Source organism: Ambystoma mexicanum, chromosome 13 (genome assembly GCF_040938575.1).
Source record: "Ambystoma mexicanum isolate Mex_15411 chromosome 13, UKY_AmexF1_1, whole genome shotgun sequence".
NCBI classification, from domain to species: domain Eukaryota; kingdom Metazoa; phylum Chordata; class Amphibia; order Caudata; family Ambystomatidae; genus Ambystoma; species Ambystoma mexicanum.
This window is the reverse complement of record NC_090938.1, coordinates 216,129,891-216,201,979: the sequence shown is the minus strand read 5'-3', so window position 1 is coordinate 216,201,979 and position 72,089 is coordinate 216,129,891. Positions and strand designations below refer to the sequence as shown.

The following is a 72,089-nucleotide window of genomic DNA, read 5'->3' as shown; positions in this document are numbered from 1 at the left end:
TGCACCACTGAGTCTAGTGACCCACTGTATTATGCCAGTTGCTTATGTGCGAGTCCCTTCTTTTGTCAGTACGGATGTCATTACTTTACCATCTGAGTGAGAGAACAAATTAAACTTTTCCTTGTAATTGGGTTTAGCCAATACTGGTGCATGTGCCAGCTCATTTTTAAGTTCATCAACATTTTCATTAATCTCAGAGGTTCACATTATATTGCTTTTCTCTTTCTGTGCTTCCCTCAGTGCCTGGAGGAGTGGCCTGGTGTATGTGGAGTAATCAAACCCCATGCTCTGCAATAATTGCATAAACCTAAGAACTGTTGCATTTCTTTCACTGTTCTTTGGTCGGGGTGTTTCATGTATTGCTTCAACTCTTTCTGGTGTAATTATTTTCCCATATGCTCATACTATCTGCCTCAAGTAAACCACTTCTTTTTGACAATACTGCAATTTTTCTATGTTTACTTTGTACCCCTTATCGGCCAGCAATATTAGTAGGGTCACTGAATCCCTCCTGCACTCATCTTCTGTCCTGCTACACCAAAAGGTCATCCACATATTGTTTCACTGTACTTGCTACTTGCAAATTACTCAAATCCATTTGCATCACTCTGTTGAATATGCTGGGTCCCTCACAGTACCCCGGGGGCATTCTTGTATGTTCAAATCTGGTCCCAAGATACGTGAACACAGTGAGATATCTGGAGTATGGATGCAGGGAAATAGAGAAGAATGCATTCTTCAAAACCACTACTGTGAAGTAGCGTGCCTTTGCCGGGATGCTGCAGAAAATTGTTGTTGGATTTGGAATTAGCGGAAATTCTGATTCAGTGATGTAGTTAATGGGCAGAGATCCTGTATCATTCCCCAAGTCCTGCCTTTTCCCTTTTTAAGCGGATAGACCACTGGATTGTATGGTGATGTAGATTCCTGTATGATACTGTGCTGCCATAAGACATGCAGTGTCTCATATATTCCTTTGTATGCTTCTTCTGAAAAAGGATATTTATTTTATGTATTTATTTCCATTTGTAAAGCGTACATCGGCCCTTAGGCATCGTGGCACTGTTGCAGAAAGCTTACTTAGTTGCAAATACAAGGTACAGTACAAGGTATAGTTTCATTTCAGATATGAAAGTATACAGTATGTCCCTTGGTTTCATTGGAACAGGGTCAGGTTAAGAAACTCTTGTGCAGGCTAGTTATGCAGTTTGGTTTTGAGAACTTTGCGGAAAATGGTGTATGATGCTTTGTTTCTGAGAGCTGTGGGCAGGGCATTCCAGTGTTTGGGCGCAAGGTGTTGGAAGCTGTCCCCTCCAGCTTTGGTTCTTTTGAAAGTGGGGACAAACATCATGTTTGTGTGATGTGAACAGATGGGTCTAGCGGAGGTAAGAGGGTTGATTTCTTTCTGCTAGGTAGGAGGGGGCAGTGCAGGAGATGCATTTATGCATGATGGCCATAGTTTTGAATAGTATGCATTCTTTAACTGGTAGCCAATGTGCATCCCTCCTAGCTTGCGAGATGTGTTCCCTTATGGGGATGATAAGGGCAGCTCTAAGGGCGTTGTTCTGGGTAACTTGTAGCATATGAAGGTTTTTGGTAGAGGTGCCCAGGAGTAAGGCATTACAATAGTTGAGTTTTGCCCCAACTGTGGCTCTAGCTATTGCTAGACGGTTGGTATTGGTTAGGTAAGGTTTCACTGAATTAATGATTTTAGTGGTGAACGCAGAGGATGAGGCAATGGCACTCACCTGGCGTGTCATGGATAGAGTTGAGTCAATAAAGACACCAAGGGTTTTGACTGCTGGGGACACCTTAATAGGTGTGTTATCAATGATAAACATCTGGTATTGCGGTTCAAGTTTGTTAAGCAATTCTTTGGAGCCTACAAGGAGGATCTCTGTTTTGTCCCCGTTTAGACATAGGGTCTCATCACGAGTTGGGCGGTAACGCAGGCACTAATAGCGCTGGCGTTATCTGCCCTACCGCCAATCCCACCGGCGCTATTAGAGCCGGATCACGGGTTTGGCGGATTTGGAAATCCCCATTCCCCATTGAGCCCATTTGGGAATGCCCCATTCCCCATTGGGCTCAATGGGGACACATCGCGCTCTTACCGCGCCGGCGCGGTATGAGCGCGAAATTCCCGCAGATTTCCCCCCACCTAACAGCTTGTCGTAAATCTCCCCCGTCTCACCTGTGATCGGGATCTCCCTTGTTCGGCCGCAGGACTCTTCCTGTGGATGGTTCGGGTCTTGAATAGGCTCGCCCAAGCCTCGTCAGGTTGCAGGACACGTTCAGAGTTCCGGGAAGTTCGTGGTTCCAGGGTATCCAGGATTAGCGATGAACGAGTAAGTAGGGGGGGAAATCCAGGAACAGGATAAAAGACAAGGAAGGAAGTAAGAGGATCAAAGGAAACCAATGTAGAGAGTAAGCACACGTCGGGTCACTACCGCAGATAGCGTTGAGATGCACGGACCCGCAGGGGCGTGACCAATTTACAGTACGTGCCACGACGTGAAAGCTAGTGCGTAGCACGGAGCTTGGTAGGGCCATGTTGGGAGGAACAAGGAGTACAAGCCCTTCGTGACAATGACCATGAGGTCCAGAAGGGGCAATTTCGCCGGGTCATGACACAGCTTGGGGGAAATCAGCGAAGCCCTGATTTGGCAGACCCTTAAATTCGGCGGTAACAGCGCTACCGCCGGATTTAAGGGTTACCGCCAAACTCGTGATGAGGCCCCTAGTCTGTTTGCTGACATCCATGTCTGAAAGGCAGTGTAAATGTTGTCCAGGGAGGCCTCATCTTGTACATAGGAGACGGTGAGCGGGAGTAGGACTTTGGTGTCGTCAGCATAGTTGGTGTAGGCTAAGCCCCGATCATCCAAGTCCTTGAAGAGGGGAAGGGTGAAAATATTGTAGAGTGTGGGGGCTGTGCATGAACCTTGCGGGACACCACACAGTAAGGTGGTGGGTGCTGCGTGTGCCTGGTCTGAGAAGAACCTCAGGAGTCCCCACTTAAGAAAGGAGGAGATCCAGACAGAGGCATCGGTGGAGAAGTGAGCAGAGTTAGTAAGGTCTTTGCACATGCTCTCATGGTCTACGACATCAAAGGCAGCCAACAAATCCACTATGAGGAGAAGTGCCGGTTGGCCTTTGTCCTCTAGGTCGCTTATTTGGATCTTGAGATACAAGAGGGCAGATTCAGTGCTGTGGCCAGGGCGGAAGCCTGATTGACTAAGATGTTGTTAGCTTACAAAAAAAATTGAATTTGGGTGTGGACAACCTTGACTAAAATTTTTAGGAGGAATGCGACCGTGGTGATAGGTCTGTAATAGTTGCTAGATTCAGGATCAAGATTGGGCTTTTTTAGTAGTGGACAACAAACCCAGGCTTCTTTAAGGCATGATGGTTCTGTGTTAGTCTAGAATGACGCATTAATGAAGGATGTCTAGTATGGTGACAAGGAGTCCGCACAGTCTTTAACTAATGTGGCTGGCAAGCATCACCTTTACAATTTGAAGGTTTGATTTTCTGGATGATGTCTAGAACTTCTGATTCCGTTACTTCCCTAAAGGAGAAGAAGGTTTTGACTGCAGTGGCTGTGTTGGAACTAGAGCAGGCAGACAACTGTACTAAGAGAGGTAGTTGTGGTCGTTGATTTTCTTTTGCAGGAGTTCAATTTTATTCATCATTGCTTTTTGAACATTAGTGCACCAGGACTCGTCTTTGATGACAGTGACTGGGCTGGCCAATTCTTTAAATATGGAGAACTCCTCCTTAGATTCAGAGGTAGCATTGGAGATCCTTTCATTATAGGATGCTGATTTGGCAAAAATAATAGCTTTTTTGTATTGTTTGCAAGGGTTTTGTAGATGTCTATAGTGGGTGCCTGTGGGGACTTTTGCCAGTTGCTCAGGGCTGAGCGTTTGCGGGAGCAAAGTTCCTTGAGTTCTGCAGAGAACCAGGAGTTTGAGTGTTTCTTGATTTTAGCTTTCTTGGCCTCCAGTGGGGCAATGGCATCCACGGCTTTACTGAGAGTGGTATTGTAGATATAGGCTAGCACAATGGGGTCTGAGCAGAACGGGTGATGATGTCTAGAACTTCTGATTCCGTTACTTCCCTAAAGGAGAAGAAGGTTTTGACTGCAGTGGCTGTGTTGGAACTAGAGCAGGCAGACAACTGTACTAAGAGAGGTAGTTGTGGTCGTTGATTTTCTTTTGCAGGAGTTCAATTTTATTCATCATTGCTTTTTGAACATTAGTGCACCAGGACTCGTCTTTGATGACAGTGACTGGGCTGGCCAATTCTTTAAATATGGAGAACTCCTCCTTAGATTCAGAGGTAGCATTGGAGATCCTTTCATTATAGGATGCTGATTTGGCAAAAATAATAGCTTTTTTGTATTGTTTGCAAGGGTTTTGTAGATGTCTATAGTGGGTGCCTGTGGGGACTTTTGCCAGTTGCTCAGGGCTGAGCGTTTGCGGGAGCAAAGTTCCTTGAGTTCTGCAGAGAACCAGGAGTTTGAGTGTTTCTTGATTTTAGCTTTCTTGGCCTCCAGTGGGGCAATGGCATCCACGGCTTTACTGAGAGTGGTATTGTAGATATAGGCTAGCACAATGGGGTCTGAGCAGAACGGGTGCTGTAGGGCTGGGCTGTCTCGGTATGGGAGAATCCTGTCTTTGGTTAGGTTAAAAGCGCTTCTGGCCATAGTTGGTGGAACAGTTGGCAACATAGCTTAGCTTTTATGTGGGTGGGAATGAAGAAGTGAATAAGGTGGTGGTCAGTCCATGGGGATGGAATATTTGAGCTGATGTCTACAGCACAGTTGTGAACTGCAACCCAATCTAAGGTGCGCCCTTTAACGTGAGTAGCTTTATCTATGTTTTGCTGGAAGCCCAGTTCAAGTAAGCTCTTGGCTAGGGCTTTGGCATTTTTGTCTTTTGGGTCGTTAAAGCCCAGGTTGAAATAACCTAGAAGGATGGATTTGGTGGCTGTTTTTAGGTTACCACCCAAGAGGTGAATTAAGTTGTCATGAAGGTCTGCTAAAAGGCCTGGTGGTCGGTAGGCTAAGTGAATGTCAATGGTGGAGTTAGGGGAGATGGCAAGCTTGACTGAAGTAGAGTCTAAATTCTCATATGATAGCGTTGAAATTTGTCTAGCTGCTAGGCTTTCTTTGAGGATAAGGGCTACTCCACCTCCTTTGGCAGTAGGTCTGTCTTTGCGGAGCATGGTGTACCCTGATGGAAGAGCAAGAGAGATGGCTGGTCCTGAGGCCTCGTGGAGCCAGGTTTCTGTGATGGCCAGAACATCTAGGTCGAAGTTGGTTATGAGGTCATAGATCTCAGTTGCATGAGCTGGAAGTGATCTAGCATTGATGAGTGCACATTGTAGGGGACAAGGTACATCTTTGATGATAATAGGCTTTGAGGAAGGCTGTGTGGCTGAGGCAAGTTTAGGGACAAAAAGAGTGGTCTGGGGAGGTGGCCCATTGAGGTGCGAGTAGTTTAGATTGGTTTTGAGGGAGATGTGGTTTGAGGTGTGTTAGGAGCGGTACCCAAGATGTGTATTCCTGGTGAGAGTGGATCTGGGGCATTTGCATAAATCAGGGGGTCTTGTGCGGTTATGAAGCCCGTGAAGTCTATGGGCTAGCGAGTATGTATCACATGTGAAGGATCCAGTGGGTGCAGGGTAAGGAATATGTTGTGTGTTGCAGAAAGGTTGCAAGAACCGGGTGGGGGTGTATGTCTTCAGACTTAGGTAGTCGTGTAGTAGCCATGATGAGTATGCACGAGAGGAGGGTGAGGAGCAGCTGGTGCTGTCTAGACAATAGGAGTAACGGGTAGCACTTTGCCCCTCAGAGCAGAGCTTTTCAGGTAATCTGATTGGTAATGGGATATCAAGTGCTATGTTTATGTGGCGGTCTAGTGTGTAGAGCTGGTGATGGGGAGCATACAGTATAGTAAGCCTATACATAGGACTCAGCACAATTGGCACACTGGAGTGCATGCAAGATTGGAATACATACAATTGTAAAGTATTTTAGGCAGAGCAAAGTAATAGCAAAGCAATTAACAGCAGAGCACAGTAATAGAGTAATCACAGTGTATTACTAATATGAAGCCGAAGGCATCAGCCTAACAGGTGTGTGAAAAAGGTGACAATAAGAAATATGGGATTTGGGGGAGGGAACAATGGAGACTATAGTGTGATTTAGAGGCAGCACACATAAGAATCAGTGTGGAGCGGGGTATGACTGCAGAGCTATAGGTCGTGGGCGGGGCGGCTGATACAGATACTACCTCAAAAGCTGTTTGGGTGTGAGCAACAGCAAAGGCACAGAGACAGGTAGACAGACGGTGGTATGAAAGGTTGGAGGAGGCAGAGGCAGCCTGTCAGCCCTCTCGCCACCGACAGGCTCAGGACAGGATGCATTGAGCTGCGGGCCTTCAGCGATCGGGCCGGCTTCCACTTGCCGGCGCCTTAATTGGTTTAAGTCGGTGTCTCTCTCTGGTTGCCTAGCAACCAAATACACAAATAGAGATATTTCTTCACCCTTGGTAGCAGTGCTCCTTTCTTGATCTTAATACGCACTGCTCTTGCCCCCTTCAGTATTCCTACATCATGGGGTCCTTAAGTGTATACATTCTCTGGAACTTTTCCGAAATCCTCCTGCATGTATTTTGTCTCTCTTTTCACCAGTTGTCATCTGGGGTACTGCTCTTTCCTTTATCTGTACTGGACAAGGTATGCTCAGCTGAAACACTATATTATATCCCCTGTCTCTTCTTTTCTAGCAAGCAAGTCTGTGTCTGTTACTCCTGTCAATGGTAGTGTGGGATCTATGCACAGTATTGATAGCCACTCCATGTTATTGTCATCTTGGCACACTGTACAATCATATCTTTTTTCACTACCACCAGGCACACACACATAGGGGGGGGTTGTGTGTGTGTGTGTGTGTGTCCGTGTGTCCGTGTGTCCGTGTGTCCGTGTCCCTCTTAAAGTGCTGTGTGCATAGTACGCTTGTACCAGTACTGCCACCCTATCTGGGTACATGCCAGGTGTAGTGCACTCCATCCCTTTCTCTGAAAATGAAATTGTGTTCAATTTACTTAACAAATATCTTCCTAATATGTTAATAGGTGTGTCTTTTGAGTACAATAGTGATGCCATGATATGTTGCGTCCCTATCATTAGTGGTAAGTCTTTTGTTAGAGGAACCGCTTTATTTGTCCCCGAAAAGCCTTGCATGCTGAATTTCGTGTTGGATAATGGGAACCCCACTTCTTTTATACAGGATCTAGTTGCTCCAGTATCTATAAGAAAGGAAAGGTCCCTGTGCCCTATTTGAACTGCTACCTCGGGCTCCTCTACAGGGTCTTAAGTTACTGCTAGGACTGGACACACTTGGACTTCCCGTGGGTACCCCATTGGGAACATTTGTTGAGCGAGGATGTGAATGGATTTCCACCCACCACTGTGACCCCATTGTAATGGGGCACCTTAGTTTGTCCCAATATTGTTACCTTCTCTTGTGAGTGTATATGTGCTGGTGTTTACAGTATGCTTACTGTACCTTGCTTTCCAGCTATCATTCCTCCATGTGCTGTATTTGTCCCTGTGTCTGTGTATGTTGCAATTGCATCTGTTGCTGTGGTATCATGTGCATCTGCTGAGGTTGGATGGTTGTCTGCATATATGGCTGCTGTTGCTGCACTCCCCTTTGCTGTCCTGTTTGCTGAACGAATGGGCATGTTCGGGAATAGTGACCAAAAGTGCCGAACAAAACGCTGTCCTCCGAACCAGAGCCCCGTGCCCCTATATCCAAATCCCCTTCTCTTTGGATAATATCCTCTCCCTGTCTGATATTGACCCATGTATGTATTTACTCCTCCTACATTTGTAAATCCAGGATGCTGTTGCATCTGTTGTGATCCACCATTGTGGGTTATATGGTGCTTGTGTAAATCCAGCTTGCTGTGCTGCTGCTACTGAAAGCCCCACCTGTTGAGCGGCCGAAACGCTAACTGGTCCCGTGAATACTGCCCCTTCCATTCTTATTTTTGCCAATTTTTCTGAACTAATTTGTTTTTCTGCTTTGACTGAATTGTCTACTACCTCCTTGTCTTTTTCCTGCTTTATTTTACAATAATGTACAATTGATATGATAAGGCATTTATAACGCGCCTATACACAAGTGAGGCGCGACAAGGCAACGGAGGGGGACAGAGGGGAGACAGACAGCGCTCTTACTAGGCCAGGTGTCATTCAGATCTCGCAAGTGCATGGGAAGGGGAGGGAGGAGAAGTGCATGGGGGAGAAGAGTGCAGTACAAGGGATAAGAATAAATAACAATAAGTAATAGTACGGCCAGCCGGTGGCAAGTGCAGGGTAAGTGCAGACATCAGGTGTCAAGTGTTGGAAGTGGGACTATAGGGATACAGAAACAGTCCCCAAGTTCTGTTGTTGCCAGGAAGGCAGTGCAGGAGTGCAACTGGGGGGGGGAGGGGGGGACCTGGGCCCGAGATCAGAGGGTGACCAGGTAACCAGTGCAATTTCAATGTCAGCCAGGAAATCAGCAAGGGAGAGGAGGAGAAAAAGCAGAAGCAAAAAGAAAGGTTTTGAGGAGCTTCTGGAACCGAAGGTGATTCTCCTCAAGTTTCAGGGGGGCAGGGAGGCTGTTCCAGAGAGAGGCCCCAGCCGAAGAAAGAGATCTACCACCAACTCATTGCTTAGAGAAGTGACTGACCCTGAGTGAGTTAGAGGCAGATGAGTGAAGAGCTCGAGAAGGAAGGTATTTAGGAAGAGTTGAAGGTATTGGGTTTTGAACATAATCCTCGCAGCCACTGGGAGCCGGTGCAGAGATTTCAGTTCTGGAGAGATACGTTCCCTGAGGCCAAGGACAAGTCTCGCAGTACTGTTCTGGATAAGTTGCAGGGGGCGGAGGGTAGAAGCAGGCAGATTTAGAAAGAGGCTGTTGCAGTAGTCCAGCCTAGAGAGAACCAGAGCTCTGGAAACAGTGAGCTTCTGGGGGAAGGAGAGGAAAGGAAGAATACCTCTGAGGAGGTGTAGCTGGTAGTGTGACCTCTTAGAGACGTCAGAGATGTGAGGAGAGAAGGAGAGTGTAGAGTCAAAGATGACCCTGAGGTTTTTAGCCTTGCAGGTGGTAACAGGAAGAGGGCCAACGAAGGCCGGCCAGAGAGCTGCAGAAAAGTAGGGAGCGGGTGTGCCGATGAGGAGAATCTCAGTCTTACTGGCATTAAGGCAGAGGTCATTGGTGGCACACCACTCCTGGATAGCAGACAGACAGACAGTCAGAGATGAGGGAAGTAGAGGAGGAGGCCGAGGGTAGCCTGAAGATGAGCTGGGTGTCATCCGCTTTAAACTGAAAGTTGGAGCTGAGAGCGGCTATGCGGTGGGTTAGGAGTGCCAGGTATTGGTTGAAGAGCCAGGGAGAAAGGTTAGACCCCTGGGGGACACCACAGGTAGAGAAAAAGATAGCGGAGAGGAAGGACCCAAGAGCGACCTGGGAGGGACAGTGTCAAAGGCAGAGGAGAGATCAAGCAGGATGAGGATGCAAGGGGTATTCAATGGGTATAGTCAAGGTTGTAGAGCAGGTCTTCACGGATGCTCAGGAGAGCTGTTTCAATGCTTCTGGCAGCTCTGAAGCCAGACTGATGGTCATGAAGACAACAAACAGATTCAGTGTGGAGATTAAGCTGGGAGAAAGCCAGTTTCTCCAGGAGCTTGCCCAGGAAGGGAGTGATGGAGATTGGGCGATAGTTGGCCGGGCAGGAGGAGTCGGCAGTAGGTTTCTTAAGAAGAGGGTGCACAAGCGAGTGCTTCAGATGGGATGGGAAGACTCCAGTGGCAAAGGAGTGATTGCAGAGATAAGCCAGGGCAGGAGCCAGGGAGTCGATGGGGTCTTTGATGGTTTTAGAGGAACAGGGGTGAACCTGTTTTGACAAGACTTTCATAGGTCAGACTTGTCTAGAAACCTCATCTGTGGAGAACAGGGGAAAGGCAGAGAAGGAGGGAGGAGAGGCAGCTGCAGAGCAGCCAGAGGAAGAGCAGGGAGTCGGGTGAGGGAGGGGATAGCAGGAGAGAGAGGACAGGATGTCCTGAGTTTTAGAGATGAAGTGAGATGCCAGTGCCGTACAGAGGGCCTGGGAGGGGACAGGAGAGGTAGAGACTGCAGATGGATTGGCAAGTTCCTTGCAGATTTTAAAGAGTGCAGCCAAGTTGTTAGATTCTTCAGAGACGCAAGCTTGGATATGCGCTGTCTTCTTGGTTAGGTCAGAGAGCCGGTATTGCCTTTGCAGCAGGCAACAGGCCAGTTCGTCAGAGGATGTACATGAAGCACGCCATTTCCTTTCAGCTACCCTACACTTGTGTTTTAGGGTGACGAGGTCTGAGTCGTACCAGGAATTGTACTTGGCTTTGGGCTTCAGGCGGATTCTAATGACAGGGACAAGGATATCAAAAGTATCAGAAATAGCAGAGTGGAGTGCGGAAAGGGCTGTGTCGAGGTGAGAGTCAGCCAAAGGGGAAGAGGGGTGAGAAGGTGGCGGCGAAAGCCTCAGCTGACACGCGCTTCATGTGTCAGGTGACCAAGAAGGAAGGTGGGTTGCATTGATGAAGTGGCTTGGTCTGAGGGGTAGGGAGGGTGAGGTGGGATGAGAGGAGAATTGATTGCTCAATGAGAGTGGAGTGGTGAGAGGGACAGAGAGGGGGAGGTCTGAGGAGATCAGAACATCAAGAGTGTGCCCTGCAGAGTGAGTCGGGCCAGAGGGGAGAATGGAGAGTGAGAGAGAGTCGCAGAGGTTGTGAAAGAGTCCAGAGGGAGGACAGGAGGCATCCAGGGGGATGTTGAAGTCTCCAAGCAGGAGGAGTTGAGTAGTGGAGGCCAGGAGTGAGGAGGAGAGGTCGGCCCACTCAGAGAGGAAGGATGAAATCTGACCAGGTGGCCGATAGATAGTAGCCACAGTAAGTGAATGGCTCGCGGAGAGAGAGAGAGTCTGCAGACGAGGCATTCAAAAGAGGAGTAGGCCTGCGTAGGAGTGACAGAGGCAGGAATCCACTCGGGGAAGATTAGGGCTACACCCCCATCAGAGCGGTTGGCCCTTGGCGCGGAGAGGATCTTGTAGCCATCAAGTAGGAGTGAATCAAAGCTTGTGACAGAGCTGGTCGTGAACCATGTCTCGGTGAGACCAAGGACATCAAGGCTAAGTTCTTACAGAAGGCGGAAGATATCAGAGGAGTGTTTGACAGCAGAGCGAGAGTTTAGAGTGGCAATATAGAGAAGGTTGCTATCCTTGAAGGACTTCCGGGGAGGGGTACAGATCAGATGTACGCCTTGCAGAAGTGTAGAGGGACCTTGAGAGGGGGCAGGGAGGGGACGGCAAGGTAGCCAGGGAGGAGGCAGAAGGGGGAGGCAAGGTAGTCAAGGAAAGGGGAGAGGAGACAGCAGGAGAAGAAAGGAAGTTGATGAGGCGCGGGAAACGTCTATCAAAGAGATGAAGGTTGGCCTGAGGGCCTTGGACCAGGACGGTCCCATTGGAGTAGACATTAATGATGACTTTAGAGGAAAGGAAGTATGCCATGAGGGCGTCCCAGTGGTGCCACCATTAATGGGAGCAGAGGAGAAAGGGGAAGAGCACAGAGACCATAGGAAGGGTCCATAGGTCTGGCGAAGGTACGACAAAGAGGATGTCGGTGAGAGTTTCCTTGGAGGAGGCACTGGTGTAGGTGTCAGCGATAGGGAGGCCTGGGTTGGAGACCAGGATGTCCTTTTTAAACTTCTTCTTACAAGATTTAGTGAGGAGAGCAGGATAGTCAATAGAGAAGCAGTTAGAAAAGATAGGAGAGACAGAGAGCACCATATAGAGTAGGTGGGAGAGGGGTTGAAAGGGAGAGGGGAAGACACTAGCGAAGGTCACTGGAGTAGGCAGATAAGAGAGCGGGAGGCAACATTCAGGATAGGAGTTTTTTTTAAAGTGTGCCGGTATGAAACAGGTAGGAGGGCACAGCTAAGTTTGAGAATCCTAGAAAGGGAGAAAAAGGCCAGGGTTTTCACAATGCAAATTATTTAAATACTGATACAGTGCCTATTATAACAACTCAGGGAGAACACTCAAGTTTGAGAATCCTAGAAAGGGAGAAAAAGGCCAGGTTTTCCACAATGCAAATTATTTAAATACTGATACCGTGCCTATTATAACAACTCAGGGAGAACACCTAAGCTTGAGAATCCTAGAAAGGGGAGAAAAGGCCAGGTTTTTCAGCAAAGGGGAATGCAGCAAAACCAAGGGAGGGTAAGAGGAGGTAAGGAAGCTCAGTGGGGTTAACCTGGTGACTGCCTGGCAAGTGGCGTCCCCTGCGGACGCCTGCAGACACTAACATGGAGTTGCCCAAGTCGGAGACACCCTTTGCCTGGGGGCCCTTAGCCGTGGGGCTGCCGGGCATAGGCTGCCCAGGGTGGGTCAGAGATAAGGGAAGGTGGGCCTATCAGGGGGGGTGGGCAGGTTGGGAGGTGGGCATGAAGGAGGGACACAGGGAGGAAGGGAGGCTGTGAAGAGGGAACACAGGCGGGCAAACAATCAAACAAACAACAATTATTTCACACAAATACAGGTCACACAAGGCACAGTACCAGATCAAGGCCCAGGGGGGCAGAAGAATTCAAAATGCAGCACTGCTCTCACCCACTCTGTCAAGTAAGAATGAGAACAAATGAGACAAAATTGTCACCTGTATCTTGGACCATCCTTTTGCTTCTATCCTACTACTTTTTCTAGGGAAGATTACACATCTGTGGGGAGCCTCCGTACTAGAATATGATAGAATAAACATATCTTATCCCATGACGTTTATTCTCGTGCATCCACGTCTCCTGTATTGTTTATATGTATTCTGCAGGGTCCTGTAAGGGACTCATTGTGGCAACAATAAAGACAGACACAAGTAATCACAGTTCAAGAGTGTTTATTGGAACTTTATAATGGGTTAGATAAACGCCTAATCTAAACCTAAATCTAAGATCGGAGCAAGCTACGACCATCAAATAACAAAAAGGCAGTCCTAGTGGCATCTTGTCAAACAAAGGGCCTATACTAAAAAATAAACTATTGCCAATCCTTACCACTAAGTTACAAAAAAAGTGTGGGATAATGTTCACCAGAAACGAAAGAAGTGTTCACAAAATGATAAGTTAGGATAATATGGCTTAGTCTCCCTTCACCACGTTTTTAGAACTGGATAAGGCGGACTTCTGTGCAAAGCACACTCCTGGGCCTCTGCAGCTCGAGGCTCATAATTCCAGTTCAACGATATCCGAACCTTCAGAGGTCGAGTCTTTTCTATGCAAAGTCTCTTGCCTGGGAAGGCCTGATCAATCCAAACAACAAACGAATGAAGAGTTCCTTCTGTAACCTTGTACCTTGGGTGCTTGCACTTCGCCCCTTGGATAAACATCCGCCGGGCTCGGATCCTTCTTGCAACTTGGGACTCCCTTTGTCGGGTTCACAACATTCCACTGTGGACAACCCTCGGCCGGGGTCACTCTTGTCTACACAGTGGTCACGGGTGTATTACTCTTCACCCCAACTCACAGGCATCCCTCAAACTGGGTTTCACATTTGCCAAATATACAGTTCACTTTACGTTCTCACAATGCAGAAATCGCTTCCCTTAGCTTTCTCTTGGCAATGGGTCAGAGACTTTTGAGTTTACAAGGTATTTGTCATCACCGTTGTAGGACCACTCCGACACCTCATGTCAAAGTTTTCTGGGGCCTTCTGGTACTTGCAGTTTCAAAAAAGGGACGAGCTAGAGTCCTTCGAATTAGCACCCCCATGGCACCTGACCACTCTGCAGCTGGCCCTTCCGTGGGCTTTCCTCAAAAGTTCAAACATACACAAATTCTTTTTTTCTCAAGTTCATTCATTCATCTTTTGTTGCCACTTGCAACCTTGGGCTTAATACAATTCAGCTTGCTATCAGCTTCCTCAGACTCACTGATTATGTCGGGTCTGCTGGCTTGGCTTGCTCCTGGTGTCAAGGACGGTACTAAAGTAGCCAGCATGCCTCCGTGCCTTTGTTATCAATCTGGGAGGCCCCCATGCACCATTGACATCGATTGCTCCACACGTTGGCTGTATTCCATGCTCTTGTAATTCCCTTTCCGAAGGCTTCGCAGGTCTGAGTTGAAAATGGCAAGGGCAGTTTCCAGGTCTCACTTCCTTTCTTCTCTGCTTGAACGGCGGGTTTGGTGTAGCTGTTTCCTAGTGCGTTCGGCCTTGCTTGTAGTGTGCTCTCGTGCTACGCCTTTTATCCCAGTGGGTAAGGTAAAGGGCCATCAGGTGTGTGTGATTATTATCAATTGCCTGATTCTGCCTGACCCTTGTGTTGGGACATGTCACATACACAACTCTGGTGTTAGTCTGTTACGGTGTAAGAAAGTGTTTGTGTTGGAAAAGGGGAGGGGTAGAGCTTCTAAATGTCCGACAGGGTAGGATGGGGAAAAGGTGTTTCAAGGAAGGGGGTACCGCGTCTCAACCTTCGGTGTCCCACTTCCACTTCTCGAAGACCCATCCATCCAGGTGATCCTCCCGCACTGGTCCACCCCCAGGAACTGACTCCAATAGCGATGGCTGTGTCCTGGCCACCTGGATGACAGATCCCCTGGGACTAGTCAGGGAGACACCATCAGGTTTCTCACAGTCCTCATCAGGTTTCATTTTTCGTGCTAATATTCACCCCATATCTGGCATATCTGGATATAGCTCTCTCAGAGCTTTCCACACGTGTGCTCAATAATTGTTCAAAGGTGCCCCATCATGTATGTAAGTGCTTCGTTTTACCCCGGCATATCCTGCTTGCTGCCAAATTCTTTCACTTCGATCCCCTACCAAAACTGCCAATAAACTCTTGATATCCCCTATTTATGGCCAGTGGGATCCCTGCTGACTCCTTATCGAATACATATATCCACTTGCTGGCCGCTGCCATTAGTGAAGGTAAACTGTAGACCAAATTATCCCGATCCATGGTGTGCCAGGGTACGTAATGTACTTCCCCTTTTGCCTTCTGTAGAAGGGGCAACTGAGTTTGTGCTCTGTCCTTAACTCCCTGTCGGGGTCTTGCTGCTACTGCCATCCTTGCTTTCCTGTTTCGAAACCTATTTCCCAGCTCCCCATTTGCTCCTGTCTTTCCTCCTCCATCTGCCCACACTTATTAGATCACAAAGGTCAAAGTCGGGTGCAGATCAACGGTCGTGTCTCGCTTGTCCTCTTCCATGTCCTGAGCTCAGTTACCAGTTTTAAATTTTATACGTCCTGCCGTCCATCCCTGCTGGTCCTCTCCCTTTTCCTGTTCCTTCCCGTTTTTCCCGATCACCCTGTCCACTTCCGTTTCTGCTTCTCTAACCATTGAGTTCAGTTGCTGTCTTGTGCTTTCCAAAATGTCAGCTAAATATTTTGTATTCCCTTTTTCGTTCTTATTCTTTGAATGAGGTTATGGCTCTGCCATATTTTTCTTTTTCTTCTTATCAGGAAATACACGCCTAGGATTTTTATATCCTGCAGCTGCCTTTAATAACAGAAACGATCCCTAAGGAGGGGGTGGAGAGCTAGCTTTCTCCTCTTCCCCTTCTCCCTTTTTTCCGATTTAGTCTCTTCGTAAAGTTTCCAGAGACTCAAGTCTCTTTTTAAGCTTTGCACCTTTACATGTTGCTAACAGATATGAATACATGCTCTGAATCATATCATTTTGAAATATTCCCTCTTTGGGCCATCCCTGATCACACTTTCCCACTGTGTTGTTAACCCACGGAAAGTGATATTTCAATATTTTATCACGATATTTGGGCAATTTTTTGTTACCTATGGTCATTGGGTGAGTCCATGTAATAGTCTGACATTATTGTGCCCTTCTCTCAATATTTCGAATACTCTCCCTTTTTATCCTCGGACCCTCTTTTATCTCAAACCACTTTTACCCCTGTATCTACCCACAATTATTCATACAATTCACTGTTATACTTACCGTTTTACTCGTTCACCACCCTATTTCATTCACACTGGCCTTCTCCTCAGGCCCCACTTACACTCAATACACGGCCCCTCCACATGCCCGACCTGTTAAATTTCAGTTAATACACAAATGGCCTTCACCACAGGCCCACCACTTTAACAAATATGCCTCATCTTAGTGTGCCTGGGGTTCGGTTGCTCCTCCCTCCATTTAACCGCGCCCCTTGCACCCATGAGCTTAGCTCCCTGACCTCAAAGTATCCAGAGCTATTCATGTTTTGCACTATGAGCCTGGGAACGTGTAATTTGAAAAATGCTGTCAGCCTCTGCTGCTACTAAGTACATCAAACTACCCCGAAGAGAACACATCACACCAGCGATGAAAACACTACACTGGCTACCAATGAAACAGCGAATCAAGTTCAAAGCAATGTGCATTACGCACAGAGCAAGCAATCCATGACCAAAGCACAGAGTTCCTAAGAGATAAATTAAGCCTACACTGGCCTATAGGGATGCTCAGATTGAGCAGCAATATCCATTTGGAACCAAAACCCTACAACAACAAACATTCAGAGGTTCTTCTTTCTCTCACCTTGCCCCAAAAATCAGGAACGAGCTACCAAAGAACATACGTAACACAAGAAATCACCTCCTGTTCAGAAATCTCCTCAAATCCTGGCTCTTCACCCCATAACTAGAAGAACGCGTATGGGGGCATATACACAGCTGAAACAACGCTGAGGAAAGAAACTGATCCTCCCAATCCGCTAAGCTAACACCCATAAACAGAAGTTAAGGAAGAGCAATCTAAGGCATATCAACTTACCAACTGAGAGATAGATATGATAGAACGATACCAAAGAAAGATCATAGATAGGTTGTGATGGAAGGGCAAGGATGATATATCAATAGCACCTTGGCCTACAAACTATACACTGGCAACAATGGAGCATCGACAGAAAATAGATAGCAAGGGAGTGGGTGACTGCTAACTACAGCACCAGTACCAGAGTGGGGCACAAGACATGCCCCTGCCTATTACACTAAGATCAAAATAACCCAGGTGTGGGAATGGTGCAACTCCATCACTCTGAACAATTAGACGCACAGGAAAGAAAAAGTAAAAAATATGCCTACCTATAGGACAACCGGATACATAGAACAAGAGTTATAAGGATTAAGAGGCATATAACCCACTAACCCTATGCTCAAATCTCTGCATACCTAACTCACACAAAAATTCCACACAACCATCTTCTCGCTCAGCAAACTGCACGCATTTCATCACACCTCAAACAACAAACACGTAAACCGCACCAAGAGCACACAAGGTCTCGCATCGGTCCGATATTCACACCAAAGCTCAGCGCACACTGAAAACCGAACTGAAGCTGTCAACAACACACCATTCTCTCACTTTCCTATTCCCTCTTCACCTGACTAACCCATTCCCGCCTTCTTGTCTGCAGATCCGCCTGAGCGCCTGGGGACCAATTCCATTGGTGAGGGTGCGCGGTACAAATACCTTTAACATCAACAACATTATTAACATTAAAGAATTTGAATTTGTTTCTAATGAAAAGCATGCTCTGAGGCCTGTTTACAGTGCCTCAATCTAATGTTAGGCCCTGTATACTTTTACCTGTAACCCATCATTATCATCTGTGTTATTTGCTTGAAACACTATTTAGGGCATTCTCCAGTCTAGTGCATAGAACTTTGTTGCTATCAACAATGCCCCCTTCCATGTTAGTGGGCTAATCCAGAAGCTGACAAATTCATGCCTTTTTACCGCAATGAACTTGCATTTTTACCAAAATCTAAAGGAAAATATGGAAGCGATGGATACATGATTGTAAAACGAACTTTAATACATAGTTAGGTTATGGAGGAGATTGTATGCTATCATTCTAATATTTGTTTTTTTTAAAACGGGAGGGCATCATGCCACGATCGGCGGCGCCATTGCCGGTCCGCACTCGGTCTGGCTCTCGTGCATCGCCACTTGCAGTCAAAGTAACCGCATGGACTGCATCTTCACACGCAGGAGATGATGCTTTCGAATGGCGCCGAATATGCTCCTAAGTTCATAGCAAGTCTGTGAAAACAATAATACACAAAGGTAATATTAGGCAATATTTTCAACAACCAGTGTTTAATTCTTCTTTTCTAAAATGTACATGACGGAAAGATGATGGACACAGCAAAATGCAGGATATTGATCTGAGGCATATTCTGCATTGCAGGGCTGCAAATTGATTACAGAGTCTCTAAGAAATGCATTTGTTATGTCTGCAGAGAGCTAAAGTTCTCTCCAATCAGACCAAAAATAACATGGAAGTGTATTACTGTAAACTACTAAGGAGGTATTGACTGATTCTTTTGTGAAACAGTGTGTGAGACTCAGAGCTATTAATTGGAGTTTGCTCTTCATTAAGTGCCCTGCACACACTTAAATTGCTTCTAGGTCCCTAGGAACCTGCATCTAGAAAGAGCTGAAGAGTTTAGTTAAAGAGAAGGTCTTTGGCGCCCTCCTGAATGTCAAATAAATCGGGCCAAGTCAGAATTAACGAAGCCTAGAGGCCTGAACAGAGAATCCTCTCACCTTTAACGTACAAACTGAATGGAGGAATGACAGGGGACAAATGAAGAGGGCTATTAGAAAATAAATGCTGGCAAGACTTGGCGTTACAGAGTCCCTTTTTTAATAAATCCAAGGTGTGGGGGGGGGAATAGCTACACTCAGGAAGGGTGACTGCTGTCTGGGCCTGAGCAAGTTTTTCATAAGCTGCGCATACAGACTGAGATCTATTCAGCCAATAAGACTCCTTGTTGTTGCCTGTCAGTGTAGGCAAAGTCAATAATGGCTTCCAATCCCTACAAGTGCTGAGGTGTGTGCATGAGTTTCCTTTGGTTGGGATCAAGATGGCACCCAGAAAACAGGAGTCAGTTCTTCCCAGGTCTAAAGGGAGAAGGAGCCCATAGTCGTTTGTGCAATTAGTAAATGAATATAGGACTCCCAAGGCCGGTATAGAATCCGGAGCACGGAAGGGTTGCGAGTAAGTGACTGAGTCCCAGCCTAGCCACTTTTGACCATGCCTGCAAAGTTAAGGGATAGTACAGATAGGTGTTGGATCGGGGGGGGGGATACTTGGAGGGTCCCTGAAAGTCACCATTGAAGAAAGAGGTTAATTTAATAACAGCTACTCTAGAATCGTAAAAAAGCAATCAATAAATCCCACAAACTTGTCACAGCTAAGTGTGTTTGGTGCACTGAAAAAAACTTAAATACTCTTTTAATGTTTTCAAATGTAAAAGTGTTCATGTTTACCTTGTTCAACGGGTGTTCATGCCATGCATATGAAACGCCTGCAAAATGCAAAAGAAAACAGAACGTCAAGCCATGAAAATTTGGGATTTTTCAGACATCCTATCACTCAGGCAGTACACTCATTAGCCCCTCCTTGGGAGTGCTCAGTTCCCTGTACACTGAATTATGAGGAGTCATAACTTGTGTTCACTACTCCCACATTAGTTTTACTATAATCACCTTATTTTCCAAGATTTGACACAATTTCTCCACATGGATAAAAGGCAGTCTCTAGGAACTACCAATGATACACAACACAGTAATATAGTAGGGAGGCATGCCACGATCTACCCTAAATCCCACATCACACCACATGTCTTCCATCAGCATCCGAAGATCATACCTCCAGCCTCTAGCATGGCATCTCACATCTGCTTGGTCCCTGCATTGAGAAGGAAGGAGAAAAGGTTTTACATTAGTAATGAATGCATGCAGTTTTAGAAGTTAGAAGACATTTTTAGTGCACTCCTTGATACACCACACAAAAGTCTTGGCCCTCAAGGTAAAAAAATCAACTTAATCAACTAGACCACATCTCTTTGCAGGGTTCAAGATACATAATAATTTCAGTTTTGATATAGTTCCCCATCCCACATCCCCTAGCTGCTAAACAATGTATTTATGGATAAAGGTTATGCTGACCACCATTTGCTGTATTCGATGATACATTAAACTTGCAGGTAAGGTGCCAGTGTGGGCCCCTGGGACCAAAATCCCTAATACATGTCTCATCCTGCCATAGGGCCTCACTCGTAGTTCACCAATATAAGCACGGGAACATAGAGTGCAGGAACATTTTGCATATCAACTCCAAGAGTGGAGTGCCTTCCAATTCCATTCCTCATTGAAAGGGACGCATGGTATCACAAGTAGGACACTGACACCATAGATAAAATTACAAAACCTGTATTAGATTCGTGGGATTTGGAAAAACTCCTACTTTGCCCTATAGCTATGATGGGAGTAGTCTCTGCCATGAACTCATAAGAAAACAGTCATAGTCACGTCATTGTCAAATCAAAATGGCCTATACTAACAAAACTGAATGCCTGCCCCATCTCTTCTACAAAAAGTGTGTAAAGGGAAATATGTATTAAAAGAAAAGTCAGTGTTATAACAAAAAGGATCAAAATGGCTGAGTCAGCTCTCCTACTCACATTGGACAGCACAGAGTAGACGGCCCTCGTGGACAGGATGACACATTCTGGCTCAGGTTCTCAAAACAAAAGCAGTTAAAAAACATGGGTTGAGGGCTGCCTGGCCTTACACATTAAAGTCTCTAATTCCAACTTTGAAAAGTTCTTTCGCAGTTCAAAGTTGTTTAAAAAAAAAATGAAAAAAAAAAAGGGCACGTAGGTCTCTGTCAGACTCAGACTTTTCAATCACAGCACTTGTAGGGCGTCCCTTCACCAAGATTAATTCACATTCTTTAGGGGTTTCCTTCCCCTAACTTATCACTCTTCCGGTCTACTTTAGTCGGGCTTCGACCTTTTTCTGATGTCCAAGACTTTCGAATGTGCAAGATTGGTATATAGACCTCAGCAGGACCACTTCAACTTTCCCTTCATCTCAGGCTCTTGTATTATTTGCCCCAGTGTCTCTTGGTCTGGGTAGTTCAGTATCATAAGCACAAACATTCAACTTTCACCTTTTCAGTTCCCCTTTTGCAGGGGTTAATCTTGATCGTTATGTATTTTAGAGTTCAGTCACTTTGTTGCTTTATACTGTGAGAAACCTGAAGGTGTCTCACCGCTAATCCCCAGGGATCTGTCATCCAAGTGGCCAGGACACGGCCATCGCTCTTGGATCTAGTTCCTGGGGGGTGGACCAGTGCGGAGGGGTCCAGGGTGAGTGGAAGTGGGACAAAGACGGGTGAGGCATGGTACCCTCTTCCCTATAACACATTTCCGCATCCTAGCCTTTCGGATATTTAGAAGGTCTACCTCCCTTTTCCAACACAGTTTCCTACACTTTGACAGACAACGAACTAAGACTCCGAGCCATTTACCTGACATGTCCCAACACAAGTGTCAGACAGAATCAGGCAATTGACAATAACGACGCACACCTGATAGCCATTTCCTTTCCCCATACGGATAAAAGGCAGAGTACGAAAGAATACTTCGAGCAAGGCCGAACGCATGAGGAAGCAGCTATTCTGGACTGGCAGTTCAAACAGAGGAGAAAGGCAGAGAGACATGGAGGGACAACGAGGAGGGAATTGCACTTGCCCTTTTCAAATCAGACCTGCGAAGCCTCCCTATAAAACCGGGAAGTCCAGCTGGCGTGTGGTGAACAAAGAACTTATGTAAATTGAACTTTAAAGAAACCCTAGTAAAAGGTTTAGAAGCAGAGTGGTCAGGCGTCACGGTGGCACTCATTCAAAGAATTCTGACTGAAGTCCTTTTGGGTTGTATTGTTTTGTTGAAACTACAAAGACCAAGAGGTCTTAGGAGAGGCTAGTGTAAAGTGTCAGTGGTCCAAGGACAGTTTAATAAACACCTTCAACTGTGATCCCTTGTGTCAGTCTTTAATGTTCCCACCATGAGTTCCTTCCAATACCAAAACCTTTCACCTTTCACAGAGACTTTTGAGTGGGCTATGGTCCAAGGACAGTTTAATAAACACCTTCAACTGTGATCCCTTGTGTCAGTCTTTAATGTTCCCACCATGAGTTCCTTCCAATACCAAAACCTTTCACCTTTCACAGAGACTTTTGAGTGGGCTACTTCCTTTCAGTGGACCACTCCGCTACTCTATCACTTGCTTCACAGTTATCGGTAATTTAAAGCTCACCAGAGTTCTGCCTTCCTTCGTGTCTCATCCACACGTGTGCAGCCATCAATTGTGAGATATATTGTTGCAACTTCAATTTTTCTTTAACACACACCAGCCTTTTTATGGTCGCTCGCCAACTCACTGGCTGTGTGCATTATTTTCTTGTCTTTACGGTTTTCATTCACGAATCAAGGTTAATATCACAGGCTTGGGCTCACCTGCCCAACTCTGTTGTTCACACGGGAGGGGTCGCTGGCACCCTTGAACCACAATGCAGTCTTGTCTGGGATTTGGCATTCTCCACGTATCTTTCATAGCTCTTCAGAGGCAACCTCCTCCTGCAAGGATCTCCTGGGTTCCCCTCCCCTTTGCTCTCGTCCCTCTGTCGGTCGCTCCGCTCCAGTAGGTTTGCCTTCACCACGGAAGTTCTGCTCCTTCTCGTGTTCCACCTTCCTCAGAGTGTCTGTCTATGTTCCGCCTTTTATCCATGTGGGGGGAGCTAATGGTTATCACATGTATGTGGTTAAAGTCAAGTGCCTTTCTTTGCCTGACCCAATTAGCGGGACATGTCCAATGAGACATGTAAGAGTTAGCCTCTTTACACTGTTACCCTTTTCCTCGGCCCAGTGTTTGTACACGGGAGATTTGGAACATTGGGGAATCCTTTAAAATAGGATGCATCATGGGTAATGGAAAGGGGGGAAATACCACGTTTCACAATTGGTTGTCTCAACCTCACTCTACCAAGGCCCCTCACCCAGGCGATCCTCCCACACTGAACCACCCCCAGAGAGATTCCCAGGGACTAGTAGGTGAAACACCCCTTGGTTTATCACCTCATTCCACATTCCTGCCTATTAACCCTATGCTCGTTTTACCATACTTGTGATCTGCTCATAAAAAAGCAAAAGGACTCACTGGGTGGGTGCAGCAAGAGCAGCTCTAGGAAACGGAAAAGAATGCAAGGGTTAAGAAAGGACCACATACATCTCGGTTAGGCCCAATGACAAATGACTTTAAGACGTGTGATACTTAGTCCACAGATCAGCATTGTTTGCACCCTCCACCTAATGCTCAACATCTCTTTCCTCTTGCTGCTTACTGATCTAAGCTTTTGCCAGCCCATCACCACTTCTCCATCAATGGGAATGGTGTTATCCTGCTCTACTTCCCTCATTTTCTGGCAGGATACCCACTCCATCCCCCTCATTCTGCCCACCGTTATGCATAGTCATCTCCCTCCACTGTCCAGCTTTCTGCCATGCACACTGCTTTCCCCTCATCTTACAACCATGAATTTCAATATAAACCTATCTGGCTTTACATCTTGATGGTGTGAGTGATCCCCTCTGTTTTCACCGCTGACCAGGCTTGTACTCATCCGTAACCGGAAATGTTCTCGCCTCTGGCACAAGTAAGACGTACAGCTGAAAAGGTTACATGCTCAATTCTGACCACTGCCAAGCTCAACTCCCTGCCGTCTGCTTACAAGACCTGAGCTTAACATGAATCAGGCATGTGATAATTCACAACCAACTGGCTGCTCACCTCTTATCCGTGGCATCTTCTTGGTTCATATCTTCAACAGTCGGGCGAACTTTGCGCAGTGCTCCAAGAATGCAGCGAAAGAAGTGGGAAATTTGAGCCCTGAAGGTCCTTCTCCTTGGATATAAAAGCACATATGAGTTCATCGCTGTCCAGGTAATAAGGTATTAAGACAATGAATTTAAAAATGTAGTTTTGTTTTACTGCTCGGTTAGTTCAATTTCTGCATACTGCACTCTTACGCTAAGCTTACCAGAGGAACCTGTGTCATTGGGGAAAATATGACCCAGTCCTGGGCTTTCATTTCTCCATCATTTGCATTCTGCAGTCTTGGGTGACTTCAATATAATTAAATTCACTAAAGTAAAACAAAAGCCCTGAACTGGAATAGGTTGTCCCCAGTGAAATGGATTTATATGGTAACAAGAAAAGGCGGGCCTGCCATTTTAGTTTTTGGATCACTACCCTGTCATGAGTCAGAAGATCATCTCCAATTGAAGACAAAACACAAACTCATGATTTATAACCATTAGTGAGCAGGGAGAGACCAAAGGCGGAGGTGACCACAGATATAACCACAGTTTGTCAATCATCGAAACAGCAACACCTTTACTGTATGGGAAATACTATTCCATAATGCTAATCACTGGATATCAGGCCATAGTTCACTCTACCACATAATTCAAATTACACATTATGCAAATGCGAATCAAAATAATAAAAACACTCCAGTAAAATGGGTGGGCTGGCCCAGACAGCCAGTTGCGGGTATTACTCCAGATATTGTAAGGAAGGCATGGTATCAAAGCAAGACGGACACAAGTGAGCGAAGTTCAGGGGTGTGTATTAAATTGTTAAATGGGTGAGATAAACACCTAATCTAAAATGGGAGCAAGCTACGAGTCTAGTCAAAATAAAAAGGGCCTATACTAAGACAACCTATTGCCAATCCTTACTGCTATGCTACGAAATAGTGTGGGATAATGTTGACAAGAAAAGAAAGAAGTGTTCACAAAATGATACGTCAGGATATTATGGCCGGGGTCTCCTTTCCCCACATATTTTTCTTCAAGTCAGGCGATTACTCTTCACACTCGAGACCCCCTCAGCCGGGCTCCGATCCTTCTCTCAACCGTTAGCCTCCCTCAGTCAGGTTCAGATCAACCACTCACTGTGGACATCCCTCAGCTGGATCATACTTGTCATCACAATGTTCACGGGTGTATTACTGCTCACCCTAATTCGCATGCATCCCTCAGCCGGGTTCACATGTGCCAAAATAACAGTTCAGTTAGCTTTACCACAGTGCAGAAATCACTTCCTTTAGCTTTCTCCTGGTATCCCTCCGTCGAGTTCACATTGCCATTTTAGCATAGTTCAACAGAAAGTCATTCTAAACCCCTTAGGCTTTTCCCTTACCTAAGTCAGCATCTTAGCCCCCAGTCAGGCTTTCCCTTAAGCCCCCAGTCAGGCTTTGCCTAAAGCCTCCAGTCAGGCTTCACACAATTCTATCACAAGGTTCCCGTGTGTGTTACTGTTTGACATAGTAACAGTTATTTTGCTTCCACAACATGTCAGACCTTCGACTGTACAAGGGGTTTGGCTTGTCCCTCTTATGAACACTTTTGACACCTCCTGTCAGCCTCCCCTAAGGCCTCTGGGTACTTGTGGTTTCAATAATCTTAATTCAATATTTTCCTTGTTCAGGAGAGGGGCACCAGTCAGAGACCTTCGAAGGAGCGCCCCCACGTGGTGCTGGACCACTCTGTCTCTGGTGTCAATTTCACTCACAAACTTCACCAGGGTCTCCCTCTGCTGGGCTCAGACCCCTGATATGGGTCCCAAAGGGCATACCTCTTTCGGGCTCGTACCCTGCTCCCAAAAGGTCTCTGTAAATCCACAAGGCGTCTCCGTCTGCAGACCCTCCTCCAAGACTTCAAAGTCCACAAAGAAGACTTCCCTCTGCCAGGCTGGAGTCACCACTCACAATTTCACAAAAAGGGTTTTGGGACTTCTAGTCAGGATTTTGCTCCCACTTCTGAGCTCCCCAAAACGGCATTTCCTGGCATTGGGAGCTGCAGGCGCTAAAAGGGGATAATGTTCTGAGGACAGGGTTTCTTCTGCTGACACTCAGTGACCTAGGTTCACCTGACTGGCCCAGGGGAGGAGTCTGTGGGTATGGCCAGGCAACACCAGTTGCTCCTGGTCTTGCCTTCTGGATGTATAGCTCCCTCTCCACAGTGCAGTCTCTCCTGGACTCACAGGGCCAGTCTCGGGCGGTTTTCTCCTCCAGGTCTCACAGGGTCTCACAGGGTTCTCAGCAGCTCTTCTAGTCTTCCTCTGGCTTCATGCACCTTCCAGCATCCCCAACTCACTCAAAGTGTGCTTTCTTGCCCCGCCATTTATACATCCTGGGAGTGGTGATTCAGGTGTGCACGGTTGGAAGGGAATGCCTGAGCCTGCCTGTCATCATTAGCGGGACAATATGGCGGTCATCCATAGGAGTTAATGGCCCAAGGATTCCTATGGGTAATCCTTATTCCTCCATTTTGCTTCCTCTTCTTCACAGTATTTGACAGACAAGAGTTAATGAAGGGGATTCTGGGGAATGTAGTTTGCTGCATATTACGGAAGAAAATAGGATGAATAATTATTAAAAGTTTTTTCAACAAGAAAACAGGGATTATGGGGTTTGTAGTGTTCCACTGAAGAGGAAGGAAGGTTATTGTCAGAAAGGGGAGAACAGATGGGTCGTTGTGGATACATGTGTTTTCTCCTGCCTTTTCTTAAAGGAAAGTAGTGGGGCAGGATGGGACTGTGGTGGCAATATACCTGTAAGGATATTTGGCGTGTTACAGCACAGAGTACAGCACTACTGCACAGGTAGCAACCAGCACAGAGTACAGCACTACTGCACAGGTAGCAATTTTTTTTTGATGCAGCACCAAATGCCTATGGTGCATTGCTATATGTGTTACCAGATTAACAAGGAAAGACAGGCTATTCAGTCAAAAACGATTTTAACATATAAGATGCAAATCTATTTTTACAGTTAAAAGCACACGTGCACATTCAAAAATGCACACTATTTTTCACCTGAAATGCCTATGGTGCGAGAGACACATTTGGAAATTAATAACTAACATTACTCATAACTAACCTGACTAATGAAACTGAAGTTAACATAATCCACTAATAAAAATGTGTCTCCACTGCAGAATTAGGCCTATTCTGAAAGTGAACTTTTAAACGCACATCCATTTTTTTTTTTTCGTTTTCTCTGCTGCCCTGTCCACATAACTACAGGAAGCAAAAGGCCTCGAAAGAACAGGAAATCAGTTGGTTACAAAGTATTATTATAAAAATGAGCCATTGTGTAGAGAAGGAGGAGATGGCATGATTGATTCTGATTGGAGCAGCGTCATAGCAAGTATCATGCTAGAGGGAGTGATCAGAGTTTTGCTGGGGGGAGTTTGAGGGAGAGAGAAGGACAGTCAAGATTTGGCAGAGCTGGGAGAAGGACCTTTTTCCTGGCTGGAGCATTCCTATCTGCAAAAGCTGAGAATTCCAGGCAATGACCCCGGTTTGAGAAGGAAAGGCGCTCCTTTTCACTGGGGTAAATCTTCAAGGGAGCCACATTCAGAAAGAGAACAGCTGAAGAAAACTCGGCTGAACAGATAAGGTAATTACGTAAGTGTGGGAGCTGAGTGTATACGAGAATATTCAGTCAGAGTAGGAAAGGAGATTCCGGTGCCTTAATCACATGTTAATGTTGCAAATTGGGTTCTGTTCTCCGCCATTTTTTTTTTTCAGTGTATCACAGACAATGCTGTTACTGTGCTATTTTATTTATTTCTGTAAAGAGTGAGATCGTGTTTAAATGCAACTTTTATAATACAGAAAAATATTTGAAAGCAGACGGGTGGTGTGTCTTATATTTACCAATACAGTGCTGATGATGAGGGGAGATTTTTAAACAATGCAATTGTCATTTTAAGACAGATGTGTGCATGATCATATTCAGTATGGACAGTTGAGAGTGATTGTTTGTAGCATAGCTCGTTGGAGGTACATGAGCCAACGGGAAGAGGGACTCTCTGAACATAGTTCCCTACCGTATATAAGGTAGTGGAAATTACCACAAAATTACCACATATAGCTCTCTGTCGTAAATAAGTCAGTGAGATCGCCCATGGTGGCACACTAACACTAACACTGAAAATGTGGTATTCCTGAAATGTAGGTCTGAGGTCTCTCTAGTGATTACACGAAAAATCTAAGCAAAGATAAGGGATTCTGGACATTGGGGCCACAAATAAAACAAGGGAATTATGCTCACCAAAATACCACCAACCACGCATACCAACCACGCATACCAAATATGCATGTCTGGGTGCTGAAATAATGCATGTCCACTGTATTATTGTTGCACATGGCCCAATCTGAATACAAGGAGTGATTATTGCTAAGTTATTTTTCGGCGGTAATAAAATACCGTCAGGCCCCAAATCTCCACAAAATACCCTACATATTTATGGTGCGTTGCAGGCCGGGAAAGTGATCATAGAGTACCTACTGGGCGTGGCAAGCGTGTCTCACACTGCCATTTGCACATTAAAGGGAACCCATTTTATAATAGCAGTGTGCCACTAAAAACGAATTTCAGAATGTCACAAAGGGAAACCACATTCTCAGATCTAGTGCAATATTTAGAGGCAAAGTTGTTTGCACATGGGAATTGGTCGTCGAATAGCACGTTAGAATGGAGTAACCGCATTCAGGGTGAGGTGCAGAAAGAAAAACTAGACAATATTTTTGCAGAAGGCAGCATAATTCAGGTCTGCCTTACAAGATTATTGAATGCAGCCGATAAAAGTGCAGAGAAAGACTGTTTAATACGGCTATGCGGCAAAATATGGTTTATTTTAAACAAGTCCCTGCGAATGCAGGAGAATGATACTCAGCTAATTAACAGGTTAAAGACTGAATTAGATGGGGCAAGTAAAAATCAGGAAATGTTGAGAGCAGAATTGGATGTATGCCAAAAAGACATGCAATTAAAATGCAGAGACTTTGATACTCAGTTATCCAAAAGCAAGAAACAATTTGAAGATAGTGAGCAAGAATTGGCACACTTAAAAGCCTTAGTGGATCACATTAGACGGGATAAAGATGAGGTTGTTTCAGAAATGCAGATTTTACAAAAAGAACATTGTGAAAAAGAAGGTGATCTCCAGAGTGCAGAACAAGAAATGATTAAAATGATTCAAGAAAGGGACAAGAGAAATAAAGAGTTCAATGAATGCCAAATGCAAATGTGCGACATGCAGGAGGTGATTAATAAGATGAATGGTGAAAACAACTATTTGCAGGATGAAACCAACAGACTCCTTAAAAAGTGTAAGGACTTAGAACAGCAAATGTGCATTCCCAGGTCCCAGGAGAGGCGGCAGGGTACCACATTCAATGGAGTGGAGGTGAATTCTAGCTCTGCCCAAAGAGCTAGTGCTCCAGTGACTAGGCCGGTGACTGAACTTGGTTGCAGCGCCCTTGGGGGATTTGATACTCCCATTGGGGGCAGCCACCAAACTCATACACCTGAAAACAGGATTGAATCACAAAATAGTGCAATTCCATGCATTGCAATAAGTAGCCCCATAAAAATAATGAAATCCATTAAAGCCCTGATCAAACCATTTAAAAAGGGAGGTGAATGCTGCATTGAGGATCACTTAGAAGCGGTGCATGACATTTTTAAAGCACTCCAGATACCTAAGGAACAGTACAGACAATATTTTCATTTAACTTTAGATGCCCCGACGGCCAGCATAATAAGGGGATTAAATGAACAGCAGAATATGACATGGCTGGAGTTTGAAAAAGAAATTAGGCGTCATTTTTCTCCTTTTCAGTCATTGCAGGAGGCAAAGAAAGTCGCGTACACAATTACTGCTGGACCTAATACATCTCCTCGCCAATTTTTACAAGACTTAAAAAGAGCATTTTCTCGCTTTGATGTATCTTTTGACTCAAATTCCAATGAGTTTAAAACTGCATACTTCTATGGGCTACAGAAAGACATCATATCCCAATTGGTCCGTGAATTTGACCGTGACAAGTCCCTTGAATGGATTGTACATCAAAGCACAAAACTATATGAGGTACTCTATTGTCAGGGTAGAGAAAGTGATAAAATGAAAGATACTAGACCTAAATCTAAAGAACCCTCAGCCACAGTAATGGAAATCAGGTCAGCCAAAATGTCCCTTGAGTCTGCTCAAAGCCAAGGTAAAAATAATGTGACACCTGAACAAAGGGATAATCAACAAAGATCGCCATTTCCTGTACCAATGTTCCAATCACATGATCCTAGTAATAGAGAGAGCTACATCAGCCCTAGGTATTTAGGGGACAGACCCCGGGTAGGATACCGGCCTGATATGGCAGGTATGAACAATAACCAGAGACAAAATCAAGATCAAAGAAATGATGGTCCCTACCAGTCATTGGGGACACAGAGTAGATTTGATCCCAACACCATGATATATGGTAATCAGGATAGGCCCCGATATGTGGATCGATTTACTGATAATGGAAATCAACATAGGGGCCAGTACCCACAATCTGAGAGACAGGACATGAGGCAAAACGTGAACTACAATCCACGCCAGTACAATGATTCCCCACCAGGGGACTATAATCAAAGGATGGGTGCAACCCGCTCACCTCCACAAATGAATCAAGGGTTCAGAAACCATCCCAACCGACATCAATCACCTGAGAGGTATCAGAATAGATCCAATCAGGGGGAAAACAACCAATATCGACCTAGGCCACAGAAAGAGGATCCTAGAGAGATGGAAAGGTTCCAATGCCTTGAGGCCCAAGTGAAAATGTTAGCTGAGCAAATAGGAAAGCTCTGTACAGCACAAAAACAACCTTCCAAAGAGGGGGCTGATGGCCATAGCAATGACCGGGGGGCTTCCGAAAAGTGACTAAGTACTCATGATAACTGCAGTGCCAAAATGACAGATTGCTCTGATATAATTTTGCATAACGACTCTGAGATGCCTAATGGATTAAAAATGAAAGTGCCAGTAAATGAACTTGTGACAGAAAGTGCAAATACTTCTAAAAAAGAGGTACGATTTAACCTTGAGCTAAATAAAACAGTAAAGATTTGCACAAATGAAAAAGAAACATTAGGAATTCCAAAAGAACAAAGGGACAGACTTAAGAAAAATGACTCATGCATGGGGAATACCAGTGAACAGGGAGTAAGTGGGGATGCTATAGCTCCTTCCCTGGGCAAGCAAAACAATGACCAAACACAGACAGAAAAAGGAAATACTCAAAAGGAGGGTACAGGTCAATCACCTGAAGAATTCTTTGAGCCACATATTTTTGAAGAGGCTGAAAGGGCTGGTATCACACTAAATGATCACAAATGCACAGAATTAAAAAATGACAAATTGCTGAATGATGTTGTTACACATGTTCAGTTGGAGGATTGTAATGTGGTCTCTGATGTTACCCAGATGGATGGGCGAACAGTGGCCACACTCAAAAAAACCTCTGATCATGGAGAAATGAATAAAATCTCTCGCGCAGAAATAGGTAAAAAGGAGGGAAAAATGTCTTTCCATTTACCAATGTGTTTAGCCAAAAGTGAAAAAGACCTGAGAAAGGTGAGCCCTGAAATCAGTAATAATTCACATTTCTTATGTGTATTAGAGGAAGTTGAGGACAGATATTATGCACCCATCACTGTAGAAGAAAAATGCCACACCTTTGCTATGATTGACACTGGCGCACAGGCCACAATTATGTCCAAGGAGCTGGTAAAGAGTATCAATGAAGGGAGACCCCCACAGAGTCAGATCACAGTGAAGGAAAATCAAGGCCCAGTGCATAACTTTAATGGGGAGGAGGTGCCCATCATAGGTGTAACTGAGGTTGACATAAAAATAGGAAAGCACAGAATGAAACAAGAGGTATTGATCACATCTATTTGTGAAATTCCATTTCTGATGGGGACAGATTGTCTGAAAAGATTGTCTCCTCTAATAGATGGGGTGAATGGAGTGCTGTGGTCCTTAACCAAAAAACCATTGAGGCCTAAGAAACTAAAATCACAAAACAGCAATATAAATGAATGTCACACCGTTGCCAAAACAAATGATGCCGTGGAAGTATATCTCCAGAATAGCTGCATACCTAGTGTCACTGTTATATTAATGTGTCAAGACAAAATGCAGAGCGACAATGAAAAACTACCTGTACAAATATACTTGGACCCAAGGAAAAATTGGCAGACTGCCATAGATGAGCACACATTACGTTTTTATTTAAAAGAGAAAACGTGCAAACAGAATATTGCTCCTAAAACAGATTCAGAAAAACACATTACCACTCTGGCAGAAATACACATGGAAGATGAGCAACCATGGGTTCATGTTGGTATAAATGACTATTTTAAAACAATAAAAGCCACTTTAGCGCTTGGACATGAAAGGAGCTTCATTAATGAGAAATTGTTGCAAAAAAAAATGGAGAGGGAAGAAATCCCGAAATTTAGGATTAAAAACCAACATGTTTCTGGGTTGGACAGTCCAGACTTTGAACACCGAATTGCAGGCAGATGCATGCTTAAAATTAGCATTGGGCAGAAAACAATTTACCATAATGTCTGGATAGTGAGTGGAGCACAAAATGAATTTTACATGGGCAATGACATCATGCACAGAATGTGTACGGTGTTAGATTTCCTTAATCAAAAAGTATGGTCACGCCTAGGTGGTCCGGCACCTGAATTTGAAGACAAAAGAAGGGCTTATCATTGTGCACAACTGGTTCCTTATGCAATCGAATTACAAATGAGGAAAGATACTATTATTCCTGCATTTACAAAACAGTTTGCAATAACACTGAAATGCAAAAATGGACAGCAGATGAAAGGCTCTGATGCATTTGTATGCCTGAATGAATCCATAAAACAGCAAGGCCTGGATTATGAATACATTCCATTGGTAAATATTGGTGAAGGATCTGTAAAAATTATGGTAAATAATAAAGGTTGTCAGGATATTCATTTAGAGGAAAACTCCCCATTAGGAATGGCCATACAAAAATCACATTATACGGCAGATTTAAATAACATGGTGATTGGGAATATTCCTGAAAAATATGTAGATGCCAAGGGCGAGTTGCCAGAACACCTGGACTCTCAGCCCAAAGGAATATTTAAAATTCATTCTGTGTATCCTTATGATTCAAATGAGACAGTGTGCTGCCATCAAGAGGATTGCATAATATTTAATTTAAATGAAAATGAAACAGAAAATCAGCCCATTGAAGTGGAAGCTGATATGCCAAAATATTTAAAAGTGGCAGCTTTACAAAAAGACACAGCCACACAGTTAGAGGAAAGCGCCGAGATTCCCTTACCAGAAGATTTTCCAGAATTTTCCAAAATGGTAGAAGAGCAGATCTCCTTAGCGGATGCATGTGAAAGCAATGAAGAGAGGGACAATCTGAGGGAGATATTTATGGAGTTTAAGGATGTATTTGCAAAAGATGCTTATGATTGTGGTTTAACTGATTTACATGTGGCCACACTACCAGAAGGGTGTAGCAGAAATCCAGTGTTTGTACGCCAGTATAGACTACCGCTGGCATGTTTAGAATCATTGGCAGAGATTATTAAAAATTTGGAATCGCGGGGAATCATCAGGCCCATTCATAGCACATCCAATACACCTATTTTAGGTGTGTTAAAGCCAAATGGTCAATGGCGGCTGTGTGCAGACTTGAGAGAGTTAAATAAAAGAGTACCAGTATCTAGATGGCCACTGCCATTCATTGATCAGGGCCTAGCTCAGGTACATGGTTCAAATGTATTTACCACATTAGATCTCACCTCTGGATATTGGTGTGTGCCATTGGCAGAGGAGATACAACATTTATTTTCCTTTACATTTGACAGGACTCAATATGCCTGGCTTAGAGCTCCGTTCGGGTACATCAATAGTGGGAGTGAATTTGGCATATTTTTGAGAAAGGCCATGCCGGATGCAGCGGAAAGAGGAACAATAGTTTATGTGGACGATGTCCTGATAAAAAATGAAAGCCTGAAAAGCCATTTTGATGAAATAAGACATGTCCTTGGCCAATTGCAGAAAGCAGGCGCCAAAGTATCTTTGCAAAAAGCACAATGGTGCAAGAAAAAAGTGAACTTTCTAGGGCATGAAGTGACTGAACATGGGCTAAATCCACAAAATAAGAAAATAGAGGCCATACAAAGATTAAAAGATCCTAAAAATGTGAAAGGAGTAAAAAGTTTATTAGGGATGACAGGCTATGACAGAAAGTTCATTGAAAATTATGCAGAAATCCCTCAACCATTGACTAAACTGCTTAAACTGAATACTCCCTGGAAATGGGAAAAAGGGCAGTCTGATGTAGTGGCTAAATTAAAGGAATGTCTTGTAAAGGCACCATGTTTAGCATACCCCATAAAGGACAGGGATTTCTTTATAGAATAGGTTTTTCTGAACATTGTATGTCAGCAGTGTTATCACAAAAACACGATTTGAATCACAAAACCATTGCATATGCAAGTAAGGCATTTTCCCAAGTTGAAATGAAATTTAATGAATGTGAAAAGGCCCTATTAACCACTGTGTGGGCGCTACAACATTTCCGCCCCATTGTTCAGGGAGAAAAGGTAATTATTGAAACAAATCAACCTTTGCAATTTTTAGAGAGTAAAAGAATTAGATCAGGTAATCTAGCGCAATCCAGAATCACTTCATGGACGCTGGCATTACAAGGTTTTCCCGTAGAAGTGAGATATGGACAAAATAAAAAGAACCCAATTGCTCAAGGGTTAGCTGACTTACATGACTGTGCAGCTGAACAAATACCAAATGAAATGGAAGTAGAAACTAGTTTGCAGGAATTTGAACAATCACCACACAAAGCTTTTGATGAAAAAACATGCAAGGATTTGCCAACTGTATATGTGGATGGTTGTGCTTTTCACATTGAAAATGACAGTAATAAACAATTAGTGGCAGGAATAGGAAATGTCTGGTTGAAATGTGAAGGTGTCCCCAGTATAGGGATGAGGATTGGAGATAGGAGCAGTCAGGTGGTGGAATTGGCAGCCATTTATAAAGCAATTGATACTGCAGTTGATAAAAAGTTCAGTGAAATTGTCCTGTTGACTGATTCTGACTATGCACAGAATAGCTTTGTGGAGTATTTGCCTGGTTGGAAAGCAAGAGGCATGGTTACATATAACAAAAAGCCAATTAAGCATGGAAAAATGATACAAGCCATAGACAAATTGGTGTCAGAGAATAAGTTAACAATATACTGGAGAAAAATTCGTGGGCATTTAAAAACACCAGGAGAGGATAAGGAGGGAAATGATAAGGCAGACCACTTGGCTAAGATTGGGGCTGTGATGGGAGAATTGCTACCTATTGATTATTTAATGGGTGAAATACAAATTGATGCAGTCACACGTTCTAAAGCACCAAAGGAGGTAGATCAACCGGTGGTGCAGTGGAGTCATGACACGCCAGACCAAGATTTGATTGAGGCACAAAAGAATGATCACATTTTGGGAATCTATTATAATCATTTGATAGATCCCGAACAAAATCCTTTAACAGAAAATGATTGTATGGGAAAAGAAGAGTTGAGGGTGCTATTAAAGAACAAAACACGAATTAGATTACAGGATGGACTCATGATTAGAGAGTCCATAACAGGACAAATACAGTGGGTAGTACCCCTTTCATTCAGAGGACTAATGCTACACCATGCACATGATGCCATAACTGCAGGCCATAGAGGTTCACAAAAAACATTAGAAATACTAAAAGATTATGCTTACTGGCCACATATGTCCCAAGATGTGGAATTATATACTAGAGGATGTCTAGTATGCGCCCAATTTAAACCTGCTTCACCAATGCATAGAGCACCATTGATGAAAAGAGGCCTAATTCTCCCATGGTCAGATTTGCAAATAGACTATGTAGGTCCTTTAAAAAGGTCGAGCAGGGGACACCGTTATATTTTGAGTGTGGTATGTTTGATGTCGAAGTGGATTGAATGCATTCCTGCACCAGATTGTAGTGCGCAAACAGCAGCCACATTGCTGGTGAACCATGTGTTCTCAAGGTTTGGGTTGCCACAAAGAATTGAGTCAGACAGAGGAAGTCATTTCACAAGTACTCTAATGAGTAAGGTATGGCAAATACTAGGTGTGAAAAGGAAACTACATATCGCATATCGGGCGGCGTCTTCAGGTACAGTTGAAAGAAGCAATAGGTCTGTTGTGGATATTTTAAAGAAATTTGTGGCAGAAGCAGGTTCCAGCTGGGATTTACGTTTACCGTTGGTTTTGATGGCAATCAGGTCAACTCCTGCCAAAGCAACAGGTGTTAGCCCCCATGAGGTCTTGACAGGTAGGAAAATGGTGTTACCACAACACCTACTATATAGAGCACAGGAGCAGACACTTGTGAGTGCATCCACAGTTCATGAATATATTGATGAACTGAGGAGGCATTTGCAACATGCATTTGCTTTTGTGCAGAGAAATCTGGAAAGAGCTGCTGACAGTGAAAAATCTTATTATGACAAAAAGACATCAGTAAAGGAATACAGTGTAGGGGATCAGGTGTACAAGTTTCATTTTGGAAAAAGTAAACAGAAAAATTCTAAATTTCTAGCAGCCTGGCAGGGGCCATTTCGAATCATAAAGTCTCTCCTGTGGTTTATAAAATTTTGAAAAATGAAGGTGAAACAGCAATAGAGCAGTTTGTCCATGTAAATCAAATCAAACCATGCCATCCCAGACATGAGATCAGGCAGCTTGAGCATGTAGAAACAGATAAAGTCCCTTGAACACAAAAAGAGAAAATAAATGGGTGCAATCAGGAGGCAGTGACAAAGAAGTTAAAAAGTTGATTGTTATAATGGCACATAAACACTGTAATATATGTAAAAATATATAATATAAAATAAATAAATAAATAAATAAATATATAATGGAAGCTCATGGTTGGTGTGCAGAGAGAAAATGTATTAAATATGGAATGCTGTTTTGTATGTGCTTGTTTTCTTTTAACTTGTGTTTAATTTCAGAAAAAAAAAAAACGAAATATTTTTACCAAGCATGTTTTATTTTTGGCAAAAGGGTGAAGTTAGTATTGTGTTATGTACTTAATTTGTTTATTTCTATTTGATTTAGAAAATTAACATTATTTGGTCGGAGGTTCCGGGATCAGAGGCCACGGGAGACGATGGAGTCCTGGAGTCCCCTGGATGAAGACCAAAAGATGCCTGCCTCCAGGTGGAGGTGAAGACAAGATAACCAGAATGCTAAAAAAAGATGACTCCTATGGATCTAAGATTGCCAAGATGAAAGTGTACTCGAATGAACCAAATAACATTGCTGGTCGGGACATATCAGAGGCAGACAAGAGTCCTGACATATGGAGTTCCACGTATTTATTATTTTAATTATTTATTTTAATTTGTTATATTAATTATTTGTTTTGGTTAGTTGTTTTATTTCATTGTTTTTAATTGACTTGTAAAATCTAAACTTAAGAGTAATGCCACTTCCACTGAGAAGGCAAATGTAGAACATTTTGTAAACTAATGAACTCAGATGAATACTGTATTGATTGCAACTTTTTCATTGATGCACATGAATATTCATTTTGTTGGATTGCTATATTGTGAAAAGAAGAAAAAGAACAAATTGTTTTTAGGAATTGGCTTGGATCGTAGCCAAATTCTAAAAACAAAAGGAGGGTATGTAAGGATATTTGGCGTGTTACAGCACAGAGTACAGCACTACTGCACAGGTAGCAACCAGCACAGAGTACAGCACTACTGCACAGGTAGCAATTTTTTTTGATGCAGCACCAAATGCCTATGGTGCATTGCTATATGTGTTACCAGATTAACAAGGAAAGACAGGCTATTCAGTCAAAAACGATTTTAACATATAAGATGCAAATCTATTTTTACAGTTAAAAGCACACGTGCACATTCAAAAATGCACACTATTTTTCACCTGAAATGCCTATGGTGCGAGAGACACATTTGGAAATTAATAACTAACATTACTCATAACTAACCTGACTAATGAAACTGAAGTTAACATAATCCACTAATAAAAATGTGTCTCCACTGCAGAATTAGGCCTATTCTGAAAGTGAACTTTTAAACGCACATCCATTTTTTTTTTTTTCGTTTTCTCTGCTGCCCTGTCCACATAACTACAGGAAGCAAAAGGGCTTGAAAGAACAGGAAATCAGTTGGTTACAAAGTATTATTATAAAAATGAGCCATTGTGTAGAGAAGGAGGAGATGGCATGATTGATTCTGATTGGAGCAGCGTCATAGCAAGTATCATGCTAGAGGGAGTGATCAGAGTTTTGCTGGGGGGAGTTTGAGGGAGAGAGAAGGACAGTCAAGATTTGGCAGAGCTGGGAGAAGGACCTTTTTCCTGGCTGGAGCATTCCTATCTGCAAAAGCTGAGAATTCCAGGCAATGACCCCGGTTTGAGAAGGAAAGGCGCTCCTTTTCACTGGGGTTAATCTTCAAGGGAGCCACATTCAGAAAGAGAACAGCTGAAGAAAACTCGGCTGAATAGATAAGGTAATTACATAAGTGTGGGAGCTGAGTGTGTACGAGAATATTCAGTCAGAGTAGGAAAGGAGATTCCGGTGCCTTAATCACATGTTAATGTTGCAAATTGGGTTCTGTTCTCCGCCATTTTTTTTTTTCAGTGTATCACAGACAATGCTGTTACTGTGCTATTTTATTTATTTCTGTAAAGAGTGAGATCGTGTTTAAATGCAACTTTTATAATACAGAAAAATATTTGAAAGCAGACGGGTGGTGTGTCTTATATTTACCAATACAGTGCTGATGATGAGGGGAGATTTTTAAACAATGCAATTGTCATTTTAAGACAGATGTGTGCATGATCATATTCAGTATGGACAGTTGAGAGTGATTGTTTGTAGCATAGCTCGTTGGAGGTACATGAGCCAACGGGAAGAGGGACTCTCTGAACATAGTTCCCTACCGTATATAAGGTAGTGGAAATTACCACATATAGCTCTCTGTCGTAAATAAGTCAGTGAGATCGCCCATGGTGGCACACTAACACTAACACTGAAAATGTGGTATTCCTGAAATGTAGGTCTGAGGTCTCTCTAGTGATTACACGAAAAATCTAAGCAAAGATAAGGGATTCTGGACATTGGGGCCACAAATAAAACAAGGGAATTATGCTCACCAAAATACCACCAACCACGCATACCAACCACGCATACCAAATATGCATGTCTGGGTGCTGAAATAATGCATGTCCACTGTATTATTGTTGCACATGGCCCAATCTGAATACAAGGAGTGATTATTGCTAAGTTATTTTTCGGCGGTAATAAAATACCGTCAGGCCCCAAATCTCCACAAAATACCCTACATACCAGAAAGACAGTGGGGATACCGCGTCTTGCCCGAGGGCATTCCTTCCGCGGGCCCCAATGGCCCCTTGCCTAGGTGAACCTCCCTCGCTTGTCCGCCCCGAGGGTCGGTATCCAAGCGTGATGGCCCTCCCCTGGCCACCTGAACAAAGGATCCACAGGGTCTACCAGTGAGAACACCCTCAGGTTTCTCACAATATGCACAAAGAAAAAGTTTAAGTTTTTACTTTCCAGTGCTTATTTGTCAGATAAAGAATTAATCTTAGTGCACATGATCTTACCTTTGAGGCACAACCTTTTCTCCTAGAAGAAATAAAATATATTTTGTTTAAGGCTAGATAGGGACATTAAGTACAGGCATAAAGACACGTGTACTAATTATTCCTGCTAAAACCCAACACACCACAGTATAACAAAATATACATAGAGTAAAGATTTGAGTAATTGTAAATGTACTTTCCATTCTTAGTAGCCTATTGCAAGATGGATTGCTGAACACTTAGAGAATAGATTATCCCCTCACCCTGAATTGGAACATTGTGGCTGCCATTTTAGGAGGGGAAACTGACTTGGCTGCTTGCCCCTTTTCCAGACATCCAGTAAAGAGAGATGCTTGAACTGACCCTGAATCGACCTAACTCAGCGGAGACTTTTCCAACACACACTACCGTCTTAGAATAACGCATCAGTTCCACACTGTTCTAATTGGCTTTAATATGACAGTATATTCCGTGTGTTTATAGCCTCACATACTTTTCAGTGTTCTATGCTCTGTATAGACTAGGTTTTGGTCAAAATGCTCTGGTAACAAGATGTGAAGACGATGTTAGACATTCTGTTTGTGTTCAAACATTCCTTTTTTTGAATTCTACCTAATATTGCCTAAAATCTATGTGCTATGGGCATCTTCGTATTTTGGTTTAGTTGTATATTGAAATATGCTTTAGTTTTTGTTCATATATCTGTCTATATTTTAAACTGTTATCAATAAATGTGAAACTCAAATAAGTGATTGGATTCAGCTCAGTGTGTGACAGTTCTTTTCAAATAGAGATTCTATATTAGGACACTACATAATGTGTAAATAAAATACTCACTGTATGCAGTTCTTAAGAGACAGTTACAGTGACTTAATCCACTGTTAAACTATATGCTTGTTCCTGTTGGGATACCTCACTTTACTTTTAGCTTTATATACCCCAGTGCCTGACAGAGTAGGGGACAACCCTCTTGTCTTTGAATTGAAAGCTGTGCTCTCATTGGTATTGCTGAATGTGCAGGTTAAGTCCTGGGAAGATTGCAGAAGAGATCTAGCTTCAATTTCCACACTCAGAACACCATACAAGTGTTCAGTTCCATTCCACTTCACATATTGCTATTGGTAAGGCAGATACGAATATGATTTTTGCCTGCATTTAGCAATTTTTCTCTGGCATTGGGAACTTTTGTAGGGTAGATGAGCGGAGGAACAGCTGGGGAAGGCTATGACAAATGTAAGTAACCCAGGTCCACTGTACCCTTAGACAGCTTGGGATGCAGAGACACTGCAACATGTTATTTTGCTCTCCTTTCTTTTAGGATGCAGGACTGGGCAGCATCCACCAACCACAGCTCTGTTTCCAAGAACCAGACAATCCTACTCAGCTGTTACCTGTAACCCAACTGACAAACCCGGGAACAATTCTTAGCTCTTTCCTGGCATTAATTGGCTGACAACAGTAAAGTGCAAGATTAGAATACTTCAGTTAAGCCTCTTTTACACATCGGTAAGACCAGGAGACAACAAAATAACTACAAACTACGAGCCAGAATTTCAAACATTTCCATGCTTTTTTGTATCACTTACAGCGCTGAAGTCATCTTCAAAGGGGCTGATTCGCCAGCCTTTTACCCTTCACCATATACAAAAGAGTTCCTCTCTCCCCTCCCTGTGTCCAAACAATGACCATGATGTGACAACATGCCTTCCATTAGAAGTCGGGCAGGTTCAAACTCAGCATTAAAGGAACCTTAATGCTGAATTCAATTTTCTTTAGCTAATTGCACCCAAATGAAGGCGTGGAAGTATTTAGACTTCCAAATAGAAGGAATAACCAAATATTTCCTAAGCTTGGAATTGAATGATTTCCTTACACAGTAAGCAAATAAACTCAAGTGTTCGGTGAGAGTAAAGATATATTATAGTTTGTTAAACATACCTTCTCTTTCTTGTGCCTCCAGCTGAAAGAAAGACATCCAAAGTTAGTTTAATTACAGTGATCCCTGTTTCAAAATATTAACCCTGCATTTCCTAATGCTGAGTGTGTTGTTGACAAAACGTAGGACCTGATTCACATTAGGGTTTTATAATGGTGCAACCCCATGGAAAAGCACTCTGTGAATCAGGCCCTTATCTTTTAGGCACCACTACAGATATTGCTTTACAGCGTTTTACGGAGATGTTCTTACTGCAGTGGCCTGATAGACAGAGAATGGATTATATAAACAACATTGAGCAGGGATACATTGGAATTGTGCCTGTTAAGAGTTTGGGACAGCAAACCTACCTTGGGGCTCTGGGGAGCCTCCTCCATCGTCTGCTCCACTTCTGACTTTAGTATTTCCTCAGTTTCGACGCCCACTGAGTGTCTATTGAGGTTTGACATACCAGAAGATGGGGTTTCATCACTCTCGACTGGTCGATTATCACTACCCTCTTTAACATGTTCCAGCACGAAGAGTGATGAAACCCCATCTCCTGCTTCTGCATCAGTGGTCAAACATTGTGCAGATTGCACATCCTGGGAGCTCAAAAGGCCACTGGACTCCTCTCCCTCTTTCAATTGCTCACCGCTTGAAGCTTGAACGTCTTGTAGCACCTTACATGACTCTTCATGTGGTACATTGTGATCCCTAGTAAAGCATAAAAAGAACAGTACGTTATCCAAGATCTTTGTAGATTGGCGAATAGGTCAGGACCCTTCTTAGATCTGGTCTAATATCCTCCTGAAGCCTGCTCAAAGGTTACCCTCATCACCCTGATTCGCTCTTTAATACACCAAGCAAGAAGTGCACACAAATTAGCTTACTCCCATATATATATATTATATGAATATTAGTATAAAAATAAAGGGTTTCAGGCGACACATGCCCGGTGGCAACACACAAGTTGGGGTAAAATGGTGGCAGGCTGGACAAGACCCATGCCAGTACATGCCAGTACACAGAGCGGGGGGACATTATAGACCGGACAGGAAGCAGGTCAGTGCATAAACAATGCCATACTGAACAAGACTCAGAGCAATAATGGGGAAACATTGCTAGGCCTTGAAGAACCCATGGCAGTCAATAGGAAGATCATTCTTCCCCCAACTACCCCAACCAAGAACTCATACTCCACTTTATGTTGCATCCTGAAGTATATCCCTTCCCCAGTACCTTCTTAAGGGATATTTCTGAAAATGCTGCTTGTGGGATGCAAGCCGTGTTTTTATCCTATGGGACTGCAGATCAGTGAATGACTGCCACCATGAAACCCATCCAAGAATTGCACAGTGGGGGGTGAGGGGGAGAGATAGAGTGGTTGTAAATGAAATCTTCACAAAATCCACACTGTTGCTTCATAAGAGATAAACAAAAAGGGATTCCTCTTACACACTCCTGCCCTTTCAGCAAACCCCCACTGGCTGACAGCAAGGTCAAGGAGCAAGGATATTGATAATGAAATACCCTGATCCGCAATCTACCACAGGGTGGCAGCAGTGGATTTTTGGGGTTGGTCATCCTTACCTTTCAACGGTATTGGCTACACCGATCATTTTGTGAGCAGAGACAACAAATCTGTAAAGACATATTCAAAGAATTAATGGTTTTAAAGCCTACCCAGTACAGTCAATGAGCAACCAATATAGAGAACCAATCAAACCTAGGTTTCCCGTCTGCTTCTGAGCATTGTTTGAAGGTGCAGGCAACACAAAGCTCATATTCAAATTCTCCCAACATATACCCAGTTGCTTCACAAAGGGGTAGGACTTCTATTAAAGGATTAAACCACAGTGAGAGCAATGTACATTAAGCTATGCTATGCAACTGGATGTTATACCGCACACAGGTCACCAGGTGGTTTGGTGGATGTGAATCAGTGGGGTGGGGGGGAGGGCTGTGTTGGTGGGGAGAGAGGAAATGCGAGATAGCTGTGTTATCAGTCACTGATATTTATTATTTATTTATTGAGTATTTATTATGCGTATGTTTTAAACCGTATTGGGGCGTTTTTCAAGGCTCCTAGTTTTTGTTGATGCTAAACTGCTGTGTGCTGGTCTGTTTCTAGGCGGCCTAGTTCAAGGGCATAGATGCATTTGTGTCCACATGGGAGCCTTGTGGCCGTTGTGGTAGGGTGTATTACCTGGGGCAGTGTTTGGTAAATTGGGTGGGACATGTTTTGGAACACTTTGGCCTTAGAGCATGCACGGAGGAGCATTCCTGGGTCTAGGACCCTGAAAAGCTTGACTTAATGTCCTGAGCGAAGCAAGGGTGTTTAAGGAGGGCTGTGGGCTCCAATTGTCCAGAAATGCCGCTCTGTGTGGCTTCCAATGTTATTAGCACTTGTGGGAGCTTGATCTACCTTTATAAACAAAAATAGGAGTCGAGTGCAAAGTCCCCACCACTTAGCACAGCCATGCCAACATGGACACGCTGTGGAGCACCACATGGGCTAAGCATGGCAGGCAAAGGCATGTGACGCACCATCACATGAATGGAGCGATGCCATCAGCTTAACAGAGAAGAGCACGGTGGGGCAGCATCGGGAGAGTCACAGTAACAGCTGCCAGGGAATGCCCTGTGAAAGGCGACAGGCTGGTGTGGAAGAGTGCTCCGCTGGCTCAGCTGGCCGAGCGACTACCAGATAACAGTCCCAGAATCAATCCGAAATGGCTGAGTCAACCCAAACGTTGAGACCAGAGGCCAGATTATCAAAGCGTTGCACTGGTGAAAAAAATGGAGCAAATAATAATAATGTATTTCTTATATAGCGCTACATACCCATAGGTCTCAGAGCGCTGAAATAACAGAAGACATTATTTTCCCACAGAGTGGTACTCAAATAAATTTAGCACCAATTTTACTGTTCGATCATTGGGAATGGAGCAAACAGATTTAGCTCCAATTTTCACTATCTAAAAATGTTTTTAACAGGGCAAAATGAACTGTGTTTGTTGAGTAACATGAAAAGAAATGTAGCAAAGATTTATTTTTATGTTATGCAGCAAACATAGTACAAAAAAACAGAATGATTTATTTTTCCTAGTGTAGATGTTTTTAGATAATACTGATTGTAACACAACCTGTTTGCTCCATTGTATAGCATCATAGCATTTGCTCACGTTTTTGAATTTGTACAAATCTTAGATAATTTGGCCCCAGGTAATGCAAACTTTAATTACAAACTAGAAATAGCAAAATATACAATGTGTACAATGTGGGGGGGGGGTAGGTGTGTAAACGTTTGCCTGCTCTCTGGGGATATTGTAGGGTCTGCTACCATGAAATAATGCTAATAGCATATTGGAAGGAAGAGAAAAGGGGTAATATTTTTTTCACCAAGGCATGAGTTCCAGCCAAGAGGCGCAAGAAACACACATGGGAGGCAGCTAAGATAGCAGGGAATGCATTGAGAAGGGTTCTGGAGTGAAGGGTAGGAGGTTGGTAGAAGCAGGTGATAGAGGGAGCCAGGTGTGAGGAAACTAGACCATGAATTGATTTAAAGGGTAGGGGAAGGATTTTGAAAATGTAGCAGCGATTCACGGAGAGCCAGCTGCATGAGGAAGAAATGGGCTTGGATTGGGGAAGGTTATACAGAGTGTAAGTTGTGAAGTTGAGAAGGGGCAAAGGAGTAGAGAGAATACCCTGGAGAAGGCTCTGGCAGTGGTTGAGTCATCTGAGTATTTGGTTTGAAGTGAATGTTAATGCGTGACAGGAAAATGGGGTGTGAATTCTCCTGATGTTTAGTAGGTTAAACCTTGCAATGGTCAGTGGAGGCAATACATTGAGTTTGACATCACTTTCAAAGAGCAGACCGAGACTGCTGGTCATTGGCCATGGTGTGATGACGTCAGAAAAAGATACTGAGAGAGGAGCTTTGGACATGGAGGGGACTTTGGTCTTACAAAAAGGTGAGCATACGTAGCAACGTGTCATCCAGTTGTTGATGTTCAACGACAGTAAGAGCTTGAAGAGCAAAGCTCAGGGGTAAAGGTGACAAAGATGAAGATCTGGGTATTGCCAGCGAATATTTATGTTTTAGGCAAACCCAAAGGAGGAGATAAGCTTACCAAGAAACATGTATGTGGGAAAGGGAAGGGGTTCTGGACAAAACCTTTAAATGAGACATGGGTGGTATCAGGAATGTGTTACAAGGGACACTGATTTGATAAGCAACTACTACTGGCATATAAACAAACTTTCATAGTGTGGCAGCTTTTTGGGTTTGGCTATCCTTACCTTGATGTCTCATCTGCAGACAACACAATTATTTTGGCCACTACGATCAACCTGTAAAGATATATTCAATGATGGTTTTAAATCCAGTACATTTCATGAACGCAAGGAATACACTTCTCACATCTATAAAGTAGCACTGCTTCATCTGGGAAAAGCTGGATAACTCAAAGCTCAAATTCAGATCCTTGGAATAGCCTTTTCTCACAGTATTGCAATGCATCTTTCTTTAATCACACTTGAAGCAAGGCATCTTTCAAGCTAAGGACCAGGTGCTCTACAACGGGGGAGTAATAGCATAAAAGGACTGAAACCCAATGATAGCAATGTACATAATGGGATATATTGTGGAAAACTGATAGACAATGCAATGGAAAATGTATAAAACAAAGTAGAATATGCAATATATACAATGGAAGTAAGGAGGTGATGGGTGAGGATGGTGTCCGGGGATTTTGACAGATCGGCCTTTAGCGAAGAGTTGGAGCTAAGGGCATAGTTGAAGGCAGAGACTGAGGTGATATTTTTGATATCAGTTAAGGAGGAATTCCATTGAATAGGTGCAGGAAGCTTACATGGGACGCAGCATCAGGATTGGGAAATAAAACAGAGGAAGAGGGGAGTATCAGATGATGGAGGTAGACAGGAGCCGGCGGTGAGGCAGGCTAGACCATGAATCGACTCGAAGACAATAGGAATTTGGAATGGAGTCAGTGAATCCTGGTGAGCCAGTCGGGATCAGAAAGTGGGCAGAGGTGGGAAAGGATTGGAGAGGTTGTACAGAGTGCACTTTGTGAAGTTGAGATTTTGAGAAACCCGGGAGAAGATTGGACCAGTAGTCTGGGAAACTAAGTTCATAAATAGAGGTGGATGTTACAGAGTAAGAAGAAAATAGGGCATGATATTGAAAAGGTTGTCCTTGCAGTGGAGGTAATACATTGATGGAGTTTGGTCACCAAGACTGCAGGTCATTGGACATGGTATGAGAACGCCAGAGGAAGATACTGAGAGAGAAGATTGGACATGGAGGATAGAGACATGTAACACTTTGGTCTTTGAGAAGGTGATCATGCATCTAAATACCATCCAGTAGTTGATGGTCAAATGACAGTAAGAGCTTGAAGAGCAAATGTCAGGGGCAAATGTGAGTAAGATGAATGATCTGGTTATGGTACGACGTCCTTTCATCGCAGGATGTTTTTTCACAGGGTTTTTTACAGTGGATTTTTTTTCAAAAAAACTCATTGATTTCTTTGGGGGGTTAAAAAATTATATAAATTGGGTGTGGGTGTACGGGAATATAAAAAAAAACGTTTTTATCTAGTTTTGTCTATAAAAAGATCTGCTGTAAAAAAAACAGCAAAAAAACATCCCGCGATGAAATGACATGGAACCCTGGTTATCGCCATCAAATAGGTGGTAGGAAACCCCCAAGGGAGATAAGCTTACCAAGATGAGAGTTGTATGTGGGAAAGGATAGTGGGCCAAGGGTGAAACTTTGCGAACCACAATGATACATGGGTGATAACAGCTGCGTATTCTGATGGGTATGTATTAAGCCCTTACCTCATACCTTTGGGAACAACGAGTGTTAATAAGCAACTCCCCCACCTTATTAGAGAACTTCCACATGGTGGCAACATAGTTTTGGTATTGCAATCCTTACCCTTCTGCAGCCTGCTGAGTTTGATATATTTGCTCTGCAGATGTTATAACCCTGTAAAGATATATAAAATAATGTATGGTTTTAGAACTTACTCAGTACAGTCCATGAATAACCAACCAACGAAATCTACCAATCGCACCTAGAAAGTTGCACCTTTTCATCTGGGCAAAGCTTGAAGATGCAGGAAACTCCAAGTTCAAATTCAAATCCTTTGAACAGTCATTTGCCATTGCATCAGTGCATTTTATTAAATGTATTTAAAGCAGGCTATGGTGTTTCACACATATGTGCATGTGTCTGAAACTCAATGAAAGTACATAATGGCAATTGTTTAGGGACAATACTGACAAATGAGGAAATTCAAACATTACAAATAGGTGAATATACAATGGGCCTCATTACGACCCAGGCGGTAAGTTACCGCCTGGGCCGTGACTTTACCACCATGGCGTAAACTACGTTTACGCCATGGTGGTTGGCGGACTTACCGCCCTATTCCGAGGTTGGCGGGGGCGGTAAGTCCCCAATCCCCATTTACCCTTCCCCATTCCCATTTTTGCCCCATAGGGCATAATGGGAGTGGGGAAGGCGTTAATTACGCCACCGTAAATTACGGTGGCGTAATTAACTCCATGGTCCCTTAGCGCCATGGATTTTAACACCTGCTAAAAGCAGGTGTTAAAAGCGCCATGGCGCTAAGGGACCTCGTAATTGGCGGTAAGGGGTCGGCGCAGCTAACGCTGGCGTAAACCCCTTACCGCCAGGGTCGTAATGAGGCCCAATACGTTCAATGGGTGTGAGGGTAATGGATGGGACCTAGGTAGGTGTGATGTTTGGGAGTATTCCCAATCCCCTTTCATTAAGGAGCTAGAGCACATGGCATTTGTGTTTTAAGGTAAGAAGCAATTTAGAACAGTGTGTTGGACAAGACATGAGGTTCGAGGGAAGGTCTTTTCACAATGCCAAAGGCCCGGAGTTCAAGGATCAGCATAACAGAGAAGAGTTTGGAGTTATGGGCCGTGGTATGAAAGTGAGATGTCTCATTTCTATGGAGCGACAGCTGCATCATCCAGAAAGGAGGGGCTCACACAGGTCACTGAACTAGTTATTGATCTAGCTATCGTCTACTCATTCAAGAACTAAAGAGTCGAAACAAGATTAAATTGGCCAGGTCAATTCAGTTAATGCTGAGCTTTGAGGATGGTTGGCACAGTCGCTCTTTCGATGCAGATTGGTGAGATCCCTGGTTCATAAGGTTAAAGTGAGAGAAATAGTACAGACAAGTGTTACCAGGAGCCAGGCTGCAAGCAAATTGATCTTCATGGGCACAGGATGGGTTGGTGTTTCAGGGAATGGGTGCATGTAAGGCAGTGTACTTGGGACAGAAATAGCTAAGAGTAGGGATAATAGAGGCAACAGAAAAGGCAGCAGGAAAGGAGATTGCTATTGGGAAAGAGGGCAGGGCCGTTGTGGGTTATGGGTTAAAAGCTGGACAAAATCAAAGCAAGGGATAGAGCGAGGACAGAAGAACCTCATTGGGTGGAGATGAGGAGTTGGGCTTAACTACCTCCAGAAAAAGAGCATGGAGAGCATCTTTGTAGGAGGTCAGAAGGGAGTGAGAACTGTATTAGTGTCACAGATGCACGTTGCATGTTATCATTACAAACACAAATCTCTGGGGAGCAACAAGGATGAGTTAAGGATAGCCCCTCCTCCCGTATCACTTCGCAGCTATTCAACCTTTCACCTTTATATAGCGCCAAACAAGGGAAGGAAAATGTCAATAATTGATTTGGAACAAAAGCATTCAATTATTGACAATGAATAATTCTGATAATCTAACATTCACACCTCTCTTGCTAATACAGGCTGTGAGGAAAGTAGATTTGTAGGCGGCGGTTACCCTTACCTGGTTATAATTTCGTCAGCAGTGGCCTTAAGATCTTGCTCCATCTTCAAAGCTGTAATTCAATAAATCACAGCACAAAATTCTGAGCATCTCGCAAGCATAAGCCCTCCACCAAAAATAAGGTAAAATACTGAAATCGAGGAAACAAGGGGATCTGAGTCTCACGAGTGTAAAGGGTATAGGCACCTTGAAGCACGGGGCCAACCTGTTCATAACTTTTAGACACTATTCTCATATTTTATATAGCACATGAGGCCAGATTACTCTTGCTTCAAAGCATTCTAGTTGCTGTTATTAGCCAATTTGAATAGTTCTCAATGTATCGCCAATAGGGCTGCATTAGCCATATAAGGATTTCCTCTTGCGAAGGACAGGCTAGCACCAGGTCAGAGGTGTACCCCTTTATGACAGTGATTCCATCGGACTCAGTGAACGATCCAAGTGAATTCGTGACCTGCTCCAGGGAAATCCACTATGTCAGAGGAGAGGGGTCACATTGCCCCACACCAAGAGCTTTCTTCCCAGGAGCTGGTCACAAAGATGGCCCACGGTGCTTCCTCAGGGAGGGTAGACAATGGGCTACCCCGCAAGACACCATTGAGAGCCTGTGTGTACTTGCATCATGCGCCAGGCTGCTATGTGGCCTTGAAGGTCCCAGTGAATAGGCAACATGCTACCCTCAAGTTCTATTTAATGCCAACATGCTTTTCCCATTTTCTACCACCCTAGTGCAGAGCTTCTGCCCATCTAATCGCCCCCTTTATATGCGTCCTACTGGTTACCTGAGTGCAATACTGGGATAGGTGATCCTTACTTGTGAGATAGCCAATCACAGAACCCGATCCAAGCCTGTAAGACACTAGCATCCAAGTCACAAGGACCAATCAACACCCTGGTCTCGTGTCTCAGTGCATCATAGTCAGAATACACATCATTTACCAGGTCACACAAATTGCATTGTTCCCGTCATTCTGTGATATTTGGACATTGTTTTTGCCAACAGTCTTGTTGCATCCCTGAAGGGTGGCAGCTTTCTGGGAACTTCAGCTGGCATCAGACTACTGATGTCATAGCAGGCCAAAGCATTCTTGATTAATGAAATCGGATTGATGCTCTGCTTTTCCCTATCCAATTATTCTCCCCTGGACACTGGCCCTTGGGACAAGATATACTATTCAACATATGGGTCCTCATTACAACCTTGGCGGAGGACCATGGTGCTATTAGCACCATGGTCCATGCCGCTAAGGTTACGATTCCGCCATGGTGGATGGCGGAATTACCGCCCCATTCCAAGGTGAGTGGGGCGGTAATTCCCCATTCACCATTTGCCCTTGCCCATTCCCATTTTTGCCCCCATAGGGCATAATGGGAATGGGGAAGGCGCGAATTACGGCACCGTAAATTACAGTGCCGTAATTAGCTCCAATGTTCCTTTGCGGGTTGGATTTTTAACGCCTGCTAAAAGCAGGCGTTAAACACCAACCCAAAAAGGGACACTTGTAATCAGACGTTAAGGGTTTAACGGCGCCGACGGCGCCGTTAAACCCTTAACGCCTGAGTTGTAATGAGGGCAATGTTCTAAGGTCAGCGAGTGAGAGGACTGGAAGCATCATTCGACATCCTGGAGAAGAGCTGATGTCCCGGAGCATCAGGTTCATGATACGCAGCATAGAAGAGAAGCCAGTTGTTACCTCCAAACACCATCTATAGTGGCTATTACAGAAGCACAGCCAAAGGGTAGCCCCCAGGCCCTATCCCAGGGGGAAGCAGCAGAGGTCAAGAGAAGCCACAGTCCACAGACAGTCTCAAAGCGCTGGGATGCAGCAAAAAAATAGAAGCCCCGAGGGAGGATCCAGAGAGGAACATAAGATGCTGTCCGTAGGCCACCAACTCAAGGTGCACCGTTGCGGAGTAATGATCCATGCTGGGGGTTCAGAGGACAAAGGAAGAGACTCAAGAGCCGACGTTTAAAAAGTGGTAAATAAGCTTCCTGCAAGGGTCTTCCTACTACGACCAAACGACCTAAACCAGAAGTGAGGACGCTTTCTATAGGACCTTAGTGGACAGCAGTACAAGTGTAAAAAGGCTTTACCAATCACCCAACTGAACACTCCTGCTCTACCATATATATATATATATATAGAGAGAGAGAGAGATATAGATATATATAGCATCGCACCCACCATTAGCTTTTTCCCATTGGCACCCAGAATACTGAAATATGTCACACTTACCCGTGGTTGAAAACCTCAGTTCAATACCTGCTGTGCCAAAACCTCTTGGTCCAAAAACCTTGAGAAACTGGCACAGAGCTAACCTGGACCAACGATTATTTAGCCACTTCCCTGCCCCTATCACAGTGCATCACAAAGGGGAGTTGGGGGTCATGCATACTATGACACAAATGGGCTACCTTTTTTGGATGGCATCACATCAATCATGCATACTATGACACAAGTGGGTAGGCAGCTCATTATACGTAATATAACACTAGTTGGCTGCCTTCTTCCTGTTATCTATAGAGACCTGAAAAGGGCCTTGACTGTTCATTAGCCAAACCTCTGTCTGCCTTTAGAAACCCAGCTGCAAAGAACCACCACTGAAAGAGAGTATTATATAAACTAGCTCAATGTGCCTTGTCAATAGTGTATACAAGACAACAAAGGGTATCTCCAGTTTCCTGGTCAGTAGTTACTACCTCTATGCACCCAGTCAATAATCCATGAAAGGACATTTAGAAAGGACATTTGCCTGGTCAATAGTCCTTAAAAGAAGCATGATGGCTTCCGCCCAATTAGAGTGTGAAATTCACACTCCATGGCTCTAGGCTATGCCCCTAGGGCTTACAATGAGTGATATGTTTCTCACTTTAGCTGACCTAACCCAAAACACCCATTACCGGCATCAACCCATATACATGTTAAGCTTCCCTTCCAGCCTTCCAGCCTTACAGTATTACCTCCCTGAAACTTCCAAAGGTTACAAATGCACTTCTTGAACTAATAACACCCATTATTGCAGTGCTTAGAAGACAGCGGTATATGGCAGAAAACTCTATAAAAACTTGATTTTTAATATTGTTGAAAATAGCCCACATTTCAGGTGTAACTTGCCCTAGCACCAGAAAAGAGCAACCGAATACTTCCCCATCCCAAGGAGACTCACCAAAGAATGAGCAGTCCAAAAGCCTACCCCATCCCAAGGAGAGTCGCCAAAGTATGAGTAGGCCAGCAGCCCACCCCGTCCCTATCCCAAGGAGACTCACCAAAGAATGAGCAGTCCAAAAGCCTACCCCATCCCAAGGAGAGTCGCCAAAGTATGAGTAGGCCAGCAGCCCACCCCGTCCCTATCCCAAGGAGACTCACCAAAGAATGAGCAGTCCAAAAGCCTACCCCATCCCAAGGAGAGTCGCCAAAGTATGAGTAGGCCAGCAGCCCACCCCGTCCCTATCCCAAGGAGACTCACCAAAGAATGAGCAGTCCAAAAGCCTACCCCATCCCAAGGAGAGTCGCCAAAGTATGAGTAGGCCAGCAGCCCACCCCGTCCCTATCCCAAGGAGACTCACCAAAGAATGAGCAGTCCAAAAGCCTACCCCATCCCAAGGAGAGTCGCCAAAGTATGAGTAGGCCAGCAGCCCACCCCGTCCCTATACCAAGAAGACTCACCAAAGAATGAGCAAGTCAGGAGCCCGACCCCATTCCCATGCCAAGGGAATGCAATAGAAAAGAGCTGCCGGAGTCAGACACCAGTTCCAATGCACTGGGGCGCAGCTGAGAAGAGCCTTCAGGGAGTGGTCCATAGAGTTACAGAACATGCTGCCACAGACCAACATCTGAAGATACAGAATAAGAGTCCATTATATAAACCCAAAGGTGGGGGGGTCTGAGGCCAAATGAAGTGACAAGATCGTAGCTATAAAAAGTAAAGGGGAAGCTGCCTCCAAGGGTCTCAGTTCCCAGGACCAAACTGCCAGACAAGAAGGGTGCTTCCTGTAGGACCTATGCCGATAGAAGGACAGGTTTTAAAGGGGCTTTCTCTATCACCCTATTCGTCCCCACTGCTGCTAACATACCACTCAAACAAACAATAATAAAAATATTTAAAATATAGATTGAGCATATCCACCACCGTAAGCTTTATCCCATAGACACCCAGAATTTTAAAATGTCCCCTCCTTACCAGCAGCCAGTAGTCAAAAAACGCAAACCGTTTTTCAATTTACGCTATGCCGAAACCTCTTGATCCAAAAACCTGAGAAACTGGCATGGGGAGCCAGGTGGACAAACCCTTATATAGCCACTTTGCTGCCCAGGCCACTGTGCATCACAAGGGGATGGCATCAAACCTACTATTACACAATACACAATTGGGCTGCCCTTTTGCTGTAATATGACCCAGTGTGTGTGTGCCTGGGGGGGATAGGGGGAGCAGGGGCAGCTCAAATCCTCTAAACAACATGAAAAATATAGATCTTCAACGTGCCGTGCCTTTTCTTTACCCCAGTCTCCACCTGCCTTGATAAGCCCCAGCTGCAATAAAACACCATTGAAAGACAATGTAGACAAACTAACCGCCTATGCGGTCAATTGCCAATAAAAGACTATGTAGAGACTAACTTCAAATGGCAAGTCAATAGTCCATAGGAGCTAATATAGAGAGACAAACTCCATGTGCCTGGTCAGTAGTCCATGGAAGATAATATAGCGAGACTAACTCCATGTGCCTAGTGAATAAACCATGAAAGACAATATAGAGGGACTAAATCCATGTGCCTGGTTAATAGACGATGGAAGACAATAGAGAGACTAACTCCACGTTCCTAGTCAATAATACATAGAAGATAATATAGAGGCTAACTCCATGTTCGATGTCAATAGTGTTTACAAACAGCATGTCTTCAGACCAGTTAAAGTGTGAGATTCTCATCCAATGGATTTAGGCTGGGCTCCTTATGTGTACAATTATTACCAGCGTTTCTCAGTTAGCTCACATAGCCCATTTTAACAAACATAGCTCCCAAAAAGCAAAAAACGTGTATGGAACTCACATTCCGATTATTAGCCCAACATAACAAATGTTAAGCTTGTCTCCCTGTGTAACCTCTTAGATTCAGCAATTCTGCAGATTACCTCGGATAAATATATAATTTGTTTAACTCACAACACCTATTTTGTTAGTGCTTAGAAACTGGAGGAATTGGGGTTTTCCTCTTGAATTCTTTAATAGTTGCAAATATAATGCTAGGAAATGAACAGATGATAAGGGTTTCTCATTTTCTAGACCGCAAAGTTCTCTTTACTTGTTATTTCAATAAACTGCCGGCCATTGTTTTTTCCATATCTGCGTTATCAGAAAGGCGTGACTTTCTACAATCTCCCCTCCTATGCTTTTCAGAAATTATGTTTTTATTTTCTTTCACATGTTTGTCTACCTTTCTCTTTGTATTTTTTTGGCTCTTTCCTTATTACAGCATTTACTATTTTAATTACAACGTCCCTACTTCTTGTCCCAAAGTCTCTTCCCTGTTGGACAAAAACAGCTACACTCGTGCAAACAAATAGCTCTTGCGAGCTGGGCTTGACCTCCAGAAACACTGAGTAGAGACAGAGGGCATTGTGACATCGCCTGTGATGTCATTTTCTCATGGCAGGGAGGAGAGTGTCTGAACGTGATTAGATTATGAAAATGATGTACGGTTATTATGTATAGAAAACATATAATGAAAATATATCATAGGCGAAAACAAAGAATTTCCAGATTTGAATGGAGATTTCATTACAAGTATGGTGGCATCTAGAATCTCTCCTATTGTTATACAAATAACACTGTATTACAAGCTGGGGTCACATGGGATATTTATGGCATTGGGTACATAGAAGGTAACAAGTTGTATTTTTAATACATCTTTACCCCCACAATACTTATTTTTTTATCTTTACGGTTGTTTTTTATACACAGTGAAATATGAGAAGTGACAAATGTACCAATTCACGACAACTTGAGTAGTACATTACTAGCCATAACCGTAGTAAAGATTTTCAGTAGATTTGCCTGATAAGAAGAGTTGTTGGCTCACTGTCCTGTACAGCGCGATCCCTCAGAACTCACTGATTTAAAAATTACGCAAGTAATCCAAAAAAGGGTTATACAGCAAGCAAGAAGTAAAACGCAATTTATTCTGGGTCCAGTCACAGCTGAGAAAGCAAGATTCATACAGAACGCAGAACAGAACTGCATGAAAGGCGCTGCCAAACATACGCCCCAAAAACAGAAGCTTTTATAATTACACAAACTAATTAGCATCTGTTAAGACGGATTTCTGAACTCTGTCCTGGTGGCGCAGAAGTTCAGAAGGCCAACCTAATTACTTGGAACAGGGTAACCTCTGGACGAGCCAGACCAATCAAGGTAGCGATCGCGGCGGTCAAGACTAGGTCTCAAGAGGGGTGAGGGTGACTGAAAGCCTGCAATGAGCACACAAAGCAAGATCACTTACAAACTACTCCAAACAGGTGTTATATAAAAAATATATACACATTTATTTTAAGGCCTTTAAACAATGACCGTAGCGAGAAAATCACAATATCACAATATTAAACCAACACATACCATATCAACACAATATATATACAAATACGACAGTCGCAAGCGTTATATGCACGAAATGTGTAGTCCACCTGCAAGGGAAGGAAAACAGTCAGTGCGATACAATGCTTTAGACTCAGTTCGCCTTCAGAGGCACCTAACTAGATGGAAGTCCGAGCCCTGCGAAGAGTGGAGCCTTGTGCTCAAAGTACCTGCACGCGCTGGTGCCAACGGGCAAAAGGAGAAGCTCTTCGAAGGAAGTCAGGCAGTTCAGTTTAGTGCTTACAGAAGAAGAACAAGTTCCGCGACTCAAGCGCAGCCTCCACAGTGGGCAGAAGCAGAGCGCGAGTACGGCAAAAGGGTGCTGTTTTACACAGCGGGGAAAAGCAATGGGCTCCTGCAGGAGGGCGACCAGATCCTAGCTAAACTACTCACCGGTCCCCGATGCAAGCAGACCCAGGCTTCTCCGCGTCAGTTTCAGCAGCTGGCAGGTTCAGAAGAGCAGGGAACGCCTCGTCGTCGTGTTGAGTAAAAAGATGTCCCAATAGAAGAAACCCGCACAGTTTTGTCACCACAGCAGGGCAACGGAGCGGCCGTGTGTATCTGAGCCAAATGTACACTACTCACTTCCGACCTGGGAACGCCAAGTGTACGAAGCGTGTGAGAGTGACAAGGACTCGAAATACTACACAACCTGGCGGCGGTTACAGAGCAAGACTCCTGTGTAAGCTGGTCAGTCAGCTGGATGGCCCAGAGACGCTTCCGAAGGCTTACTGGCAAGAGATGGTGAAGATGCCGAGAATAACTGTTCCCGCTATTCCAAAGGGTCAAAGTACCAGTACAGGCCTTCTGGTTCGATCAAAGGTGAAAAGGGTTTCACAAGGCGACAGCAGTGCAGAGGAGGAGTCCTTCAGCGGGTCACCAGCGATTCCTCGGTCCAGCCTCTTGGTTGCAGGATACTTGGCTCCTGTATTCCTTCGTTCGTGAGAACTCAGGAGATCGACATGGTAGTGGTGTTTCCAGCCCCCTCTTATCCACGGTTCCCTTTGCGCCAAAACGGAGGGGACCCAATGGGAGATCCGCTCATCAACACTCACACCATACGTGGACCAATCACGGACCACGGTGGTCCCAGGCATTCACACCACCCTAGACTCTCTGGCACCCAGGATGTGTATTGGGACCAGACATCCCAGCCCACATCCTGGAGGCACACACAAGACATGTAGAAGCCCGCGAAAGCATCCGTGTTTCGCGGGAAAGTACATGCCCAAATAAGGAAGGCCCCGGGTCGGCTCGACCTGGGGAAGGTGAATGGAGCAAGACGGTCAGCGGACAGGAAAAAGGAGCCTCGTGGTCTGGCCATTTTGGGAGCCAGGCCACCATTTTGGGTTAAGCGCAGAAAACGCGTTTAGAACGCCAAAAGGAGCTCAAAACACAAAGAACCGATCGCTGCCACCATTCCCGTCCCTGAATTACTTGCACCGATCAGATACAATCCTAAACGAGTATCTAGGGCCTGTAGAAGGCTAGAGACCCAAGAGAGCTGTAACTTAGCTTACAGTGCCCTCTTGTGTCATGTTGCACGAAAGCCGCAACATGATAAAAGAAACTACGGGAAACAGCGTTCCCCGGTACTGACTGTCTTAAGGGCATGTCAGTTTCCCCGTAAGAAAAGGAGCGAAAGCCCAGAGGAGTGCAGCAGAAGGCTGCACTTCTCTTGCAAAGTCAAGAACAAGGTGAAAAACAACAGCAAAAAGTTTAGGGGTTGCCACATGGAAGGAAAATTACCTATAATTACGAAATCTTTCCTAACACTTGCCCCTCCCAGACTATGGACAGGGGGAACTAATCCACCCCTGGATGAGTCTCTTTTTCAGGTCGGTTAAACATTCTGGACAACCCATCAGCATTGCTATGTTGGACACCTGGCCTATGCTCAATAGTGAAGTCGAAGCCTTGTAGACTTATGGACCACCTAAGCAACTTTGGATTCTCCCCCTTCATGTTCATTAGCCACTTTAACGGCTTATGGTCAGTCTGCACAGTGAAGTGGGTCCCATAGAGGTAGGGCCTCAGCTTCCTTAGGGCCCACACAACAGAGAAACATTCTTTCTCTACCGTGGACCATCTGAGCTCTCTGTCCTTAAGCTGGCGACTAATAAAACCGATAGGGTGTTCCTTACCCTTCTCATCTACTTGTGACAGTACAGCTCCTATCCCAGTGTCAGAGGCGTCCGTCTGCACGATAAAAGGTCTTTGATAATCAGGGGCCCTGAGGACAGGGGCCTGGCACAAGGAGTCTTTTAAGCCATTGAAGGCCTTCTCACACTCGTCGGTCCAAGTTACCTTCTTGGGTTTCTTCGGAGTTGTGAGGGCAGTCAGAGGAGCAGCTATGGTGCCATAGTCTGCCACAAAATTGCGGTAATACCCCGTGAGTCCTAAGAAGGCTCTCACTTGGGTTTGCGTGGTGGGGGTAGGCCAGTCTTGTACTGCTTGTACTTTACTGGGAAGAGGCTGTATCCTCCCTCCACCAACTTCATGTCCAAGGTAAACCACTGAGCCTTGTCCAATCTGGCATTTACTAGCCTTTATGGTCAGGTGTGCTTTCTGAAGAGCCTGGAGCACAATCCCGAGGTGTTTCACATGGTCTTACCAGGTGGCACTGAAAACTGCTATATCGTCCAGATATGCAAGACAGAATTCGTCCAACCCATTCAACACATGATTCACAAGCCTCTGGAAAGTGGCAGGTGCATTCTTCAACCCGAGCGGCATTACCCGGAATTGGTAAAGGCCGTCTGGAGTAGAAAATGCTGTCTTCTCCTTGGCATGTTCTGCTAAAGCTATTTGCCAATAGCCAGCAGTGAGGTCAAACGTGCTGAGGTACTTGGAGGCACCCAAAGTATCCACCAGCTCATCTGTTCGAGGCAAGGGGTGTGCATCTGTCTTGGTGACAGCATTCAGAGCCCTGTAATCCATGCAGAACCTCAATTCAGAAGTGCCTGCCTTTGGAACCAAAACCACAGGGCTGGACCAAGGACTACTAGAGGGTTCAATCACCCCAAGGTCTAACATCTTGTTGACCTCGGTCTTAATATAAGACCGTACTTTGTCTGACATCCTGTATCCCCTACTTTTGGTAGGTACACTGTCTCCTGTGTCAATGTTATGTTTGCACCAAGGTGTCAAACCAGGCGACTGTGAAAACAGGGGGGAAAACTGCCTAAGCAAACTTTTCACCTCAGCCTGCTGATTAGAAGTCAGGTGAGGGGCCACTCGGACACCCTCAAAGGAGCTATCTGAAGGACCGCTTTGGAACAGGTCGGGGAGAGGTTCAGACTCCTCTTCCTGAACGTCTGAAGCCAGTAGCAGTGCTGCGATTTCGACTCTTGGGACGAAAGCCTTCAGCCTATTCACGTGAAACACTTTTGGAGCCTGTCCAGGCCTTCCAAGGTCCACTAAATAGTTAACCTCACCCAGGGGCTCCACCACTGTGTAAGGGCCTGACCATTTGTCCTGTAAAGCTCGAGGCCTTATGGGATTCATGATCAGGACTTGCTGACCAGGTGTAAAGTTGATGAGGGAAGCTTTCTGGTCATACCAATGTTTCACCAGCGCTTGTCCTGCCTTCAATTTATCACTAGCCAAGCCCATGAGAAGTACCATCCGTTTTCTGAGCCCTAGCACATAATCAACTACGTTGGTAGTAACAGGGGGAGTGGGCATCTCCCATCCCTCCTTGACGATGGCTAAGGGTCCCCATACGGGATGACCGAACAGAAGTTCGAAGGGGCTGAAGCCAACACCCTCCTGTGGTACCTCTCGGTAGGCAAACAGTAAGCATGGTAAAAGAAGATCCCATTTTCTTCTCTGAGGTTCCTCCAGAGCCCCAATCATGCTCTTTAACGTTCTGTTGAAACGTTCCACCAGACCATTGGTCTGGGGGTGGTATGCAGAAGAGAACTTGTAGGTGACCCCACACTCTTTCCACATAGCCTGCATATACTTCGACATAAAGTTGCTGCCACGATCCGACACAACTTCTTTAGGGAAGCCAACCCTAGTAAATATGCCGAGTAAAGCTTTTGCAACTGACTTGGCAGTTACAGTTTTCAATGGGATGGCCTCAGGATACCGGGTTGCATGGTCGACCAGCACCAGGATAAACCTATTGCCCGAGGATGTTTGCGGGTCAAGGGACCAACGATGTCAATCCCTACCCTTTCAAATGGTACCCCCACAACTGGGAGCGGTACCAACGGAGCTTGGATTGTCGCGCCAACCTTACCAGACAACTGGCAGGAGGCACAACTCCTGCAGTGACTTTCTACTTGCACCCCCATCTTGGGCCAGTAGAAGTTGTAAGGATATTTGGCATGTTACAGCACAGAGTACAGCACTACTGCACAAGTAGCACATTTTTTTTGCAGCACCACCACAAGGATGCGGTGCATTGCTATATGGGTTAGCAGATTAACAAGGAAAGACAGGCTATTCAGTCAAAAACGATTTTAACATATAAGATGCAAATCTATTTTTACAGTTAAAAGCACACGTGCTCATTTAAAAATGCACACTATTTTTCACCTGAAATGCCTATGGTGCGAGAGACACATTTGAAAATTAACAGCTAACCTATTAACCATTAACCTGACTAATAAAACCTTATTTAACATAACCCACTAATAAAATGTGTTCTCCACTGCAGAATTAGGCATACTCTGAAAACCATTTAAATGTGTGTGCAGATTTTTTTTTCTTCTCTTCTCTGCCTGATTCTCCGTGTTTTTGTGCACAGTAACTGCAAGAAGAAGGAAGTCAGATTTGCAACAATTGCAAATGTATAAGCGAAGCTATTGTTGAAGAGTAGGAGGATGAGAGATGATGGATTTCATTGGGACACGTCATACAGAGGGCTGAGAGGAAAGTTTTAGTGGGCAGTAACGGGGAAAATTCCAGGCAGACATTTTTCTGCACTACTGGGGAGAAGACCTGGCTGTGGGACTCCTGACTGAATGCAGATTCCTGCGTCCTGCTACAGTCAAGATTTGGCCGAGCTGGGAGGAAGACCTTTTCCTGGTTGGAGGCATTCCTATCTGCAAAAGCTGAGAATTCCAGGCAATGACCCCGGCTTGAGAAGGAAAGGCGATCCTTTTACTGGGGTTAATCTTCAAGGGAGCTACATTCAGAAAGAGAACAGCTGAAGAAAACTCAGATAAGGTAATTACATAAGCGTGGGAGCCGTGTGTGTGCACGAAAATATGCAGTCAGTGTAGGAAAGGGGATTCCTGTGCGTGTCTTAATCAAGTGCTAATGTTGCAATTTGAGTTCTGTTCTCCGCCACTCTCTTTGCAGTGTGTCACAGACAATGCTTTGACTGTACCATTTTATTTCTGTAAAGAATGAGATCGTGTTTAAATACAACTTTTATAATACAGAAAAATATTTGAAAACAGACGGGTGATGTTTATTGTTTACCATTACAATGCTGATGATGTGGGGAGATTTTTAAACAGTGCAATGGTCATTTTAAGACAGATGTGTGCATGTCAGAATCAGTATGAATAATTGTGAGTGACTGTAGCATAGCTTGTTGGAGGTACATGAGCCAACGGGAAGAGAGACTCTCTGAACATAGCTCCCTACCGTATATAAGGTAGTGGAAATTACCACAAGACTACCACATATAGCTCTCTGTCGTAAATAAGTCAGTGAGTTCGCCCATGGTGGCACACCAACACTATCACTGGAAAATGTGGTATTCCTAGAATGCAGGTCTGAGGTCTCTCTAATGATCACACGAAAAGTCTAAGCAAAGATAAGGGATTCTGGACATTGGGGCCACAAATAAAACAAGGGAATTATGCTCACCAAAATACCACCAACCACGTATACCAAATATGCAGGTCTGGGTGCTGAAATAATGCATGTCCATTGTATTATTGTTGCACATGGCCAAATCTGAATACAAAGAGTGATTATTGCTAAGTTATTTTTCGGCGGTAATAAAATACCGTCAGGCCCCAAATCTCCACAAAATACCCTACATATTTATGGTGCGTTGCAGGCCGGGAAAGTGATCATAGAGTACCTACTGGGCGTGGCAAGCGTGTCTCACACTGCCATTTGCACATTAAAGGGAACCCATTTTATAATAGCAGTGTGCCACTAAAAACGAATTTCAGAATGTCACAAAGGGAAACCACATTCTCAGATCTAGTGCAATATTTAGAGGCAAAGTTATTTGCACATGGGAATTGGTCTTCGAATAGCACGTTAGAATGGAGTAACCGCATTCAGGGTGAGGTGCAGAAAGAAAAACTAGACAGTATTTTTGCAGAAGGCAGCATAATTCAGGTCTGCCTTACAAGATTATTGAATGCAGCCGATAAAAGTGCAGAGAAAGACTGTTTAATACGGCTATGCGGCAAAATATGGTTTATTTTAAACAAGTCCCTGCGAATGCAAGAGAATGATACTCAGCTAATTAACAGGTTAAAGACTGAATTAGAAGGGGCAAGTAAAAATCAGGAAATGTTGAGAGCAGAATTGGATGTATGCCAAAAAGACATGCAATTAAAATGCAGAGACTTTGATACTCAGTTATCCAAAAGCAAGAAACAATTTGAGGATAGTGAGCAAGAATTGGCACACTTAAAAGCCTTAGTGGATCACATTAGGCAGGATAAAGATGAGGTTGTTTCAGAAATGCAGATTTTACAAAAAGAACATTGTGAAAAAGAAGGTGATCTCCAGAGTGCAGAACAAGAAATGATTAAAATGATCCAAGAAAGAGACAAGAGAAATAAAGAGTCCAATGAATGCCAAATGCAAATGTGTGATTAATAAAATGAGTGATGAAAATAATTATTTGCATGATGAAGCCAACAGACTCCTTAAAAAGTGTAAGGACTTAGAACAGCAAATGTGCATTCCCAGGTCCCAGGAGAGGCGGCAGGGTACCACATTCAATGGAGTGGAGGTGAATTCTAGCTCTGCCCAAAGAGCTAGTGCCCCAGTGACTGGGCCGGTGACTGAACTTGGTTGCAGCGCCCTTGGGGGATTTGATACTCCCATTGGGGGCAGTCACCAATCTCATACACCTGAAAACAGGATTGACTCACAAAATAGTGCAATTCCATGCATTGCAACAAGTAGCCCCATAAAAATAATGAAATCCATTAAAGCCCTGATCAAACCATTTAAAAAGGGAGGTGAATGCTGCATTGAGGATCACTTAGAAGCGGTGCATGACATTTTTAAAGCACTCCAGATACCTAAGGAACAGTACAGACAATATTTTCATTTAACTTTAGATGCCCCGACGGCCAGCATCATAAGGGGATTAAATGAACAGCAGAATATGACATGGCTGGAGTTTGAAAAAGAAATTAGGCGTCATTTTTCTCCTTTTCAGTCATTGCAGGAGGCAAAGAAAGTCGCGTACACAATTACTGCTGGACCTAATACATCCCCTCGCCAATTTTTACAAGACTTAAAAAGAGCATTCTCTCGCTTTGATGTATCTTTTGACTCAAATTCCAATGAGTTTAAAACTGCATACTTCTATGGGCTACAGAAAGACATCATATCCCAATTGGTCCGTGAATTTGACCGTGACAAGTCCCTTGAATGGATTGTACATCAAAGCACAAAGCTATATGAGGTACTCTATTGTCAGGGTAGAGAAAGTGATAAAATGAAAGATACTAGGCCTAAATCTAAAGAACCCTCAGCCACAGTAATGGAAATCAGGTAAGCCAAAATGTCCCTTGAGTCTGCTCAAAGTCAAGGTAAAAATAATGTGACACCTGAACAAAGGGGTAATCAACAAAGATCGCCATTTCCTGTACCAATGTTCCAATCACATGATCCTAGTAATAGAGAGAGCTACATCAGCCCTAGGTATGAAGGGGACAGACCCCGGGTAGGATATCGGCCTGATATGGCAGGTATGAACAATAACCAGAGACAAAATCAAGATCAAAGAAATGATGGTCCCTACCAGTCATTGGGGACACAGAGCAGGTTTGATCCCAACACCATGATATATGGTAATCAGGATAGGCCCCGATATGTGGATCGATTTACTGATAATGGAAATCAACATAGGGGCCAGTACCCACAATCTGAGAGACAGGACATGAGGCAAAACGTGAACTACAGTCCACGCCAGTACAATGATTCCCCACCAGGGGACTATAATCAAAGGATGGGTGCAAGAGTTCAGAAACCATCCCAACCGACATCAATCACCTGAGAGGTATCAAAATAGATCCAATCAGGGGGAAAACAACCAATATCGACCTAGGACACAGAAAGAGGATCCTAGAGAGATAGAAAGGTTCCAGTGCCTTGGGGCCCAAGTGAAAATGTTAGCTGAGCAAATAGGAAAGCTCTATACAGCGCAAAAACAACCTTCCAAAGAGGGGGCTGATGGCCATAGCAATGACCGGGGGGCTTCCGAAAAGTGACTAAGTACTCATGATAACTGCAGTGCCAAAATGACAGATTGCTCTGATATAATTTTGCATAACAACTCTGAGATGACTAATGGATTAAAAATGAAAGTACCAGTAAATGAAATTGTGATAGAAAGTGCAAATACTTCTAAAAAAGAGGTACGGTTTAACTTAGAGCTAAATAAAACAGTAAAGATTTGCACAAATGAAAAAGAAACATTAGGAATTCCAAAAGAACAAAGGAACAGATTTAAGAAAAATGACTCATGCATGGGGAATACCAGTGAACAGGGAGTAAGTGGGGATGCCATAGCTCCTTCCCTGGGCAAGCAAAACAATGACCAAACACAGACAGAAAAAGGAAATACTCACAAGGAGGGTACAAGTCAATCACCTGAAAAATTCTTTGAGCCACATATTTTTGAAGAGGCTGAAAGGGATGGTATTACACTAAATGATCACAAATGCACAGAATTAAAAAATGACAAATTGCTGAATGATGTTGTTACACATGTTCAGTTGGAAGGTTGTAATGTGGTCTCTGATGTTACCCAGATGGATGGGCGAACAGTGGCCACACTCCAAAAAACCTCTGAACATGGAGAAATGAATAAAATATCTCGCACAGAAATGGGTAAAAAGGAGGGAAAAATGTCTTTTCATTTACCAATGTGCTTAGCCAAAAGTGAAAAAGACCTGAGAAAGGTGAGCCCTGAAATCAGTAAGAATTCACATTTCTTATGTGTATTAGAGGAAGTTGAGGACAGATATTATGCACCCATCACTGTAGAAGAAAAATGCCACACCTTCGCTATGATTGACACTGGCGCACAGGCCACAATTATGTCCAAGGAGCTGGTAAAGAGTATCAATGAAGGGAGGCCTCCACAGAGTCAGATCACAGTGAAGGCAAATCAAGGCCCAGTGCATAACTTTAATGGGGAGGAGGTGCCCATCATAGGTGTAACTGAGGTTGACATAAAAATAGGAAAGCACAGAATGAAACAAGAAGTATTGATCACATCTATTTGTGAAATTCCATTTCTGATGGGGACAGATTGCCTGAAAAGATTGTCTCCTCTCATAGATGGGGTGAATGGAGTGCTGTGGTCCTTAACCAAAAAACCATTGAGGCCTAAGAAACTAAAATCACAAAACAGCAATATAAAAGAATGTCACACCGTTGCCAAAACAAATGATGCTGTGGAGGTATATCTCCAGAATAGCTGCATACCTAGTGTCACTGCTATATTAATGTGTCAAGACAAAGATCAGAGCGACAATGAAAAACTACCTGTACAAATATACTTGGACCCAAGGAAAGATTGGCAGACTGCCATAGATGAGCACACATTACGTTTCTATTTAAAAGAGAAAACATGCAAACAGAATATTGTTCCTAAAACAGATTCAGAAAAACACATTACCACTCTGGCAGAAATACACATGGAAGATGAGCAACCATGGGTTCATGTTGGTATAAATGATTATCTTAAAACAATAAAAGCCACTTTAGCACTTGAACATGAAAGGAGTTTCATTAATGAGAAATTGTTGCAAAAAATTATGGAGAGGGAAGAAATCCCGAAATTTAGGATTAAAAACCAATATGTTTCTGGGTTGGACAGTCCAGACTTTGAAAACCGAATTGCAGGCAGATGCATGCTTAAAATTAGCATTGGGCAGAAAACAATTTACCATAATGTATGGATAGTGAGTGGAGCACAAAATGAATTTTACATGGGCAATGACATCATGCACAGAATGTGTATGGTGTTAGATTTCCTTAATCAAAAAATATGGTCACGCCTAGGTGGGCCGGCACCTGAATTTGAAGACAAAAGAAGGGCTTATCATTGTGCACAACTGGTTCCTTATGCCATCGAATTACAAATAAGGAAAGATACTATTATTCCTGCATTTACAAAACAGTTTGCAATAACACTGAAATGCAAGAATGGACAGCAGATGAAAGGCTCTGATGCATTTGTATGCCTGAATGAATCCATAAAACAGCAAGGCCTGGATTATGAATACATTCCATTGGTAGACATTGGTGAGGGATCTGTAAAAATCATGGTAAATAATAAAGGTTATCAGGATATTCATTTAGAGGAAAACTCCCCATTAGGAATGGCCATACAAAAATCACATTTAACGGCAGATTTAAATAACATGGTGATTGGGAATATTCCTGAAAAATATGTAGATGCCAAGGGCGAGTTGCCAGAACACCTGGACTCTCAGCCCAAAGGAATATTTAAAATTCATTCTGTGTATCCTTATGATTCAAATGAGACAGTGTGCTGCCATCAAGAGGATTGCATAATATTTAATTTAAATGAAAATGAAACAGGAAATCAGCCCATTGAAGTGGAAGCTGATATGCCAAAATATTTAAAAGTGGCAGCTCTACAAAAAGATACAGCCACACAGTTAGAGGAAAGCGCTGAGATTCCTTTACCAGAAGAGTTTCCAGAATTTTCCAGAAGGGTAGAAGAGCAGATCTCCTTAGCGGATGCATGTGACAGCGATGAGGATCGAAACAATCTGAGGGAAATATTTATGGAGTTTAAGGATGTATTTGCAAAAGATGCTTATGATTGTGGTTTAACTGATTTACATGTGGCCACACTACCAGAAGGTTGTAGCAGAAATTCAGTGTTTGTACGCCAGTATAGACTACCGCTGGCATGTTTAGAATCATTGGCAGAGATTATTAAAAATTTGGAATCACGGGGAATAATCAGGCCCATTCATAGCACATCCAATACGCCTATTTTAGGTGTGTTAAAGCCAAATGGTCAATGGCGGCTGTGTGCAGACTTAAGAGAGTTAAATAAAAGAGTACCAGTATCTAGATGGCCACTACCATTCATTGATCAGGGCCTAGCTCAGATACATGGTTCAAATGTATTTACCACGTTAGATCTCACATCTGGATATTGGTGCGTGCCATTGGCAGAGGAGATACAACACTTATTTTCCTTTACATTTGACAGGACTCAATATGCCTGGCGTAGAGCTCCATTCGGGTACATCAATAGTGGGAGTGAATTTGGCATATTTTTGAGAAAGGCCATGCCGGATGCAGCGGAAAGAGGAACAATAGTTTATGTGGATGATGTCCTGATAAAAAATGAAAGCCTGAAAAGCCATTTTGATGAAATAAGACATATACTTGGCCAATTGCAGAAAGCAGGTGCCAAAGTATCTTTGCAAAAAGCACAATGGTGCAAGAAAAAAGTGAACTTTCTAGGGCATGAAGTGACTGAACATGGGCTAAATCCACAAAGGAAGAAAATAGAGGCCATACAAAGATTAAAAGATCCTAAAAATGTGAAAGGAGTAAAAAGTTTATTAGGGATGACAGGCTATAACAGAAAGTTCATTGAGAATTATGCAGAAATCACTCAACCATTGACTAAACTGCTTAAACTAAATACTCCCTGGAGATGGGAAAGAGAGCAGTCTGATGCAGTGGCTAGATTGAAGGAATGTCTTGTAAAGGCACCATGTTTAGCATACCCCATAAAGGACAGGGATTTCTTTATAGAAATAGGTTTTTCTGAACATTGTATGTCAGCAGTATTATCACAAAAACACGATTTGAATCACAAAACCATTGCATATGCAAGTAAGGCATTTTCCCAAGTTGAAATGAAATTTAATGAATGTGAAAAGGCCCTATTAACCACTGTGTGGGCGCTACAACATTTCCGCCCCATTGTTCAGGGAGAAAAGGTGATTATTGAAACAAATCATCAACCTTTGCAATTTTTAGAGAGTAAAAGAATTAGATCAGGCAATCTAGCGCAATCCAGAATCACTTCATGGACGCTGGCATTACAAGGTTTTCCCGTAGAAGTGAGATATGGACAAAATAAAAAGAGCCCAATTGCTCAAGGGTTAGCTGACTTACATGACTGTGCAGCTGAACAAATACCAAATGAAATGGAAGTGGAAACTAGTTTACAGGAATTTGAACAATCACCACACAAAGCTTTTGATGAAAAAACATGCAAGGATTTGCCAACTGTATATGTGGATGGTTGTGCTTTTCACATTGAAAATGACAGTAATAAACAGTTAGTGGCAGGAATAGGAAATGTCTGGTTGAAATGTGAAGGCGTCCCCAGTATAGGGATGAGGATTGGAGATAGGAGCAGTCAGGTGGCGGAATTGGCAGCCATTTATAAAGCAATTGCTACTGCAGTTGATGAAAAGTTCAGTGAAATTGTCCTGGTGACTGATTCTGACTATGCACGGAATAGCATGTGGAGTATTTGCCTGGTTGGAAAGCAAGAGGCATGGTTACATACAACAAAAAGCCACTTAAACATGGAAAAATGATACAAGCCATAGACAAATTGGTGTCAGAAAATAATTTAACAATATACTGGAGAAAAATTCGTGGGCATTTAAAAACACCAGGAGAGGATAAGGAGGGAAATGATAAGGCAGACCATCTGGCTAAGATTGGGGCCGTGATGGGAGAATTGCTACCTATTGATTATTTAATGGGTGAAATACAAATTGATGCAGTCACACGTTCTAAAGCACCAAAGGAGGTAGATCAACCGGTGGTGCAGTGGAGTCATGACACGCCAGACCAAGATTTGATTGAGGCACAAAAGAATGATCAAATTTTGGGAATCTATTATAATCATTTGATAGATCCTGAACAAAATCCTTTAACAGAAAATGATTGTATGGGAAAAGAAGAGTTGAGGGTGTTATTAAAGAACAAAACACGAATTAGATTACAGGATGGGCTCATGATTAGAGAGTCCATAACAGGGCAAATACAGTGGGTAGTACCCCTTTCATTCAGAGGACTGATGCTACACCATGCACATGATGCCATAACTGCAGGCCATAGAGGTTCACAAAAAACATTAGAAATATTAAAAGATTATGCTTACTGGCCACATATGTCCCAAGATGTGGAATTATATACTAGAGGATGTCTAGTATGCGCCCAATTTAAACCTGCTTCACCAATGCATAGAGCACCATTGATGAAAAGAGGCCTAACTCTCCCATGGTCAGATTTGCAAATAGACTATGTAGGTCCTTTAAAAAGGTCGAGCAGGGGACACCGTTATATTTTGAGTGTGGTATGTTTGATGTCAAAGTGGATTGAATGCATTCCTGCACCAGATTGTAGTGCGCAAACAGCAGCCACATTGCTGGTGAACCATGTGTTCTCAAGGTTTGGGTTGCCACAAAGAATTGAGTCAGACAGAGGAAGTCATTTCACAAGTACTCTAATGAGTAAGGTATGGCAAATACTAGGTGTAAAAAGGAAACTACATATCGCATATCGGGCGGCGTCTTCAGGTACAGTTGAAAGAAGCAATAGGTCTGTTGTGGATATTTTAAAGAAATTTGTGGCAGAAGCAGGTTCCAGCTGGGATTTACGTTTACCGTTGGTTCTGATGGCAATCAGGTCGACTCCTGCCAAAGCAACAGGTGTTAGCCCCCATGAGGTCTTGACAGGTAGGAAAATGGTGTTACCACAACACCTACTATACAGAACACATGAGCAAACTCTAGTGAGTGCATCCACAGTTCATGAATATATTGATGAACTGAGGAGGCATTTGCAACATGCATTTGCTTTTGTGCAGAGAAATCTGGAAAGAGCTGCTGACAGTGCAAAGTCATATTATGATAAAAAGACATCAGTAAAGGAATACAGTGTAGGGGATCAGGTGTACAAGTTTCATTTTGGAAAAAGTAAACAGAAAAATTCTAAATTTCTAGCGGCCTGGCAGGGGCCATTTCGAATTATAGATAAGGTCTCTCCTGTAGTGTATAAAATTTTGAAAAATGAAGGTGAAACAGCAATAGAGCAGTTTGTCCATGTAAATCAAATCAAACCATGCCATCCCAGGCATGAGATCAGGCAGCTTGAGCATGTAGAAACAGATAGAGTCCCTTGAGAAAATAAATGGGTGTAATCAGGAGGCAGTGACAAAGAAGTTAAAAAAAAGTTGATTGTTATGATGGCACATAAACACTGTAATATATGTAAAAATATATAATATAAATAAATAAATAAATAAATAAATGCACATATAACGGAAGCTCGTGGTTGGTGTGCAGAGAGAAAGTGTATTAAATATTGAATGCTGTTTTATATATGCTTGTTTTCTTTTAACTTGTATTTGATTTCAGAAAAAAAACAGAAAAAATATAAACGAAATATTTTTACCAAGCATGTTTTATTTTTGGCAAAAGGATGAAGTTAGTATTATGCTATGTACTTAATTTGTTTATTTTTTATTTTGATTTAGACAATTAACATTATTTGATCGGAGGTTCCGAGATCAGAGCCCACGGGAGAGACAATGGAGTCCTGGAGTCCCCTGGATGAAGACCAAAAGATGCCTGACTCCAGCTGGAGGTGAAGACAAAATAACCGGAATGCCAAAAGAGATGACTGCTGTGGATTCAAGATTGCCAAGATGAAAGAATACTCGAATGAACCGAATAACATCGCTGGTCGGGACATACCAAAAGAGACAAAACAGAAGTTCCGGCATATGAAGTTCCACGTATTTATTATTTTAATTATTTATTTTAATTTGTTATATTAATTATTTGTTTTAGTTAGTTGTTTTATTTCTTTGTTTTTAATTGACTTGGAAAATTTAAACTTAAAGTAATGCCACTTCCACTGAGAAGGCAAATGTGGAACATTTTATGAACTGATGGACTCAGATGAAATGTTGATTGCAAATTTTCATTGATGCACATGAATATTCATTTTGTTGGATTGCTATATTGTAAAAAAAAAAAAGAGAGAACAAGTTGTTTTTAGGGATTGGCTTGGATTATAGCCAAGTTCTAAAAACAAAAGGAGGGTATATGTAAGGATATTTGGCATGTTACAGCACAGAGTACAGCACTACTGCACAAGTAGCACATTTTTTTTGCAGCACCACCACAAGGATGCGGTGCATTGCTATATGGGTTAGCAGATTAACAAGGAAAGACAGGCTATTCAGTCAAAAACGATTTTAACATATAAGATGCAAATCTATTTTTACAGTTAAAAGCACACGTGCTCATTTAAAAATGCACACTATTTTTCACCTGAAATGCCTATGGTGCGAGAGACACATTTGAAAATTAACAGCTAACCTATTAACCATTAACCTGACTAATAAAACCTTATTTAACATAACCCACTAATAAAATGTGTTCTCCACTGCAGAATTAGGCATACTCTGAAAACCATTTAAATGTGTGTGCAGATTTTTTTTTCTTCTCTTCTCTGCCTGATTCTCCGTGTTTTTGTGCACAGTAACTGCAGGAAGAAGGAAGTCAGATTTGCAACAATTGCAAATGTATAAGCGAAGCTATTGTTGAAGAGTAGGAGGATGAGAGATGATGGATTTCATTGGGACACGTCATACAGAGGGCTGAGAGGAAAGTTTTAGTGGGCAGTAACGGGGAAAATTCCAGGCAGACATTTTTCTGCACTACTGGGGAGAAGACCTGGCTGTGGGACTCCTGACTGAATGCAGATTCCTGCGTCCTGCTACAGTCAAGATTTGGCCGAGCTGGGAGGAAGACCTTTTCCTGGTTGGAGGCATTCCTATCTGCAAAAGCTGAGAATTCCAGGCAATGACCCCGGCTTGAGAAGGAAAGGCGATCCTTTTACTGGGGTTAATCTTCAAGGGAGCTACATTCAGAAAGAGAACAGCTGAAGAAAACTC

At 43.6% G+C, this 72,089-nt stretch overlaps 1 protein-coding gene across 1 annotated transcript; it reads right to left on the bottom strand.

The window, feature by feature from the left end:
- Window positions 1-17,880: 17,880 nt before the first annotated feature.
- Window positions 17,881-53,563, bottom strand: LOC138520115 (uncharacterized). Its single transcript, XM_069632618.1, has 12 exons — window positions 53,489-53,563; window positions 49,307-49,358; window positions 47,398-47,448; window positions 45,735-45,785; window positions 43,023-43,073; window positions 41,801-42,146; window positions 41,453-41,474; window positions 39,536-39,557; window positions 23,731-23,844; window positions 19,748-19,786; window positions 19,366-19,403; window positions 17,881-18,132 (listed from the first exon to the last, which is right to left on the bottom strand). The coding sequence occupies exons 2-11, from the start codon at window positions 49,348-49,350 to the stop codon at window positions 19,382-19,384; spliced, it is 762 nt and encodes a 253-aa protein (XP_069488719.1). The 5' UTR covers window positions 49,351-49,358; window positions 53,489-53,563; the 3' UTR covers window positions 17,881-18,132; window positions 19,366-19,381.
- Window positions 53,564-72,089: the final 18,526 nt, after the last annotated feature.

Bases quoted from the DNA above. Each gene is read 5' to 3' on its own strand.
- LOC138520115 (XM_069632618.1), bottom strand. From the start codon at position 49,350: ATGGAGCAAGATCTTAAGGCCACTGCTGACGAAATTATAACCAG. The intron at 43,074-45,734 runs GTAAGGATAGCC...ATGTCTTTACAG, and splicing joins TCTGCAGATGAGACATCAAG to ATTTGTTGTCTCTGCTCACA. The intron at 41,475-41,800 runs GTAGGTTTGCTG...TCTTTCTTTCAG, and splicing joins AGGCTCCCCAGAGCCCCAAG to CTGGAGGCACAAGAAAGAGA.